This window comes from Sander lucioperca, chromosome 11 (assembly GCF_008315115.2).
Source record: "Sander lucioperca isolate FBNREF2018 chromosome 11, SLUC_FBN_1.2, whole genome shotgun sequence".
Lineage (NCBI taxonomy): Eukaryota > Metazoa > Chordata > Actinopteri > Perciformes > Percidae > Sander > Sander lucioperca.
Window position 1 is genome coordinate 34,363,791 of NC_050183.1, and position 72,089 is coordinate 34,435,879.

Below are 72,089 nucleotides of genomic sequence, written 5' to 3' on the forward strand. Positions count from 1 at the left end.
AGTACCCCAAGGTAGGAAATAAATTGCAGACGATAACTAGTGAAGCGAGGCACAAACAGCATAATAAATTGTTTGAGATTTTTGCTCTCATTTTGCAGAGCAAAATCAAACTTTGGAGTGCACAGTTGGCAGGCCATTAAAATAATTACTTCATGCTCTGAAAAGGGCTTATGTCAATCCATATATCTCACACACAAAGACAATGCACTCCTTTGTGTTTTCTGCCATCTAGGTGGGTACGATGATAAGCTCAGATCACAGTGAAGCAAGCACAAATACAGTAAGTGACTTGGAAATAGCTTTAAAAGAAACAGATCTCTGTTGAAAAAGGAACTAAACAGAGATTTAATACACACTGGCATGAAGTAGATAAATATTTATGCCCAATGTTTATGTCTTACAGTTTTTTCAGTATATTAATATTAATGATTAATGATCTGCATTCCACACATTTAATAATTTAGCAAATTTAAATAAGTCATATTTTGCCCACTCTATAAATATTCAACAGATTTGGAGAAATTTTAGTTGTCTCCTGACTATTTTGTGTAATAATAGCAATCACTGGAGCAATGTATACATTCAAAGATGTGTTAGTAAGTTGTTTAATCCAATCAATATTTTATATGTATATGAATATGAGAATTACCACTCCAAACAACCACTGCAGATACCACACACAGACTGTTGTTCTCAATGCACTGAACAAAGACATACTAAAGTTATACACACTACAAGTCGGCCTGGTTTGAGATATCTGCTTTTTGGCAATTGTGTTTTGTGTAAAATAATAATAACATGATATATATATATATAAAATTTAGCTGGACCTAAAGAGTTATGGCAACCTCACAGTTGTAATATACGTCAATGCACAAGGCTTCCACTTTCCAGTCAGTTTATACAGGTATTTCAATATTCTTCTAATTAGATGTAAGGGACAGATAATGAAACATATTAGTTCATGATTGCGACAATCAAAATTGAAGTTAACCATGACTAAAGCTTGTGTTTCTGGATAATTGGATGGAAATCATTTTAAGTTATAGGCAAAGAAAGAAAATACTAACAACTTTAAAGTTGCTATTTTTTATCCCCTGACTGATGAGGCTTGATATGCCTGATGGTTTTCCTGCAGAATCATGGAAATAACACTTGGGCAAGAAAAAACATGTGACAGTGTGAATAATATATTTCCAGCATGCATTATGCATCATAATTCTAAAATTCAAATGAGGGTTAAAGCTCATTGCTTTACTTGTACAAGAGCAGTTGAACATTAAATATACAACAGTAGCATATCTTTTTTCTAGTGAACCTTTCATTACAACCATTTTGTAATTCAGTTCATGATCACATAAGACACATTTAACCCTCTCAGTCCAAGTTACACTGTGGATGATGGCATTGTTAAACCCAGAAGAGAGCAACAGAGCAACTGTACACTGACACTGTCTAAACCCTGTTTACAGTAGGCTAACTTAAATAAATAATAGATAGGCTACATTGCAATTTTGTGGTTGTTGTTTATCCATATTGTAGTGACAGTCCACTTTTTAGACTTAAGTCTGTCAGTATGGATAAGTAGCCTACCTCATACAATCCCACTTCAAAAAATCGGATCTATCCCTTTAAGTAGCATGCAGTTCAAGGTCGTGCACATCATGTCACTTACAAACTTTAAAAAGAAATGTGTTGTCACATTCTGTTATCCTCCAAGTTCAAATTTGGAAACATTTGTCGCTTTAATGTGTTTAAGTTATTAATGTGAGCTGGTCTAAATGTAGGCTATTGAATGGCGAAGAATTAAGTGGACATAAAGGGTCGGTGTGCAGTTTGGGTACGCTCATTCTTCTACCTCTGCCGTGAACATCCCTCTCCTCTGGACCAGAGTGCAACCTGCGTGATTTTAAAGCAAAATGGCGACAGTCTAACAGAGGTAAAGGCGAGTAACCGTGTCAGGTGCTATGGGTGCAATGACAAACTTAAGGACATGAGTCGTCGTCCTGAGGTAGATGTTACTGCAGCCCGATGTACAGTTTGATGTGCGCAGGGATACATTGCAGCCAGGTATGTTCATTAGTCAGCTATGTGTCGCTCTCGTGGGTCTCTGTCAAGGTATTAAAACACTGCAGTGAGTGACCGATTACTGAGAAAGCTGCAGCTAGTCTTACCTCAACTTTAATTGGTTCGCTTTTGCTACATTAAGTGTTTCTCCAAGACATTGCTGATACAGTTTTGCCTTTGTGGCTCAGCCTGTGGGCTGAGCAGCTAGCTGACTGTCGCATAGCCTGTCAAAATAAAGTCACAGCTGGTGTAGCCAGCTTTTTGCTATCTAGCTAAATTGTTTCCCTTTGTACAAAAGCACAAATAGGTGTTTTTGAGTTTAGACGAGATTAAGTTGATTTTTACATTGATATGTATGTAGGATATAGCCCATGCAAACCATTTAAAGTAGAACTAGCCTACATGACTAGTAAAGGAAGTAAGTTTCATATCGCTGATGGCCAATTAGAGTGATTTTGTGTGGTTGTGGGGAAATTATGAGACCCATATTGTAGGGAAGATGTTAATGCCAAAAGTAATGTCAGTGGCTAAAGCAAAGTTGAACTCTAATTAACCTGCAAGACAATATGAGATAGTACTGCAGAATGCCAAGTGCATAGCAAGCACAGCAAACGATTAACAGCATCTAAGCACATTTTATAATATAATCAAAGCATGGATTTAAAAACAAAAGATACATACCTAAATCTATGGAAGTTCTTCAATGACAAAACTACAGAGCCAGCATATAATAAAGACAAGACTATATTTACCATCCCCTTTTTTACTTTCTTAAGTGTCTAAAATGTATCCACTACAAAAGAACGGAAATGGCTGTGGCATACTTTCTTTCTGTCTACTTTGCGCTAACAATCACACAATTTTATAGATGCTCAAATTACATTTGTGCAATAGGCAAGGCAAGGCAGCTTTATTTGTATAGCACATTTCAGCAACAGGGCAATTCAAAGTGCTTTACATGAAAACAGATTAAAACATTTAAAACAGATAAAATACAAGAATAAAAGTTACAGTGCAGTATAAGAAATGAAACATTGAAGAGCAGTTAAAACAGTTAAATATATAAAAGCAGATCAAATAGGAATTTCTCTTTATATGCTTATATAGATTGTCATACAGTGTCAACAATGCAACTTCAGTATAAGAAATGAAGTTATTTAAAGAAAGGCAACATCAAATAGATAGGTCTTCAGCCTTGATTTAAAAGAACTGAGAGTTGCAGCAGACCTGCAGTTTTCTGGGAGTTTGTTCCAGATATGTGGAGCATAAAAACTGAATGCTGCTTCCCCCTGTTTAGTTCTGACTCTGGGTACAACAAGCAGACCTGTCCCAGACGACCTGAGAGGTCTGGGTGGTTCATAGTGTACTAGCAGATCAGAAATGTATTTTGGCCCTAAACCGTTTAGTGATTTATAAACCAGCAAAAGTATTTTGAAATCAATTCTTTGAGGCACTGGAAGCCAGTGTAGAGACTTCAGTACTGGAGTGATGTGATCCACTTTCTTGGTCTTAGTGAGGACTCGAGCAGCAGCGTTCTGAATCAGCTGCAGCTGTCTGATTGATTTTTTAGGGAGACCTGTAAAGACTCCGTTACAGTAGTCTAGTCTACTGAAGATAAAAGCATGGACAAGTTTTTCCAAGTCTTGCTGAGACATAAGTCCTTTAACCCTTGATATATTTTTAAGGTGGTAATAGGCTGACTTTGTAATTGTCTTAATGTGGCTGTTAAAATTCAGGTCTGAGTCCATGACTACACCAAGATTTCTGGCTTTGTCTGTTGTTAACATTATCGTTTGAAGCTGAGTGCTGACTTTTAATCGTTCCTCTTTTGCTCCAAAAACAACCACCTCAGTTTTTTCTTCATTTAATTTAAGAAAGTTCTGGCACATCCAGTCGTTAATTTGTTCAATGCACTTAGTCAGATGTTGTATTGGACTATATTCCCCTGGCGATAAGGTTATATAAATTTGTCTGTCATCCGCATAACTATGGTAACTTATTTTGTTGTTTTCCATAATTTGAGCCAGTGGAAGCATGTAGATGTTAAACAGGAGAGGCCCCAGAACTGAGCCTTGGGGAACTCCGCACGTCATATTTGTATGCTCAGATGTATAATTCCCTACAGACACAAAGTAGTCCCTATTCTTTAAATAAGACTCAAACCACTTTAGTACTGAGCCAGAAATGCCAACCCAGTTTTCCAATCGGTCTAGTAATATGTCATGGTCGACCGTATCAAATGCAGCACTGAGATCAAGTAATACCAAGACTGAAATTTTGCCACTATCTGTGTTTAAGTGGATGTCATTAAAGACTTTAACAAGAGCTGTCTCAGTGCTGTGGTGTGGTCGAAAACCCGACTGGAATGCATCAAAACTGTTGTTTAGTGACAACTATAATACTATAATATTGAGTAATGATGCAAGTGACATTGATTAGCAAGTAGTCTATATCGACGACGTTGCACTTCTGGGATTGTTCAGGTGCTGCCGGAAATTCTGCCGGATGTCCCTCATTTTAGGCCGGATATTCACCACCTTCTGCTTTCTTTGTGTTGGCATTCTAAACCCTGGTCGATTTATGAGGACTATAGTAGGGCTGTAATGATTAGTCGACATATTCGACAACGTCGATTATAAAAATGTTGTTGACGCATAATTTCATTGTCGACGTGTCGTTCCAGATATGTTCTTAAGGGGCAGGGCTCCAGACATTTTGCGACCATTTTTTGAGACGGTGTGAGTAATTTTTTTAAACTACTCGCACTTGTGCAACCTGCAAATTTTATGAATTTTTTTGTTGAAAAGGAGGCGAGAGCGAGTCTGCCAGAGTTGGCCAACAGGCTTGTTGTTCTGTGTTGGTTAGTTCCATAGATTCGTTATCTATGTCTATCTCTTCATCCTCTTCCTCATATTCCTCACTGTCCTGTCTTTCTCCCTGGTGTGCTGGCTCAGATGTGTCGCTAACATTAATGCTAGCAGTATTAGCACTAGTGCTAGCTGAAGCTGCACTTGATTTTAAAAACAAATGAGTCAGTTTGCAGCATTTTTTACTGTCAGCCAACAGTGCTCTCTTATATTTCTCCCTTTTTTTCCGCCCCCCCTTGTGTCGCTTGATGCCTCGATTCTTTTTTTTTTTGTCAACAGTATAGCTTCCAACTTCCAGTCTTCAACTTCCAACAAACACGCTGACGCAGACGCGGTCTACTCGATTCTGTCTTGAAATTCCCAGAAGGCATTGCTTCATTTTAACTTTTGCAAACAAATAATCAAATAAAAAAATGCAGGTAGATTTGTTTTATTTCAAACCATGCACGTTTTTGAACATCTGATCTGAATAAGTAATTTCGCTACAAAACAATGCAGACTGATGTAAAAGGTTGTGACTGTAGAGGGTAACCATGACTGTGATATCGAGAGACTCATATGTGGTATAAATATTGATCAGATTACTATACTGATATGGAGTGAGTGACTTGGAGAAGTTCGGCCATCAGTTGGCAAAATAACATTATTATTGACGCTTGAAAGGGGGCCGAGAGAAATGATATGGGCCGCCTTTTACAATTGACCCTTCGCTAAGCCCCGCCCTCCTTAGTTACTGTTGCTACGCCTGTCAAGCTTTCGTGCCTGGCATGTCCATTACAGTATGTATGCACCGGTGTCAGCCATTCCCAAGGAGATAATTAGTAATTTTTGACGAACAGGTGAAATATCTGAGAGAGCAAGACAAAAGGGACTGCAGTATGCATTCGAGGGATATATCCACGACATAATATGCAACCGATGAGAGAATAATTTCATCAAAATTTAAGCTAAAGCTTATAGGTCATGCAATAATGTGAACCGCCTCATATGCTGACCATTCAAATGGGAAACACACAAATTGAGGAACAGCTAGCTATGTTCATGCACAGCAGGGTAAGTGACATTTGAAAATAATCTAATGATTATAATAATTATAAATCAAACAGCTTATCCATAAATATTGTGGAATAAACACAAGACATTAGCTTGAATGTTAACATTCTCCTGCTTATATTTTTAGTGATTAACAAATGCTGAAATATATTTTCAAGTATGTCAGTGAGCCTCCGTCTTGCCTTTAATCATCTTAAGGATGGGTTAATAACAGATGTGTACCCACTCGATCGCTCTCTGGGACATGTTTTCATGCTAATTAAATGTGTTTGGAGCTTGGAACAAGCTAGCGCGGACCGCTGATTAGCTTACAACGCTAGTATTCGTTGTCTTTATGTTACGTTCAAATATATGCATTATGAACAAAGAACCGTCATTATTTCCAAGCAATGCTGTGCTGAGTTAGCTAGCTAACATTAGCGTGTTCTTGCCTTGGAGCAAACGTATGTGTTTTTGTTAATACTGTCGACATTTAGCTAGTTGTGAATGGGGCCTCCCACACTGCTTGATCCACGCCTGGCCTTTCTCCCCTTGGGTTTTAGGTTTCGGGAAGGGAAAAATTCCACCACCCCGTTCAAACTTTTAGAAACAACGTTTCGGCGTACGGTGTTTCCCTCGCTCGAAAGCTTGACAGACCTCCCGCGCCTAGTTACGGTTGCTAAGCCACGATTGGCCTGTGGCGGTTTTTGGGCGTGGCTTAGCGAAGGGTCAATTAAGGGGCCGCATGTGGCTCTCTGATCGGCCGGCCAGCCCAAACGGCCCACGAGGGCCCGCAGCCCCTCTGGCATTTGCCCAAATTCCAGATTACCAGTCCGTCACTGGTGGGTAGGTAACGTTAACATCATCTACACTCGTGTGTCTCGCTTTCGTAGCGTCACACTCATCATTCGCAGATGCTGTTGCACAGCGCTGTTGTTACCATGTTTCCAAGGAGTTAGCCTTGGCCTAACGTTAGCCCTTCTCTCTTTGTTTACGCTCTTAACCCCGCTTTCCTGCACTTCCGGTCGGCGGAGCTGTGTTGATAGACCTCGGCAGTGCTTTTGTATTTGGTCTCTTCACAAATTGACCGCGACATTTGCCACACGCTGTGGTACAGCTCCCTCACTTGGGTGAGAGAGAGGTTATGTTAGAGACGCGAAGAGAGGAGACTGCTTCTTTGAAAAAAAAACCCATATAGGCTGTTAAATATATAAATCTTACCTCGTAAAAACAAATAGTGCCTCATACCTCATCTGTCTCTGGCTCCCGCATCACTTAATATTTCCCACACTGGCTGTTAGATAGTTAGATATCCCCTTTCCATGGAAGTCTAATTACATGTATATTACTATTTCAGTGTAAACATTTTTTTTTTATAATTGACAATAATAATAATACATTTCTTCAATATTAGCTACATTGTTTTACAAGTTGTCATAGAAATGACCAATGATGTTTTATTCCAACATCTTGTCGCTGGCGCAGGACCAAAGATTCTAGAGCGCTACATTTACATTTGCACTTTAGTGTATTATTTAATTTAATTTTATTTTGATTGTAACCACCAGTATTAATGTCACAAATACATTTGATTAAGCTATCAAGCTTAAGTTTTATATTCATATGTTTCATGGGTCATTATTTAAATTTTCTATGGGACCTGAAGTTACTTAACTTAACTTTACTTAAGTTTTAACTTTTTTTGCAGTCAATAAATAAATAAACAAGCATTTCCTGTAATCCTTTAAACACAAAATCCACCAAAGAGCACTCATTTTGTTTTTTTCCCGATACCGGTGCTAAACCAATAATGCCAGTACCTAAACGGTGCCTGAACCAATACTTAAAAAAAAAAAATGTCGGTGACATTAAACAACAACTTGTTAAGTCAAGTATGGTCAAGTTTAAATTATTTAAAGTGTAATACCAATAAATTATAACAATAATTTATTTCACCAGTCAATTGCTGTTAAACGACAATAGATGACAGTATACGTTACAAAAGAATTGAATGCACCATGAGCTTACGAGTTGCAATTGAACGCACCATTACAGTAAGTCCCGTAGGTGTTTTTTTTCCGACAACTCTGATTCTTGCAGTGGCCATGGTGTCTCAAACCTTTTTCAGCATCTGTATTGAGACATTTAGACAGGGTATCAAAGTCATCATTCTGGTATAGTCACACTGGGTAATTTTGAGACAGATTGGCGGGGATTTGCTAAGGACAAAATATACACAGCAATACACTGGTAAGAGCAAACCATGTATCCAGCTAATTTATATAGGTCACGTTACTGTATTGAGTAAACAGTTAACTTGATTTAATATAGTATGTAGGGCTGCACGATATGAGGAAAATATCTAATTGCGATTTGATTCACGATATTGGAGGTTATTCTCATTTCCATTGAAAAATATGAAAATGATTATAGTGTGATTTTAGCGAGGATCGGTACCAAGGGCTTTTCCCTTTATTCGATAGAGACAGTGGATAGACAGGAAAGGGGGGAGAGAGAGAGGGGATGACATGCAGCAAAGGGCCGCAGGTCAAATTTGAACCCGGGCCGCCGCAAAGAACTCAGCCTGGCGCACGCTCTACTAGGTGAGCTACGAGGTCGCCCCACAAAGATTTTTTTTTTTAGTCTGTAGGATAGGATTTGTAGGTCGGGACGTCTCTGCATATTTTGCCTTTAACAAATATTGCGCGATTTGGATATTGCACTAGTCCATATTGTGATTTCGATAAAATTGCGATTAATTGTGCAGCCCTAATTGTATGTGATGTTGTCTTCTGTGGGGTTTTGTTCCACCAAAACAAGTTCCTTCCCGAGACCATTTTGCAGAGCCACCGTCTCTTCGACCTGAGCTTAGTGCCACCCAAGACGATTGTGATTGTTTTAAAGAAATGCAAACAACCCAGAGCGTTTTTTTTCCCTCCTATACAGGAATGTATGTGTGGAGGGGCCAGACCTTACTTCGCAGTGCTGTGGAGATAGGTCTGGCAATGCGCGACTACCCACATATTAACTCTCTAGTGACTGTCAAAACTCCACCGCTGGACTCCCTGTGAGAAATTGAGAGTCTGACTGTAGCTTCTCATGGCTGTTTAGCTCTTACTACCAGCTCTACGTCGGTGTCCATGATACACTGAGCGAGCGTCAGTCATAGACATCCACGCATTCCTCGACACATTTGGTCAATGGTGTCTGTCAGAATCCTCATATCAATAATATGTGAATCTTTCTTTTGCAATACTAGTACAGTGCCCGTTTGAAAATGTGCCTGTTTGGAATGGGCCGATTGCTTGGCTTGTAGAATTATTCAAAACCAAATTGTACCCCAAAATTAATTACAGAAGGACCCCAAACCACTTAATATGCATATGTAGCTAACATTGGAAGCAGGAAAAGAGTCAAAGGGGTAACCCTTTGACTACCACCCCCCATGCTGTTGTAAAGCGCTCTGCATGTGTCGTCTGTGTGTGACATGCAGGTTACCTTTCCACCAACCATGCCCCCAAACACGGACACACATACATACATACATACAGATACGTCTCGCTTTATTAGATAGATGTCATTTTCATCAATCATCAAACTAAATTTTTGACAGCATAGCTAAGCGTAGTTTAAAATTAGTATTGTTTCTACTTCAGACAGCGAGTGGGTATCTTATTCTCGTATATCAGTTATCAGCTCAGGAATGGAGGTTTTGCAAAATCAAAGTGTAGACCTACATATGTGAGTCCGTCACTCCTTGCAGGTGTCTAAGGATGAGCTTACATATCTATAGGAAGAAGTCAGTGGCAGCTTAACAGCCTAGTGTAGGTTTCACTGCATTAGTATACCACCGAGAGTAAAGGAGTCAACTGCTCGACTAAATAAATCAGATGGTCGAGGCATGTTATCCACAAATTGATTATATGTAACTTTACAAGGTCAAATATTTTAACCAAGATGCCTGAAGTCCCTGAATGCTCAGCATAGCAAACAGTTATGTGTTCTCTGCAGCCTGGCTGGCTGCTTACACAGCTATAAATGAAAACACCTGGGACTACTTAAATGGGAATACACTGGCCTGAATTAGCAACTCAGCTGAGGAACAGCTGCAGAGATGAGATATTTTAGTAATCAGGTGGATGTACCAAGAACATTGAGGTCTGCAAAAAGATGTCAGAGGTGAGGAAATGGGGGCGGCATGTTTTAATATAATCACACCGACGGAATCACTGCTTTGACTTATTAAATCATCTGCATGAAATTAACAACTATCACAGTTATTTCTCTTGGTAATGAACATATATTGAGCTGTTCAGTTTTCTGTTTTCAGTCGTATGACATGAAAATATAAACGCCAGTTCCCATTAGAGCAGCAACCAAAGATTATTTCCATTATTGTGTTATAGTGAAAATTGTCATAATATCTGAGACGTCAAGACTGGGTCAGTAAAAGCTTGTTTTGTCTGAAGAACCAACGTATATCACATTGTATCATCCCATGATCGAATAGAGACTTGACATTGGACAACATCAACATACATATTACTCAGCAATCATCATTGCATATCTGTGTACAGTGTTGGGGGTAACGCATTGCTGTAATCAGATTACATTTGTCTGTAACGCAGTAATGTAACGCATTACAATTACAAGGGGTGTGCATCTATCCCATATAAGACAATCTGATACGTATCTAGATACATGACAACATTACGGTTCAGAGACAATACATACTTTTTTTGAGTAACTACCCCAACACTGTCTGTATATGACAAATTAAATAGTTATTATAGTTTATATACAGTTTTTATTGTTCACGTAGAATGAGCATATCATTTAGCTATAAATTGCTACAGATTATTTTACCCCAAAAAGAAAAGAAAACCATGGCAGGGATGGGTTTACCTTTTCGAGTGTATGTGGCACAGTTTTTGATTCAATGCAAGTTCTTCTTTGAACACAGGCATATTTCCAAGGTGGCAATCTGAATCACTCGCAAGGGCCCTTTCTCTGTCCAACACATTGCTGGAGGGCCCACTCTCTCTATGGCCCCCTCCCACCCCACAGGCCCCAGTACAACTGCACTGCCTGTAGTATCTATATATACTATATTTAGTGAAACATTTGCCCAAGGTGAGTGTCATCAAATTACTTTGACCAACAGTCCAAATTCAAAGTTATTACATAAACAATTAAATATAACAGAGAAAAGTATGGAGCTAGAACAGTGACAGTAACCTGTGGTATTGAAAATAAAAATTGGCATTGAAACAACAAATATTATACTGAAAAATGTTGAATTGAAATATGAAACAGAAACATCAAAAAGTTATAATCTCACAATCATATTATTTCATTTTGACATTTTTTTGCATTATGATGGGTTTTTCAATTTCAATCTACATTTTTTCTTTGTCTGTTTTTTTACAACGTCACTGGTTTTCAGTTTCAACTTTCTGTCACAGTTTTGGCGTAGAGAGGAGGGGCTTGAGGGGAGGGACAAAGAGGGTGCGGTTTACGGAGAATTTGCATATAATTTGCATACTGGCGAGAGACCGCACCTCCACAGGCATCCTTGTACAGGTATCCGCCACTGTCCTGGGAGGGAATCATAGGGTTAATGGCTGCCCTCAGTTCTGCCATAGCCTGTGGCCCCAGAGGGCACTGGATGGGTGGTAAAATGACTCCTCTGGCAGACTCTTCTGTCACTCTGTCATGGTCCCACTCCAAGAAATATCTTGTATATCCTCTAATTGACAAGTAATGTTAAAAGACTCTGCAGTTGCTTTTAGAATACTTCACAAAACAATTAAACTTATTTTTTTGTAAATGAAATGCACACTTTAGGTGTGCATTTAATTTACATAAATATCCAAAGCAAAATTTAAAAAGTTTAAAGGTACAATATGTAACTTTTCTGCATTAAAATGTCTAAAAACGACCATAGCTATATATTTTTTGAGTTGTGTAGTTACACTATCCCAAATGTTTCCATCAAATGGCAAACCCAGAGAAATCTGTTATTTTATTTTCAGACAAATCACGTTTCATTTAGTCGCCCGTCAGTGATAACCTTTCACCATCTAGTTACTCGTAACTTCCGTCAAAACATGGGCACCCAGATGCTATGTTCAAGAGTAATTGTAAATCATACAATGTCACAGAAAAAAATACTGGTAACACTGCTTTTTCTGACAAAATGCATCATTTTGTGATTAATTACATGCCACTTTGCAACACAGTAATACAGCAGAAACCTTATTTATTGATACATATCAGTATTAATCCAGCTTAATGTTACTACAATGTATGTGTTGGTTGACAAGTAGCTAGCTAACATTAATGCTAGCTAATGCTTGGTGGATAACATCATAGGGTTACAACTAGGGGTGCACAATATATCGACTCAATATCGTTATCGCGATATCACGTTGCGCGATATTATACCGAAAGTCTCGCGATAATTACGCAATATTTTGTTTGCGTTGCATCCCGCCTGACATGTACCCAAAGAGTATAGAAGCAACAAGAGGAGAAACTCAATAGAACGTTGTGTTACATTCAGTCCAAGATGGCGGAGCTGCAGTTCCATTGAGTTTCTCCTCTTGTTACGTCTATACTCTTTGATGCACCTCTTGAAAAATACACATCACTTGGTAGCGTTGTATTTCCCCCGACTCATTTCCTGGTTCTCCTTCTCCATAAACAACATGAAATCAAGGAGAGGGTTAACTTTTCCTGCTCCAGATTTTCCACCGTGGTCAGAAAGAACAGAGGAGACACTTAAGTTTCTCTCACTAACACTCTACGGTCACTACTCGCTCCGAAGAAAATCGCCGTCACTCTCTCACCTTTTCTTCGTTCTACCACACACACCCACACACACCCACATGCTCGACGCACACACCGTGGAGCCTCCGCAGAACCATAAAACGAAGCGAAAGAAAAGAAAGGAGCTAAAGAGAGCGAAGAGTGGAGCAAAAAGAACACAAAAGTAAGAAAATGAGTGTTGCTCTGGGAGACGACGAAATAACAGATTGAAAAGAAACTTTAGAGGCCAAAAGTATTAGCTACAAAAGAGAGCGACATGATGCACTCGCTTGTGGGTGCTCCTGGGCGTGCCTAGCCTACCACTGGTTGCTTGGCAACAGTAAACAGAAATTCTCCGGTGCTACCTTAAACCACGTCTTAAAAGTTACTTCAGAGGTATTGTTAAGTCACAAGAACGATGTTTTTGGATTTAAAAGTATTTATTTCTCGATAAAAGTAACACAATATATGAGATTAAATGCCAAACATATCAGATATATACATAAATACGATGTCCTGAAGCGTTGTCCGCCATCTTGAATTATTTTCTTCGACTTGAGCCACTGACATACGTCAACGGCCACTCCCATTGAAAATGAATGGTAGCTGTCTCTTGTAGCTAATGTGACTGTAGGGTAATGCCTCCTCCTCGGTAGCGTGGAAATACTTTGGTTTTAAGCCAACAGATGTGCATTGCATTGTTTGTTATACTGTAGTCGTATACAACCAGTACAACATGTCCTGTTCTATAGACATGCTCTTTATTTATTTATTTTATACTGTCCAAGCAGTAAAACATGTCCTGTTCTGTAGACACATGTTGGACCAGTCCAATATGACTGTCAGTTGAAATAAACCTTGTGTTGTAAGAAAACTTGTTTTATTTGTTATAAAATTTGTTATACCATAACTTTGGTAATTTTACATATGTTTAAAAATATCGAAATTAATATCGCTATCGCAATATTCATTATCGATATCGAAATATCACATTTTTTCAATATCGTGCACCCCTAGTTACAACATCATTAGTAATATGATTGTTTTGACCATGGATAAAAGCAGCACTGCGCTAACCCACGAATAAGTTCACTAGTAACGTTAACGTTAGCTGTATAGATAGACGATTAATCTAATGCTAATTTAGCCAGCTAGCACACTCCGATCTGCCTGCCTCACTCCTCCGGCACAAAGAGCCGACAACACAGCCGGGACATGTAGCAATAGCTAGTTACCGTTAGCCCCAGCCGGTGCTTACGACTCTAACGGCAGTTTAATGACGCGTCGGGAAACAGAGAATATCAGGCCCAGGCATCCTAGTCACAACATCGGCTATCCATAATGTTAGCTAGCTAGCTACGTCTCCATAAATGCTAATGGTGTTTGTACTGAAAATCTCCTCCCTCCCGAATTTCTTCCCCCTACGCGTTTAGCTGTCTTTACAGTTAGCTAGCTACATTAACCTGACAACAGGTGTGTTAAGCACCAAAATGAATAGTTGAGATTACAGAAAAGTGAAGGGGGAGATTGGGCAGCTGGGAGATGTTCTGCTGCTGCATAACAGGCATCGAACATCATCGCCATCGCGGCGATCCCCCAGGCAATCTCCACCCACACCCGTCTCTCAGCCTCGTAGAGTAGCTAGCTAGCATTACAACAAACCCCGTCTGCCCGGTAAAATCCAAAAGGTGACATTGGCTAGTGAAATATACTGTGATAGTGTGGTAAAACCATAGACTGTATATAAGAGTGGACCAACAGATCCCGTTGCTCTGGACGGAGACCAGTGAAGGCCGTTGGAAGCACTTTTCCGGTGAGTGCTGAGCGTTACTGCGCAGCCTCCAACTGAGAGAGACGACGTAAATGTGACGTGAGCAACGTGTCTGAAAGTTGTAAGTCTTCTGGTAGCTGTGCCAAGAGAAATCTCAATCATTCCCAATCTAGCAGAGACGGAGAGCGTAGGTATATGTAAGGAGATAACATAGGCACAGGCTAATTATTGCTAACTAAAATGCTAGTTAACGTTAGTAATTGCACTTAAACAGCTAATGTGAGACGAAACTGCCTGCGCGCTTCTCCTGTACTATACGGTAATTCCTCTACTATGCGACAGTAAGTCGCGTGGTTATGACACAATCGTTAGCTTATTTTTATAAAAACGTCTGCTACGGAGCCATAACGTGAAGTACAAGGTAATGGAGCCTTTTATACATTGTCGTGTTTCTTTAGAAATAAACAATGGACAAATAGTCTTTAAACGCTTCAGATGTAAAGTTATTCGCTGTCAAAGTGGCGCCAAAATGAATGGCAGTCAATGGAATGCTAACGGGAGGTGATCGCTTTGTAGCATTAAAATGGTGCCATAGGAGGTTCGCGGTCCGAGGAGAAGCTTACCCCCTTGGGTAAAACCTGCTAAAGTTAGCCGCTAATGTTAGCTTGTCGGCTCACTAGCTAACTGGTCAGCCAGCTACCAATACAGATTGAATCAAGAAAAACGTAATTATGTTGGGGAAACTGCAGCTATTTCATTAGCATGACATGAATAAGCGTTACTAAACGTAATGTGAATAAACTTGAATGGGTAAACTCGTCCGTGAACAGATGCATTCTAATCATAGACTGTATATAGAAGATTCTAATCAACGATAGCGTTTAGCAATAAAAACTCCCATAATTCCACGCTAACCTCCCTACGTCATCAAATGTCTGTGTTTACAATCCATTGTTTTGGTTGAGAGACCCCTAGCGGCAGAAAGTTATATATTGTACGTTTAATTGAACGTGTTTGAGCTGCACAGGGTCCTGGAGAAGTCTGGGAAAGTGTCAAGGTCCCTCTGGAGGCGTGGTACAAATATATAGTGGGTACAAAATAAATGCAGACTGTTGGAGGGATCTAGCAGGCAATCCTCTTAAAGACTGACTCATCACAGCACAAGCGCTCCACCCTACAAGATAAATACAAAAACTCAATCAGTGCAGTATTAATATCACTTTAAACCCCCAAGTGGGCTAGCTGATGTGGTATTAGCTAGCGTTAGCGCTTGTTTAGCTAACCTCTGCCAAAACAGCCGAGCTTATATTAAAAGTTAAGAGTAAACCAGCCCACTTCTATGTGAAAAAAAATGGCAGAGATAAACAGACTTAATTGAGATTTGAGTTGCATTGCAGATATGTGGTTATACCGCATCTGTGAGGATGCCTGTGAAGGTGCGGTCTCTCGCCAGTATGCAAATTATATGCAAATTCTCCGAAAACCGCGCCCTCTTTGTCCCTCCCCTCAAGCCCCTCCTCTCTACGCCAAAACGGTGACAGAAATCCCTCATGATCATTTCTGTCTGTCTGTCCATCCTTTGAATTTCTCGACAGACGTTTATCCGATCGACTTTACACTTGGTGGGTGTATTGCCGAGAAACCAAGGAAGTGCCGTGTCAAGTGTGAGCTCTTGAGATTTATGGGACATATTTATTAGTTGTGCGTTATGTACACACTGTGTGGTTCACAAACTGGGGGGCACACCCCCTAGGTGGGGCCAAGTGTTAAAACAGCACAGCGAGGCTAAATATAAATTAATGCAGAGGAGGAGAATGAATTTAAGAGTGTCTGTCTCCACAGTAAACCCTATGTCGGGTGTTTGATGATTATTTGTGCTTTAGAACATAACCCCTGTCAAACAATCAGAAAATAATATACATTAATTTTAACGTTATCAAACAAAGACAAATTTTTCCCCCTCGTACTAAAATGTTCATAAATCGATACTAGGGTACTTCCTTATTTTATGAATGAAGAGGTGGGCAGTTGTATGTGTTTGACCAATCAGCGACTGTGTCATCCCTACAAACCCCAACCTGAAAGTCCCTTCCCTCCAATCAGCGACTGGCCCCAGAAAATTGCCACAGAACTTAATTAAGACCCTAGTCCCTGTGGCCGCAAGGTTCCTAGACCTTGGGGAAAGTTCCTATGGCTGGAAAGCGGCTCATTCTCCTGCACTGCAAAGCATGGCGTGGGCTTGAAAATAATTAATCAACAAAAGAGGGGCAGAAGAGGTTTGGAAACCCTGGTGTAGTGTATTGAGAGGGCCCTATTGACTTTTACACTGCCTGGGTACAGCTGGCTCTCCGTTGTGCGCTACAGTACATTTAAGAGTTAAAAAAGAGAGACCAGAGATGTTACATCAAACTCAAACATTTAAAGCACCAGCGATGTAAGTTTTGGAATGAATGCTTTTATTCCTGGAAATAGCCTGGTCCCAAATAGCTAGCTGTTAGCAAATTATGTGTATACTCTTAGCATTTCTAGGGGACGCAACTATGTCATGGCAGATGTATTGCTCACGACCCAAGGAAGCGCAGTGTCAAGTGTAAAGTTGTTTAGATGAGCGGTTCTCGAGAAAGCTGCAAGCAGCAATACTGGAGGCCAAGCAATCGGCCCATTCCGAACAGGCATGTTTTGAACAGGCACTGCACTAGTTTTAATAAAAATCTGAAGAAAATAAAGGTATGGACCACAAACATTTATGAAGTAAAGCCAATGTCGAAAAAACAACACAAAGGGTAATTTCAGTCGAATAATTAACTAATCATTTAAGCACTCATTACCTTACCCTGCTAAACTCACATTTCCTTGTGTCCTTGTGTGGAGGTATCTTACAAGAAGTGATGTCCTCAGCTTTTAGTTTTGAATCCCAAAACAGAGTCTGAATTTGACAGAGGCAGGCTGTGTCAGATGTAATCACAAAATCTTACTTAAACCTGACATGTTTTTTAGTTTTTAAAGGAAGTCACAGTGATCTGTGCAGTGAGCTGCTTTCGGCTTCATTAACAAAGTTAAAGAACATTTTCTCTCTGTTACAGGTGTGTTTTCTAAGAGCCATGTGGTGGAATTAGTGCTTCAACATAGACTGGTAAGTCGGCTTCACATTGACTGTTTTTTTTCCTTCAATTTAAATTAGTCAGCATGATTATTGAGATCCACTTTCTCAAATTTGACAAACACTGGTGGTATTAGTAAAATGTTGTCTCTTGGTAGAAATGCTACTATCAGATTACGGTTTATGATTCAGACTAGAATCACAAGAAGGTTACTTGCCGTGAAGCGACATATGTTTATAACTTGTTTCAAATAGCCACTGAACTGAAATGAAAGAATTTGTAACGTTGAGCTTAAACCGAGTGCGTTTTAATTGAAAAGCAAGAATATGTGTGTTGTGTGGAGTCCGCATGTTCTTGTTAGTATTATCATCATTACAATCACAATGGCGGAGCATAAACCCAAAAATGTGACCGTCTCTGAAGAGGTGTTATCATTTGGGCACAGTTGTATGTCTCCTTACCGGCTTAACACCTGAAACTGTAGCTCAGATGTGTGAAATACTCTGAAACTATAGCTGGGTGTGATTACCAGTCAAATTAAATCTGAGATGTCAGTTACATGTGTCACTGCTTCCACTCCTACACTTGGCAGGTTGTAGGGAGTGACAAGCTGGCTGTTGATTATTCTCCAGTGTGAAACAGAATCACTGATACAGTTACAGTTCTCTAGTCTTTGTTTAATTTTCTTAAAATGTAAGCCACTATTGTGATTTTTGATGTTGAAATTGTCACCACATTGAAATTATACCCTCATGATCTTAATCATTAAATCAGTCATTCATGTATTGCTGTTATGAGGTAATTATTACATTACATTATGATGTTTATTTATTTTTATTATTATGTTTATTTACATATATTATTCTGCAAAATACATCCTATATAGTTATTTGGCCGTATTGTCTCATAGATACTTCAATGCTGGTCATTACTAAACAACTGGGCAACACAGCCTTTTTATAAGAAGCTGTGTATCTGTAGAAGTTAATTTCCAATTCACTATTTATTCATTTATTTATTTATTATTATTTATTTTTGTGGCATTTTTAGGCCTTTTATTTCTGACAGGACAGCTTAGATTTGAAAGGGGAGAGAGAGGGGGAATGACATGCAGCAAAGGGCCGCAGGTCAGAACCGAACCTGCGGCCGCTGCGTCAAGGACTGAGCCTCTGTATATGGCCGCATGGCGCGCTCTACCAGGTGAGCTACCCAGGCACCCTCAATATTTATTTTTAATGATTATTCTATGATGTTGGCCCTTTAAATGAGGATCTTTTAGGACAGGCTCTACACTGCCCTACATACATCACATTATTTAAATGACGTTGATTGATTATTTTCAGACAAAAATTGCAACATTTCCTAGTTCCAGCTTCTCAATTGTGAATATTTGCTGCGTTTCTTTGTCTCAAGTGATAGTCAACGGAGTCTTTTTGGGTTTCTGACTGTGGGTTGGACAAAACAAGCAATTGGATGTCACCTTGGACTGGACAATTATGATGGTCATTGTTTACTAGTTTGTGACACTTACCGGCCCAAATAATAATCAATTAACCAAATAATAATAATAATAATAATAATAATAATAATAATAATAATAATAATAATAATAATAATAATAATAATACAATTGCAGCCCTATTTTTGCTTTTAGCTTGTTACACAGTGCATCATTTTCAGTACAACTCAACTGTCTTTATTCAGTTTTTAGCTGTTTTCATATTTTTATAGCTAATAATACAGTAAAATTCAAAGACATCAAATACATTAAATACCATACATGTAGGATAAAATGTATGGCATGCAGTTTAAGATAGTATAGAATGGCATGGATAATCCTAATGCATTAACAAGGCCATTATAGGACTCCAACTGTTTTTTACATTTGGGCTTTTGGAGCCTTATAGTATGTGCTCCATCTCATAAAGTCATACATTTTGATATCCATATTTTGCTTGAGGAAGGATCAAGTTTCAAGCACCAAATTGTAATACGCTTAATTGTGGCCACTAGTAGGATTTGGAACAAGTTGTTTTACACATGTATATACATTGTGCAACTGCATCTAATTCCAACCCTCATACTGACATTTCAGTTTTTACCTGCTTACATTTTAGTTCATATTAGTGAACATTCACTACTGCTGCAGTAACAAACAGTTTGGCGTTATGAGGAGGGTTTTTTGCTTCCTTGATTTGTCTCGACAGCTCTACTGAGAGGGATTATACAGGAACATATCTTGGATGAATTTCCAGGGTTCAGGGTTCATTCTCTGGTTCTGATTCTCTGCACATGATGCAGCCTGATTACAGCAAGCAGCTTTTGAAGCCATGTCATGAAAACATCCAAACTTGGATTTTCTATTCTTTTTAGTTGCTACTGACTTTTAGTTCAGTTTTTTTATGTTCACAAACCTGAATTTACATTTAAACTGTCACTGCGCTTTTAAAGAGCCATAGGAGTGACTTTGTGGAGAGAAACTTGTTTTAAAGGAAAGACAGATTTCAGCTACTTAAATCTAAGGGGCCGGTGAGATTACTTTGGTCCATCAAAGGCTGAGTGAAGCACTAGGTCATGAGCTGCAGATGTCCACAATCCTGCTGCTCAGCCTCTGCAGATCAAGCCTCCTATTATCCTGCTTCACTCAGGTTATGGAGCATTTCCTCCACTAAGGGGCAGAATACGATCACTGATACGTTCAGCCCTCGCTCAAAGGGATGATACATTGAAAAGCAAAATCAGTTAATGTGTACTGTGTAATTACATTCAATTGAATTCATGCTAATACAATGAATGATGGATGGACACAAAGAATAGCTTAACATTAAAAAACCTTTATACACAGGGTTGTCATGTTATGAAACCTGAAAGTAAATCATGTACAAAGATAAAAGAATCCATGTTACAAAAACAAAATCATAATTACATGCAGTTATGACTAAAGAATATACTGATATATTATAATAATGTTGATAATTATGGTTTTCTTCTTAATGTATCTTAACTCAATTAATTGTTAATAAACTAGTAGTTAAATCTAGATTACCAGGCTAACTAAATATACTTGCCAGTTTTGGTATATTTTAGGTCAGACCCAAGTCTACAAGAATGTCAAATCAGTATTTATCCCTCAGAACATTTCTCCAAAGTCCAAACAACCTCTATCTTGGAGAGTTCGGATTAGCAAGCTTCTATTGTACATGAGCTGCGAGCTGCTCACCCTTTCTGTGATACCTATCTAAGGTTGAGCTCAGCACTTTCCTCATTAATTTCCCACTTATTCTCAGAGTTGGATGTGATATTTTAGAGCTTTGAGCATGCGGGGCACAGGTTAGGCACAGTTATTGCTGACGGAGGGCTTTTACAGCTATGCTCAATGAAATCAGGAGTATAGGATTAGACATGTAGAAAGTTATATAGTGATTAACCTTCATTTGAGTCCCCTCTGTGATTTCTGGAAGGCAAATCCTCCTGGTGTCAGGTATATTTCTCCACCTTGATAAATGACCTTCAAAATGATAGATCGAGGCATTGCTTTTTCCTTCTGCTGCTTTTGATGCATTTGTTTGCCCTTTCAGGTAGTTCAAATGCTTCCTTAAACTGCATACCACTTCGATTTCTTTCAGCTGTACTGCCGTATAGATTAAGAGGTAACCTTGTTTGACCACTGGCGGCGCTATGGAGCACATCACAACTGCACAGGGCACCTTTAAGTCACTTAACATGGCACGGTGACTAAAGTAAAGTTATCATACTAAGTAATAATCAAAAATCATATGTATCGTGATTTTGCAACCATTCTTTTCCCCAGAATCAGTATTTTTTATTTATTTATTTCTACCAATGATTCACCTAAATATTTTCTGTTTATACGGTACTGCTGATTGCGACTACATCATATACGTGTCCAGCAAAACAGTTATGTACTTCTTTACAAATTAAATAAATGTCAGACTGACTGACGTGATGTGCATTCTTCTTAGAAACAATGAGTTATTTTAGGAATGTCTGATGATATATTGTCTCTAAAAGTGTAATTTCCATCTTTTGTTTTTGTTAAAGAAGTAAAAGAAGAAAGTTGCCATACTTCTAGAATCGCAGTAAATTAAAATTGCAATACAAATTGAATCGGCACCCATGTATCGTGAAAGAATCGAATCTGGACAAAAGCATATTGTCCCAGCCCTACTAAGTAATGGGAAACTTGTTTTCCACACTAGTCATGAAGTTTTTCGTATTTTCAGCATGTTTCCATGGCTGCAGGTGCCATCTGTTGGGGATATTTGGTACTATAGAGGGTTTGGTGCACTGTAGTCTTTATCCTCGACGTTCCACTTCCGGGTTTACTCCGTTGCCGAAAGAAATTCCGCCGGAAACTTTGGTCGATTTATGAGGACTATGGTTTACCTTTTCTCAGATCTCTGCAGGCTAAATCCAGACAGCTAGCTAGACTATCTGTCCAATCTGAGTTTTCTGTTGCACGACTAAAACAACTTTTGAACGTACACGTTCCACCAAAACAAGTTCCCCAGAGGCTATTTTGCAGAGGCGCTGTTGCTCCGTGTGGTGCTTAGCACTGCCCAAGACGATTGTAATTGGTTTAAAGAAATACCAATAAACCAGAGCACGTTTTTCTCCCATCCCGAAATGTTGTGACTAGCCAGACCCTCCTACGCAGCGCTGTGGAGGAAGGCGACTAGGTGCACTGTATATATATATCACAGCAATGGTTTAACACATCTAATGAAAGAAATTACTGCAAAAAAGAGAAATAAGAGATATTTGTATATTTATAGATTTTTCTGTTTTTCAGTGCGTAGTTAAAGGGGAAAAATCAAATGTATTATTAGCTTGCATTGCTGTGTAGGTGTGGCTTAATCTAAATAGGGTCAGATGTGTGTTTAGATACAAGAAAGCCAGAAGTGCGTTCAGGCACTTCAAGAAAATCTCCATCTTAAAAAAATCCTGTTTATTTATAACTTCAAACAAATTTAACAAATAAAAATCTGCCAATGGGGTGAGATTATTGTAACTAGTTCCCTGCACAGATTCACTTGTTTCATTAATAATCTAGAAATACATACACACAGTAATTTCAAACAAGACACATCAAAACAGATTTCTGCACCACAATGTATAAAACATCACAAGTTCTTGAAACAGTTTTATATGGATATATTCACTTGTTAGAGGAAAATATAATTTTTGGTACTCAGGATTTTCACAGTGTGTGTTTGAACATGTTGACGTGTGGGTTAGTTATGTTTTCATCAGGTTTTTGGTGTGGTGTCAGCAGCTGCAATGGATTACTGTCTTCATTTTCAATGAGCTAAGTGTTTGTTTCTAACAAGAAACTGAAAAAAATCCTGTTTACTCTGCTAATGATATAGAAAAAAATAACGAAATCTCAAATGTCACATTGTTAAGCTGCATTAAATCAATCCAATGTATTGATGCCATAATTTTCTAGTTATTATTCAAAGATATTTAACACAATCATGGTTCAAAAAAATTATTATTTCATGTCACAACATTCTAATCATCAGTAATCCCTTTTTTCTTAAATGCTGCATGATTGATGAAGCTACTTCTATCTAATGCTATCTTGTGTCTTGTATCTTTGTACTTTGACGCTGCAGAACGCGGCCTTTACAACAATGGTGATTCCCTCCCTCGCCCCTCCGAGAAAGGACATTTTTTTTTAGCCCCTTTGATTTGGCACAATTTGTTTTGATGTGAGGAGTGAGTGGTTTTTAAAATCTCCTTAACTCCCCAGGCCTGGCCCAGCCTCCCACAGGGCTAATGACCGTAGCCTGGCCCGTGTTGAATAATACAGATGCTTGAGAGGTGGAAGTGGGGAGTAGGGCAAGGGGTTAGACATGGGCCCTCCTTCTACAGTACACTCCATTGATAAGATTGTATTAATTGGTATGAATAGAGAGGGTTTTCTCCCTCTCCTTGTATACATTTACCATTATACTCATTAGCTTCCCGTTGCCTCCCAGCAAGTTTCTCCTTCACATCCCCCGGGGTCTCCTGGGAGGCAATTTGCATCTCTCCATGGTGTCCCTCTGGGGTTATTGAGGAAATATTAGCCCCTTTTCTTCTGTGGCCGACCCTTTGATTTATTTGGAGCTGGGGCTGATAGAGTGGCACTCACACGTTAATGACTGGCGCTGATACAGGCCCCTGGTGCAAGGCGACTCATTGATCCGGGTTGAAAAGGTACAATTGACAAGCAGTACTGAATAATCGTCTTACATGCGTCTGTGTGTATATGTGCGAGTGTGTGTGTGGACCTTGGGAAATGACAAGGGAATCCCACTGCTGTCAAGGCTACCGCGCTCAAACTGTCCACTTTTCCTGATAGAGTTAGATAAATAGGCTTTTGTTGGCCTCTGAATTCCCTGTGACTTTTTGACAGCCGCAGTTTTGGCATTTTCTCTTCAGAGGCTGCTTCTTTGTTCACTATAGGCTCTGCTATTCATGTCATCTCTTTGACCCTACGTGATCATAGTGGTGCTTATTTTAACCACTTCTAGCTCTCTAAACCCAATCAGAGGCTGCACATGACACACTTGATCCACTTGCTGTTTAGAGTTGTTTGTCCTGGTCTAATAATAGAATTCAAGGTGACTACTGAGGGCTCACTTTGGTTGCCGTTAGTGACTACAAGGCCCCTACCCTCCCTATCCATGCTGTGGTGCACTCATATTATGTTTTAAAGAAAGATAATGAGAGATTTCATCCTAATACCTGCGATACTTGACATGCCTCCGATTTTAAGCTCACTGATGTCTGCTCAGCAATGTGGAGCCTGTCCTCAATTTGGAGAGCAGTTTGACACCGACTCCCTTTCATCTGAATGGTCACATGTCTACAGCAAAGCGGCAGCAACAAAGTTTGATATATATTTATAAATATATAAATATTTCATTTTTCTTCCCCGTCTCAACTGAAGAGGGGAGCATCTGAGCATGCCTAATCATAGCAACAACTTCTGTCTTGCTTCATATTTGTACACTTTCAGTTATATGGTAATAATAACATTCAATAAAAGTCAACACCCTAACTGCCACTAAACAAAAATACCCACCACTGCAATAGCTGCATCTTCTCTGTATACTTATAACAGATTAGAGGTTATGTATTTCAATTGCGCCGCTCATGCATATTGTTATGAAGGAGAAATGCAAGAAATGGAAATGTGCCATTTCAACGAGCCGGCACAGCTTGCCAAAAGTGGGCAAGTGGGTAGTGCTTGTGGTGATGGTCGGGTTTGTTTTCCTGTCAGTGTTGGGAGATGAGAAGTCATGTATCTAAACAGAGCAGATATGATGTTTATGAGAGCCATCTGCTTGGCAGCCCTCCTGTGCCCACTGCCCTCCTCAACGTGAGAGCAGCCTCATTAAAACGGTCACATGCCTGAGAAATTTCTAGCTGCTGTTTTTTTTCTTCTTCTTCTTCTTCTTCCTCCTTTTAAAAGGAGTAGAGTTTAAAACTAACAAAGCCTTGGGAAATCCCCATCAGACATCCCTCCCTTAATCCATTTAATTTTGAAAGGTATTGTTTAAAGCTTTAAAGTTTATATCGTTTAATCCCCCTCCAACACTACGGGCAGCAAATGAGGCCGTGTCAGCAGCTTGAACAGATATAATCTACTCCACACAACAGAAAATCCTCCATCAAGACAAGGTTGCATGGGTTTCCTGTGAACTCGCTGTTTGATGTTTCTACCTGCTATTGAACATGACTTCTGTCTTAACCCAACTGTCACTCGCTCCCTGTCCCCTTTTATCACTCCGAATGTTCACGCTTCACCTTTTTTCATCAGTAAATCTACCATCGCAGCCATTTCACTCGTTCCCCTTTTTTAGGAGAGGGGGGCAAGAAGAAGTTTGTTGTGGGCAAGATCGGGGGGGATTTTTCAAGATATTCTTTGCTGTTGTTGAACTTCGGACAAAGGATGGGATGTTTTTTTTTGGATTGCGACATTCACTCTCTCCTGTAGTTCAAGGCACTACTCTCACAGTTTAACCCTTTCCCTGTCTCCATATGTCTTTTTTTGGTTTTAGTGTCCACTGCTAGTACAAGTGTTTATTATTATGTGCATATACCTTCCACACATTTTCAATAGTATTATTTTATTAGTTGAAACAGTGTAGTTCAACATTTTGAAAAATACGCTTATTGCCAAACATAGGAAAAGATCAATACCTCTCTCTTACGGTATCTGTCTGCTAAATATGAATATAACAAATATGAAGTTACAGCCAGGATTAGCTTAGCTAAGCACAAAGACTGGAAATGGGGAACCCTGACTGCTGGAGAGCTTTCACAAATGAAAGCTACGGCACGACTATATGTGTGATGTCATTTTGCGGGTTTTTTTTTTACTTCTTAAATTTAACCGGTTAGTTACCGGTTAATGGGTGTCAGGCTTTAAAAAGCAAAATTAACCAAAACTGACAATCCTATAACGTTAGCATAGTTATTAGCATAGTTACAAATGTCAGTGGGGTTTTGAATGAGATTTTCTCTTTCCTGGAACAAAACGTAGAGCTTCCTGTTTAATTTTGGCTCCCAATTATGTACATGTGAATACACTTCACGTTGTTATTATTAAAGCTCTAGTTTTTTGTTTTTTTTTAAATAGTTTCTGGTATTTATGCTAAGCTAGGCTAACTGGCTGCTGGCTGTAGCTTTATACTTAGCAGACAGATATAAGAGTGCAATATTTAAGTCTTGAAGAATCAAGAAAGTGAATAATACTATTTCCCAAAAATGTGGATTTATTCCTTTACTTCTAGGAATACCATTCTTGTGAATATGTGTTTAAATCACGTGAATGGACACCCGATATTCTTGTTGTTAAAGCCTTCATTAGCGTTAAATTTTTTTTTTCTATAAAAAAACGTATATTCTTTGCAACATACAACCTATGGTAGTCATACGTTTTTCTTTAGTGTATAATTTGAGTCATATAACTCGCTATATATTTTCACTCAAGCAGTAAATTACATTGTTTAGTTATCAAAGGCTTTGTGTAATTACATTTGTGCAATTCAGGATGACAGGGCTGATAGTGTCTGCACAAGACGCTGGCATACATAATCACAGCCAAAATCCCATTAGGGAGAATGGAGACCATTATTATGGAAATGACCTTTGGGTGACAAGAATTCAGTGGGATAAAAGAGTGCGTAATGCGGACAAAGACATTGTGTGAAGCCACTCTATTTATTTTCTCCTGTGCAAATTTAGGAAATTTAGGGTGTTTAATGAATCTGCTGTTTTTTAGTTTCACGTTCTTCTGCGAAACAAGCTAGTTGGTCACATTGAGGAAAGTGAGATTTGGCTTGTTGTGTATTGTTAATTTATCTGCTTTTCTGCTATTTGATACTGTGGGAAGAACTGCAGGGCTAAGATGGTAGAAGAAGAACTTAATAATGTGGGGTTTTGTTTTTTTTCACTGTGCCACCTTCTCGGAGAGAACATACTCACCTTGGGATTACTGGAGTGTCAAGCTGAATCTCTGTCTGTTTGTTTTGAGACACACTTTGATACTCTCACACTTAAGAGGCAGCTTCATAAATTCACATTGTGTCAAATAAATCAATAGATCCCATTAGCTGAGGAAGTTGTGTAGTGCAGTACTTGAGGGACTGTGGCTCCCCTTGTTTAGACATTTCTCAAGCAAAGGCGATGGCAGAGGAATATAAGGTTGGCTGTTGATCCATACAGACAGCTCCAGCAGTTGAAATGGTTGGGCTGACTGGTCCCAGTTGGTTTTTAGCACTGTCTCCACTGTGCTGCCAGCCTGGGTCTTCACTTGAACAGGAAGAAGGAATTTGCTTAGACATACACAGCCTTACAAGCCTACAGCGCCAAACTCTCATCCTCAATTTGCGTGTTGTCCTCACAAGCCCTAAAGTTTGGGTATTTCAGTTGTTTGCATTAAATAATTGTCTAAGATGAAAATAACTGTCACAATGAATATATCTTTATTGTTGTAGTTGACAGTAGGATTTTGTCTATTGGTTGCAACCATAGAAATATATATATATATATATATATATATATATATATATATATATATATATATATATATATATATATATATATATATATATATATATACATACACATACACACACACACACACACACACACACACACACACAACCGGTCAAAATTTGGGGTCACTTAGAAATTTCCATTCCACTCCATTATAGACAGAATACCAGCTGAGATCGGGTTCTCCAATGTTTTCTCAGTTAGCCTTTTAATATGATATCAGATTAGTAAACAGAATGTGTCTTTGGATTATTGGATGAATGGTTGCTGATAATGGGCCCTTTTGCAATTATGTAAGCACATAATGTAATCTGAAAACTGCTGCCCTGGTTAAAAAAAACAATGCAACTGATCTCAGCTGGTATTCTGTCTGTAATGGAGTGGAATGGAAATTTATAAGTGACCCCAAACTTAGAGAGAGAGAGAGAGAGAGAGAGAGAGAATTTATTTCTATGGTTGCAAGTAGAAATATTTTAAATTGTCACTATCGATTAATACCATCATTTTGACTAAAATGTCAGAAATGTTTTTAAATGCCCATTACAATTTTCTAGAGCCCAAGGTGGCTTCATCTAATGGCTTGTTTTGTTCAAGCAATAGTCCAAAACCCACCAAAATTTCATTTGCAATCATATAAAACAGAAAGAAGCAACAAATACTCACATGCTGGTACCAGCAAATGTTTGGCATTATTCCCTGATAACTGACTGAAACGATTGCTGATTCATTTTCTGTCACTTGACCAATGAGTTAATAAACTTTGTATTAGCTTTTGTATTACTGTAGCTGTGCTATCTGCTGTTCTGCATCCACAAAGAACACAAGGATATCAAAAATCAACAACATGTATATTTAATCAAGTAAATTGTATATACTTTGAACCTTTTTAAGTATTCAGTCAAATTACAAAAGATAAAAACAACCTTTGGGCCCTAGCACTTGTGTGTAGATTGTGCAGTCAGTGCCCATCATTGCAGCATCAATGAAAGCAATTGGTCGTATATAGTTTTGTAGCCTTTTTTCAGTTTCAGTAAGTTTTGATGTTTAATTAATTTACATTTCTGACACATGCGATCATTGTACGTGTTATTTGTGACCCAAAGTTGACCATAGAAGGTGTCATTTTCCTCCTGCTCATCCTCTACTGATGCTGCGTCTTCCTCTGAAGTCTCCGCCTCTTCCTGGACTGCATCCTGCTTCTTATAGTCCTCGCCTTAAATTATTATTATATAGTAGAAAATAATGACAAAATTACATTGGCATGTCATACAATAAAGCTTGACCTTTGCACTCATTGTCATTGTGATGGAAACAGATTGTTGACTTTGGCTTGTCTCTAGTCATTTGCACCTTCCATTATAGTAATATTGCTTTAAAGAACACGTGAAATAACTACTAACACAGTAAGCGAGTGTTATAAAATGATTAATTCAGGCAATAATTTTTACAGGCAAAGTGTACGCCATTTTCATTTATTTGGTTGTGCACAGTAGAGAACGACTGGTAGATGAAAGAGAATAGGGCTTGACATGCGCTGAGTTTGTGAGCCAGACTCAAAGCCAAACTGATGTGAGTACATGGCACGATTCCCAGCCCACCAACTATCAGAGCATGCTGCACAGGATCCTATTTAACTCCATAACTTGAAGTGATTTAATTTTTGCTGTTGGTACAAATTAAAGCCTTTATTGTTATGAACCTGAACTTTATGTATGTACACCTGTACAATCGAATGCAATCCAATACAACAGCCTAACAATAAATCCTGTCTAAACTAAATATTATAAGCTACGTAAAGGTATAGCTGAGAAGGCAGAGGATGTCAGATCTGTTCTATTGGATTGCATTACATTACATTGTATCGTTGTACCTAATAATGACCACTTAGGGTTGGGCGATATGACGGTGTATACCACGTGATGGTAGAAATGAGACCACCACTAGAGATTTTGCCACACCATTTCAACAAGTCCTCCAAACCATATGACAACTAGGTTGTTTATTCCTACCCTCTAATACAACCCAAAGGAGTGTTTCATAAATCAGCGCCCCCTAGCGGTGACAGGAAATACAACCTACAGGAGCATTTTCTGTCCTCGTATCTAAAAAAAGTCGCGGTTTTAAACACGTCATTTTCTTGCAAAACAATTGCAGTTTAGGAACAGTCAGTTTCCTAGGTGAAAGTCCTGTGTTTGTTTCACCCATTTACCACCCCAACCTGCCTCCTTATGTGTAATTTGTCCCCTTCCTGCTTTGCTCCCGTAGCAATTATGGGAGGCCGCTAAAGACCGCTGCTACTATAAACTTAAAGGATAATTCCGGGGTAAAATGAACCTAGGGGTTAATAACATATGTGTACCTAGTCGAACGTTCTCTGGGATCTGTTTTCATGCTAATCAAATGCGTCTCTAGCTTTTAACAAGCTACTGCAAAACCGGTGATTAGCTTGTAACGCTAGCTTTCGGGGCAGAGGGTAAATCACTATTTTCTACCACTAACAAGGCTTAAAATAGCACCACACTTCAACGGTAGCATAATGAGGGTCCCTACATGCAAACCGAAGCATTGAGAACTTTTTAAGTGTACAGACAGTTTATTAAAAAGATTATTATTATTATTAGAATATAAAGACAATAGTGTTTGTGTTTACATTCGGCCGCCATCTTAGAAAACAGTTGAACCACGAACGCTGTGTTTGAGCTATGTTACTGGTTACTGGTTGCACGGCGTTCGTGTTTCGACTGCTCATGACTGTTTTCCAAGATGGCGGCCAAATGGAAACACGAATGCTACTGTCATTATAATTTATCTTTTTAATTAGGGATTTGTGTCCCATGTGTTACGTTTCCTAAACCCAACTCTCCTGTTCTTGTCCGGCGTGTCACGGAAACATACATTTTAATAGCCCGCCCACGATCTTTTTCTTTATGCGATGGGAGTGAGAATGTGTTGTAAGGTAACATGATTTGGGCAGAGATAGGAGAGTGAAGTTGTAAATACAGAGCAGGAAGATACACCATGTTAACCTTTAAAACCTGTAACACTTAAAATTATGGTTCTCAGAACCTTAAAGCTTCCATTTTAAAATAATTTTAGTTTAACTGTCTAACAGTATACAATGATGATGACGCTCCTACTTAATCTCATTTACCAAACTGAAAAAGAGGCGAGTGTCTTGGGGAAAATAGCAGACAGGGTTAGTAAAAGCTCATAGCAGATTGATCTGGGCATACAGCGTAACTGTATTAAAGCTCATAATCCCTGTAAATATCTCCAGGCAAGGCAAAGTCAGCCTTTTAACATTGACTAAATGAAGTAAATAGAAGCAAATAAATTCATAAAAATTGCATTTCTGTTGAACCCCTGTTTGTTTTCTATATATATATATATATAGACGCAAATTGTGTGAGTTGGCTGGTAATGAGGCTTACACATTTTGAACCAAGATATTTTGATGGCTTTGCCACCCTGCGGTTTGGGGGTAACAGTGAAGTTGGGTTTAAATGGAGAGCGTCTGTTCCTCCTTCGAACCTCTTACACCACAACAGATGGGGAGAATATGGAGCTCGGAAGGTTTTACCTCTGAGGTGGTAACAGTGAAGCCACTCATTAACACTGAATTTACCACTTCGTTAGCAACGCAGCTTCCTGTAGAGAGCAACCAGGCCTGGATGTCAAATCCACTGAGCATACACTTTACTCTAAACCAGCTTTGGACAGCATAGTGTAATCTGTTATAAGATGTAGCATACACATGTTTAATTGTATGCTGATTACAATCATTTTTAATAACTCAAAACCATCAATTTAATAGGTTGAAATAAAATGATTTGTTATGCGCAAAAGCGTATGTTTTCTTTGTGTGGGTCTGTGTTTGTGTTTTAGACAGATTGTGTGCCTGCCAATTTGTCAGGATTCAAGTAACAACAGTCTCATGCTGGGATCTGTGTTGGCACCATCACAGAGTGATAAGACGCAATATGATCTCATCGGAGGTGTACTTTGTTCCCATGGAAATTGGTCAATTTTAGCAGACGACTGAGAACTTTAGGGGGAGAAGCATGAAGGTTGTGTCCCAGAGGTACGCTCACATAATTAAGCATCCTCGCCAGGGTATTCAAGGCTAACAGCAGGGTTTGTTGTGAATAGAGGTGGCAAAAGAGGGTGTTGGAAAATCATAATGCGCCACAGAATAATACCACTCTCATTTTATGGAGAGAAAAAAAAAACTACTTTTTAACAGCACCACATTGTCAGCGTGAACGATAAAAAAAATGAACTAGACTTTACCATACCTGTTGTGCAACAGTGTTGCATTTTGTAATTTTGTTTCATTATTTCTTTCTGCAAATTTTCTTTTGATGGTTGAATACTACACTGGAATGAAGGAAATATTAGGCTTTTAAGACATTGCATTTACTTGGCTTGCTTGAAATGATAAGAAATATAGGCTACTTAATAAATGTGTAATATTCCTTTATATTTCAGAAAGTATTGCTACTATGTCTGATCTGAAGCCAAATGCACAAGAGGACAAAGACGTGGAGCTGGTGTCTGACAGCCCAGGTCGTACTCTGGAGCCATTACAGACTCACACATTCTCCCTGAAGAACAATGCTGCAGGTCTGTCCTCAGATGAACACGAAAACCCTTTAAATGGAACCCAGCCGAATCCATTTGTATACAGCAGTGTCCCTGCTGTTCCCCAAGCAGGCAATTTTTTGCCTTCAGGAGCACTTGTTAATGGACCTGGTTCACACCCCAGCTCAGAGGTACACTGTGTCCTGAACAAAGGCACTGTTTTATCCAACAATGTCCTGGATGCCGCGTGGCAAGCGGAGAAGGACAAGAGCCCCGAGGTGTTACCACCACCTAGTGAGCTTCAATCAGACGCTTGGAAGAACACAGCGGGGTCCATCGTAAAAACACTGGCCACACAGCCAGGTGTCAACACGCCACTGTCTCACTCGGAGGAGAATGAGTCCAAACTGGCCTATTCCACACTGTCAGGTGCAGACAGTGCAGAGCAAATGCACATTAGCCAACTTCTGACAAAACAGACAATGAAAACAAGATCTCGACGGGACGTAGAACGGTCAGAAAGCTCCTCGGATGATTATGATGATGCTGAAGTAATCAGATGGGATTCAGCAAGAGAGTGCTTCTTGCACAATGACAGAAGGCTGGAGACCAAAGTGATGCACCAAAGACACAGGAAGCACAATACACATGTAAAAACCATGTCAGGCTCTCTAGAAAAGGTTAACCACAGTTTAAATCACACATACAGACCTTTCTCTTACTGCAGTGGTAATCATGTTGAAAATGTTGACATTGTCAACAAAGATGATTCTTTGGGTACCCAATCGGATATTAGATATTCTGATGTGCCACTCAAAGATCTTTCTAGGAACACAGCCTCCGACTCTGATGACCGTATTCATAGCACAGCACAGGAAAGCTGTAATGAGGAAAATGACCCTGAAGATGAAGACAATTGTAGTTCAAAAGTGGAACAGTTGAAGACAGAACACATTGAACATGATCCACTCTTCTTTTCATGCACAATATGCAATGTTAATTTCAAGGAAAAAGGACATTTCCATAGACATATGATGTATCATTTAGGCAAGCATAATCAGGTGAACAGTGCGAATGTCTCACAGCCCTTTATATGCAGGGAGTGTGGGCGTCTGTTCTGTGATAGCAACTCCCTCATGAGGCACATCATTATTCACCAAGACGGAATGGAAAAACTTACGGAAGAAATCAAAGGTCTTAAAAACACTGAGTTGGAAGACAGGGGTACTACAGTGCAGTGCCCTCAGTGTGTATTTGGTTGTAATTGTCCTAAAATCTCTGTCCAGCACGCCAAAACACATGATAATCTGAAGCACTACTACTTCTGCGAGGAGTGTAACTACATTACATTGACACAGCAGGCACTTGAAGCACACTTGCATGTTGCACACCTCAACACACACCAGCCTCAATACAGGAAAGTGACTCACACTAACGATGCAGAGGAAGAGGACCATGTTCAGTTTCAGCGTAAAATGGGTTTTTTCACAAGTAGAGACAAAGTAGTATTGGAAAGACATTCTGAGCTGGAGCATCTGCGATCACACTGTGGTGATTATAAAAAGGTTGCTGACCAGCCCAAAATTGTAATGTCTAAACCAAATCTGTTTAAGCCGACTCTTGGAGGAACGGCTCACTTCCTACACTGGTCCTGTAAAAAAGGGGACATTTACATTCAAAAGTCCCAAAACAAAACTGTAAATCCTTCTCAGTTTAGGTGCCGTTTTGGCTACAGCAAAAACGTGCTGTCACCGTCTTTGTGGAGGGTCGACAGGCATGGAAAATTACTCCTCCAACCAGTAGAAAGATTAGACGTGGCAACTGATATCACCTGTGTGGAAAAAGAGGGAAAAAACAATGACTGCAAGGCTTTTGGCAGCTCAAAGCAGGCAAACCGTCCTGCAACTGCTGATTCTTTATCAACCAGAAATCTTAAGTTAGATCAGATGTTCTGCCAGGGTAGCAAGAACGACCCAACGAGAGGGAGTTTACAAGCGCATGCAAACCAAAATTCTCTGTCAATGAGAAAAATGTCAAAGCCCTTGCATAACACTATTGACAATATAAATGGTAATATATCGCCATGGCTTTGCCAGAGGCTCAGGAAACAGTCTGCAGATAAGGAGTTAGAGAAAGGCTTTGAGGGCAGCAATAACTTCAGTGCTGACACCAGTGAAGGCACAGGCAGCTTCTTGGAAAGCAAGAATGTAAGGAACCCGTATGCTCGGAGGTATTTCAGAAAAAGGCAGAGGTTTTCAGCCAAAGACCAAAGCCCTAGTGTACTCAAAGATGAAGATGATGGAGATGAAGACTGCAGTGACATAGAGCAACTCATAATCAAGGAGGAGTATATCGAAACAACAGTGTGTGATGATTCCACAGAGCCGCCTTGTATGTCTACAGGTGACAGCTTTGATGTTTTCCCCACGCCAGGGGTAGAACACAAGCCCTGTCCGTACTGCCCTGCCATGTTTGAGTCTGGAGTGGGTCTGTCCAATCATGTGCGAGGGCACCTTCACCGAGTTGGCTTAAGCTATAATGCTCGGCACATGGTTTCGCCAGAGCAAGTGGCATTGCAAGACCATCAGCCACGAATCCGCAGAAGAATCCCCTGTGGCACAAGGAGAAAAAGTATGTGTATTAATTCAACTAATGTCATAATCAAATAAACACCAACAACATAACACAACACTGGTTTTAAGTGAAATGTCTTGATAACTTATGTTTGGATTGCCATGACATTTGGTACATGACATTAACATTTCATCCAGCACCGTCATCTGGTCAAAATTAGAATTTTTCCATTGATGTGGTTAATGACCAAATACCTGCAAAACTGATGACATTCCCATCAGCCTCAGCTGTACTTTGTGTTTAGTGCTAATTGGCAAATGTTAGCAAATTAACACGTTAAACTAATATGGTGAACATGGCAAACATTATACAGTACCTGCGTATCAATGCGTTAGTATTGTCATTGTGAGCATATTAGCATGCTGATGATGGCATTTAGCTCAAAGCAGCCTCACAGAGCCTCGAACATGGCTGTAGAATATTGGTCTTGTTATTAACTGTAATCACAATCTTCCCTAACCTTAACCATACCGCTGTCATGTACAGATATTATAAAAGGTGGGAATTTCAAAAATGTTGGCATTGGATGTAAAAACAAAACAAAAAAACATTGTCATTGAACGCTATCCTTGGTTTTGCAGAATCCTTCAATACTGACGTTCTTGTCTGGCAATAGGGCTAAATTGTGCAGTAATGTTTTTCTTTTTTTTTTGCATGGCTTCTGTAATTTCTTTACTAGTGCATGCTACTTAAACCTGCAATTCTTTGGCCACTTGTTGTAAACGCAATACTGACATTTACTTTTTAAGTTGATATGGCGAACTTGTTAGCGAAGAGTCGTTTTTTTACACATCCAGCGATTACTCTTGTAGCTCTGTTTTGGTCTCTACCAACTCCTTATGGAAATATCTGGCTCTTAAGCTGATGAATGCTCCACTAAGCTTATCAGCTAGTCTCTTGTGTGTATCTGCTGTTTTGTGCTGAGCAGGTAGTGTACAGTGGGTTCTTAGAGCTTTTTTGCTAAAAACAACAACAAACAGCTGCAACTGAAATCAACGCTATGAAAGCAGTGAAAGTAAGAGTTTGAAAGTTGTGGTCCTGACAGCTAAACAAAGACCTGAAACTCAACTACTAAGCTCTGTGAAGTCGAGGGCAGTTGCAGATTCAGGTGATAATTCTCTGTAGGTTCATCACAACCAGCAACCCCTTTCACATTGTTTTTACAATCCATTTGATTTTGTTATTATATAAACATTGATTATAGCCTCTTTAAATTTACTGCTGCGGTATGTGATACTGTTATATGAAGGCTTGTGCATTATAAAGCAATCTATCATGAATATTAGCTTGTTTTTTTTTGTTTCATTTAAATTTTTGTGACAAACGTTTTCTGATATTACAGCTGTTAATCCAGAAACCCATGGAGAGCACACATGTCCCCTGTGCTGGGGTTGGTTTGATACTAAGACTGGCCTCTCCAACCATGTGAGGGGACACCTGAAACGAATTGGTAAAGGTGTTACCAGCACCAGTAAGTCCCCGCTGTGCATCCTAAATGAACTGTTACAAGACAAAAAGGAACGTCAGAACATCCTTCAGGTCCTTAACAAGAGCCAGTTTCCTTCACCCTCCTTTGTCTCTCAGAAGTTCAGCAGCAATGGCCTGATCCTAATGCACATGGGCATCCCAGTGAAAATCCAGCATGAGATGAGGCGTCCACATCCTTTATTGGACAGCTTTCTACCAAAACAGGAGGCAGAAGCCTTTTCGGAAAGGAAGAAGCTTCAGGAAGAAGCACAAAGAGGCACTAAGGCCTGCTCAAGTACTTTAGTTGAACTGCTCAAGATGAGACAGGAAAGTATGGATCTTACAGCGAGAAACAACCAGGAAGCCTGTGCAGCCAGGAAGAGCTGTGATTTGACCAAAGATTACATGGAGGAGACACAGATGACCAGTGTGGAACCCAACTGGGCTCATGGTATGGAGTCTCATACACTACGCTTGATAAGAATTTCATGTTTGAACAGTTTATTAAATATGGGGGGTTTGAATGTTTTAGCCCAGTAATAGTACTGTACTGTACATATACAGTAACTTACATTACTTCCAAAGAATCTTAGGTAAGTTTCCAGTATTTGCAAGTACGTTTGTAGATTATCACAGGATGAGGTGGGTTAGTTGGAAATAAATCTTAAAAATGTGGGAAATGGTCAGCATTTATGTGAAGTATACCTGATTTGTAGATATTTGGCAAAAGCACTCATAAGATATAAGAAGTATTTCAAAATATGCCCCCTCCCTTTATCTTGGAAGCAAATTACTGCTCAGTTAGATTGTTCATGCGTTATCCCCATACAAATTGAATCATCTTCTTTCAGTCCTCAGATTTTTATCTATATTTTATAAGACATTTTCAGCATCTCTTTACAGAAAGCTGTACACTGCTGGTGGAGGCCCATTTAACAATGTGAGAATAGTTCACAATCATTTTATGTGTGGAAAAACGCATACAGTAGATTGAATGTCGCCAAAGTGCTTTTGAAGTTAATATTAAAAAATCATGAGATCCTCTTGATGTTTAGCTGGAAACCCATCATCCATGGTTCTACAATTTTGTTTAATGTCTGTCCAAATCAAACTTTCAGTCAGATACTGACAAACGTAAGATAAAAGATAAAGATTTAAAGTCAAATTGCTGAGTTCTATTTTAAACTGAATTGTATGGTGATTGCCATTATTATGGTGTTACAGTGACGTCCTACCAAAGATGGCTTTCTTTGTGTGTCCTTTCCTGAAAAGGGATTTAGATGACAATTTGCAGTATACCATAAGGGTAAAAATGTTGATACATTTTTATGATTGAGTTGTACAGTAGTTTACGTTGTATTTTTGTATTGTTGGCAACTTGTTCTCAGCTTTTCTTAAAGCTAAAATTACTTGGAAAAAGCAAAATCAGATTATTTTTAATTGTGAAAGATCTTTTGGGATAACGACTTGACAAATATTCTGGTTAACAGGCAATGGTGCGCACTATCATTGCCAGTTTTCTGTCTAAGACTAACACATTTCTGATTTTTTGCAGTTTATGAATCCTCTGTGACTCTCATGAGGTGGTGTATGTGAAAATAGCCCCCCTAAAACACAAGATTGTGTTAAACTTAACCAGTAACACTCTTCAAACAGGAGAGTGCAAATCAGATGCTTAGAATCAAACCGAGTGGAAGAAGACTTTAATGCACACAGGGAGTAACAGTTTTGCTTGATAATAAAATTACTGCATGAACTCCAACATGATCCTATGTTTTTTTCTTTAAATAATACAGTATCTACAGTATCTTCTGAGGATCTTAAACCATGATTTGAGACAAATATCAGCTAAACTGTATTAAGAACATCATCCAATCTAATTTCCATCAAACCTTAAGATAATAGAAAATAAAGTCATATCATTTCAACCTAAACATTTTGATAATTTTTCCTTATTTGTGGTTCATTTTGTTTTCCAATGTTCTATCTTTCAGGGGAATGTGATTCGAATAAGATTTGTATTCAGTGTAACAGCGCCTTCCCAAGGCTTCCTGGTCATCTTCGAGCCTATGCACACAGGAAGAGGATTGCCATTTTGGAAGGACCAAGTAGGTTTCAGACTATATGCTATAGCAAAATGTCAACACATGTCTTATGCCATGCAAACAAAAAAGTGGTTTAAGCACAGTAATCAAGTGTCTCAATCTGTGGAACTATAGGAGAAAGTGAATTTTTTTTATGAATGTGATTTTTTTTTTTTTTTTTTTTTTATGAATGCTGCATTGTTAGACATAGCTAGAGGCACCTCTCCAGCTATGTCTACCAATGGGCAGCCTCCTCCCTCTGACATCTCTCCATTTAATGCATGTGTATAGGTCCAGTTTGCATGTGCGTGTATTTTTGGCCACGTGTAATGTGTAAACATAACAGAGTGAAAAAACAGAATTTCCTCCCTGGGGATTAATACATGAAGTATGTCTTCTTCTTTATGCCTCTTGTCAGTGATAATTTAATGCATTCCCTCAGATTAAGCAGTGCGGTGTTTTGTCCTTTTAGGCTATGATTATAAGCAGAAGAAGCCAAGACCAAGGCCTGGGCTAAAAAAGAAGATTGTATCCTCCTTGAATGCAGAGATATACACGCTCACATGCAGGTACATAGAACTGCAGGTTACATATGTAACCATGGTTCTCTCAGTTGAGAGTGAGACACTCTCTACCCAGTTAGTTACATATTTCATATGTAGGTTCTACACGAATGAGATATAAACCAACACAACAGTCAGGACTGAGGACGGAGGTGTGTGTGTGTGTGTGTGTGTGTGTGTGTGTGTGTGTGTGTGTGTGTGTGTGTGTGTGTGTGTGTGTGTGTGTGTGTGTGTGTGTGTGTGTGTGTGTGTGTGTGTGTGTGTGTGTGTGTGTGTGTGTGTGTGTAAGAGAGGGCAGAAGGTGGACTATTGCTGCAATGCTGCTTTGTCACTTTTTGACACGCCTGCCCAAACCTGTGATATTTTCTAGTCACCCGAACGTCAGCCTGACTATGGGGTCCACCCCTAGGTTCTGAGCTACTCTGTCAATGAACCCTATCTAAACTGCCGGCTTCCCCTCTCTTGATTTTCCTCCTCTGGTACAGCCTCCTGTTGCCCTAGAGGAACCCTGCCCTCACCTTAGAGAAGCACAACCCTCCCCTATTCTACCCTATCTTGCTCTTCTGAGAGGGACACAGCTAATGTGTCAAAACACACACACACACACACACACACACACACACACACACACACACACTCCCACTGCTTACATTTCACACTGGAAGAAGATGGATGTGCATTAACTCTAGAAACAGTGACTGGCTTCTCCTCCTATTTCTGCAGATTCTGTGACCTCGTCTTTCAGGGTCCCCTTTCCATCCAGGAGGATTGGATCAAGCACTTACAGAGGCACCTTCTGCACACCAGCGTGCCCCACTCAGGGACAGGGATGGTCGAAGTTTTGGGTCTTCATCACAAAATACAAATGAGTATGTCTCCTGAGCACCCAGATCTTGAGTAGAGTTTTACCCATCGAGAACTTCCAATTGCTCGAATTTGCACTTTGTTTATATGTACGTACTGTATAATCAACACATTGTTTTAGATTAGTCCTGCAATTGTTTATTGACATATATAAGAGTTAATCCAGACTACCCAATAATATATATTAACTACTCAATAGTATATATTAATTATACTGTATATATTAGCAAAACTTGATATGATATTTTAATGCTATGCTTTGCCTTATCAATTTAGCTTATAAAAACTTATAGGATTTATCTTTATTGCATCTTCATCTTATACTGCTGTATAAGTTAGCAGTGGCAAAACCACAGCGGCAGTATGAAGCTGGTCTGGCAGTGCAGAACTGCCATTGTTAGAAAAACATTGTTCTGTGTTTGTCATGAAAGTGCCTTGTTATAAAAACATTTTGTTCTAATGAGAAAACAGCATGATATAATGACATATATATATATATATATATATATATATATATATATATATATATATATATATATATATATATATATCTCAATTTCTTAATATACTCTTTTTATGAGAAACTTTTTGTCATAACAAGAAAAGTTAAAAGGAGCATTGCCACTCCTATATTAGCAAAATTCACAAGCTTGAGCATTTTAATTAAGTTCATATCTTACTTTTTTTAGAGATGAAATAAGAAACTTGTTAAGCAGTGTACAGAGGGCTGTCATTAGATTGTGGATGCTTTGTAGGATTTCACCTCTCTGTGCCTGCATCCGTGAGATCATCTCTCTTAATCAAAGTGACATTCAAGATGTTGCATTATGTAGGGACAGCTTGTTCTGTCACTGTTCTTCTGCCTAACCTTCAACCACCCGTGTAAGTTCTGAAATCTGGCTCTCATTATAGCTGTGATAACAACATCTTTTATAATGAGAAAACTCTCTAGTTATAACAAGAAACCTTTCCAGTTATAACAACATATTGTTAGAATAATTTTTCTCATTGTGGCAGCTCTGTATCTCCGACGGGTTGGACCCAAAATGGGTTTTTCAGGTTCTCATGTGAGAAAGAATGTGTTGTAATTAGTGACATCATGCTGACATTTCATATTGAACAGTCTAAAGGCTACTGACACTGTTCATAACCTGTTCTCCAAAACTTATCTCAGTTTGTAAACGTGATGCTTGTTTTGCAGGTAGCAGAGACAGCTCTATACTTTCAGACAGAAAAAAACGGGCTATGCAAGGCATTTGTACACAGATGACATATCATTTAAAAAAAGCAAACCCTCATAGCATATGTACTGAATGAACATGAATGTATATGTTTATTAAAGCTAGTGTGTAACTTTTTGATATTAATGAACATCCGTTACATTCAAGCCATTGCCAAATGAGTTGCTACAAAGGAAATTAAGACTATCAGCTCAACACAACTCTGTCTGTATTTCTCAGTATGGCTATGTTCAGAAGATTGTGTCGGCCGGCGACTTTGGCGCGCAGAAACTATAGTTATAGAAAATTATTGTATCATGTGGACGCGCCGACAGTGTTGTTGTCATTACTTAGAATTCCTCATGGGGGAGACAGAAACTACGCACTATAGCTTTAACAACTATAATGTAAAAAAACAAAGTTTTATCTAAATCCAAGAAATATTTAGCTCTAATGACCAAATGTAATTGTATGTATTTATCTGTTTTTTTCTTGAAAGATTCAACTTTTTAAAATTGTAGACATGCGCTCCGTAACATACAAGTTGTTACATTATTCAACATTTCTATAAACAAAACTTTACTTCCCTACTCGGGCTTGATAGTTTTAAGACTTGGTATTGGTCCGATTCCAATACAGCTTTTTTTTTGTAGATGTCTGTATGGAAATCAGTGACATTAATAGTACTTGCATGATGAAACTGCCACTGTATGATATAAATAAGTGAATTATTCTTAATCAGCCAGAAAAACTGAAATGTTTATTAGTGATGCTGTGTTAAGTTGTATTAACAATGGGATGTAGATATGGTAAAATAGACCATGGCATCTTGACACAAATGTTTTACCACATAAAGACGATATTGTTGCTGTCAGGCGAAAACCTTGTATTTCCAAATTCAATGCTTTTCAGGAAATGAAAAAAAGATTTTATTGAGCTATTTTTCTCCGACAAAGTCAGACAAAATACAGATACAAGGTTTCTGTCCGACAGCGACGATATAAACTATAATGTCGAGGGTAGCATCTGACTAGTTGGTAATTTTGCGGAGATTATTTTCAGCAGTTTTGGTGGAGTGGACAAAAGGTTTGACTGAGTTAACTCTGGTTGAATGAGCAATGTGTCAGATTTAGAGCACAAAATACTTCATTTCTAAGAGAATGGTGAGCCAAATGTCTTTGGATGTTTAAGGTCAGGTGTAAAATATTAGTGTATTAATAATTAAAGGATCTGATTTGTATTCATTAGTCTTATTTTTGGAATGTGAAAATGGAGAGCCAACCAGAAATATAGGAAAGACAAAACACGGATTCCATGATAGGTCGGCCCACCGCTCTTCATAGAAAAATCTACAATTATCCAATTTATGACCCCAGTGTTATGTTTAGGTCTGCTTTATCTGTATTAAAATAATGATTCATGTTTTCATGTCAATAAATGATTGTTGTGCTACCTTCAGTCACTCATGGAGGTAACAATACAGACTCAACTGTTCAGACACGGCAATGACTTCAGCTTTGCTGCTCCAAACTTCCAGTGACTGTCTTAAAGGGGAATAACATCTGCTGAACAGGAAGTGATACAGTATATTTTATGATTTAGGCAGCAGAAATTGCTGTGTTTTTGTTTTCCTTAAAGTGCTCATATTATGCTCATTTTCAGTTTCATAATTGTATTTAGAGGTTATATCAGAATATGTTTACATGGTTTAATTTTCAAAAATCACCATATTTTTGTTGTACTGCACATTGCTGCAGCTCCTCTTTTCACTCTGTGTGTTGAGCTCTCTGTTTTAGCTACTGAGTGAGGCATCACACTTCTATTCCATCTTTGTTGGGAGTCGCACATGCGCAGTAGCTAGGTAAGGACTACTAGCCAGTCAGAAGCAGAGTATGAGGGCGTGCCATGCTAGCAGCTAGGTGAGCATTATAACGTGTTACAAAGTGACTCACGTTCATCATGGAAGTAAAGGCTGGACTACAATAGAGCTGTTTGGAGCAGTTTGTGAACAGTGTTTTCTATTGGAGATGGTAAGTGCCTTCGGGGTGGACTTTGGGCATTTTCACTTTGTAAACCTACAGTATAACGTGCACAAAAAAGATATATAACACAATAAAGGAAAGGGGAAAAGCCAAAAAGCATAATATGAGCACTTTAATTAACCTTTCCTTTAACTTCATCATCAGCATGACAAAAAGAGAAAATGTGAATACCGGTGGCACTATTTGAATAAGATGATGTGTGGGAGGTAAATGATATCTACAAAGATCTCTGCAAACTTAAAAAAAACCATACATTTCTGTTGAACTTTATGGAGGATAATTGAAGTTTGTCAAGTGTTTATTATGTAATCTGACACTTCCTGTGCTTACTCTACTTCCATGCCAACGACTTTGGGTGAAAACTGGGTTTAAACTGCAGTGCATTATTTCAAGAGAGAGTTTGTAAAAAAGAAATACAGTGTTCCAACTTTCATTACAGAGCTCAAATACAACTTTTGACTGCAGCCGGACTTGACCCTTTCATGATGGACCATTCCCTGTCCACAACACACAGGCCTGTTTTATTTGTTGCAGTTCTTTTGGGTGAAATGTTCAGATTTCCATGTGATGTTGCACCATTATTCCCAACAGGAAGTCATTTATAGGCTATGTGCTATTTTAAACTCCAGTTTGTAGTGTTACAGGCTGAGTATTTGATGTATCCAGTGCTTGATAGCCACTCCTGGGTTTTCTACTTACCAGTGGCAAAGGGGGCTAACCCTGCAGTTTATCTTGGGCAGTATTTAAAGCAGCGATCAAAGCTGTACAAACCAATTGTCATCATGCTTCTCCGGAGGGAATTTTGAAGTACATTAATGCTCCTTCTTTGGGAAATAATTGTGCCACTCTGTGACTTCATTAGGTCTCCTGGCTGTTTCAAAAGATGTTCTCTCTGGAGGTTGAAAGCCACATCGCTGGCAGACAGCATCCCAAGGGGCCGAATGAATAAAAAAGGAGAGATTATAATGAGATTGAGTTAGCCATGACCAGAATTGGGCTTTTCATTATTCCACTGGCGGAAGAGTGAGAAAGAGAGAGAGAGAGAGAGAGCGACAAAGCTGACATAAAGAAATGTGTTGTTGCAGGACCCACACTCGCCATCTGCCATGGGGGTCCAATGGTAGGCAGCCAATGCATGCTTATCATTGCCATGGGTATCAAAGGGGCCTCCTCTCTGGAGATTGCTCCATTAAAACTGCAAATGCCAAACCCCTGTATGCACAACACAGAAAACCTGCATTTATTCAGAACTGTAACACTTCCTATTGATTTAACAAATTAAAATGGGAGGAAACAGTAGACAACATTGGAACTACTTTGTGTTTTTGGTATGATTGCTTATTAGCTAATGAAGTATGATTTAGATTCTAAGTTATTTCATTTGAATAGTTAACAGTTTGTCTGGTTTAATGATGCTGCATTTATGATGCTGCATCCCGAGAAAGTGTGCATTAACTAATAGGACTTTTTTTGTCAGCTAGTCTTGTGTTGTTTTTTTTTCCCCCATTCAGTGTCTGTAGCAGCAGTTATCCAGAGCTCAGGACCATTGATTATGACCTGTCCTTCTGCCTTCTGTTATTCAGAAGTGCCACAGACTGCATGTGCGAAAAAGAAAAAAAAGAAAAATCAATAGGTTTCCATTATCTGGTTGGGCAGTGTCACTGGCCTGTCAATGATACTGTTACAGCAGTGGTACAAGGGTGACACAAGCCCATACTCAATCGCTGCTGACAAGAGGAAAACATGCTGACAGGCACCGGGAACAAGTTGGAACACAGATTTGCACTTCAAGCAGCTGTCCGAGGAGGTATCAGTGCAAGGCCACCACGCGGCAAGGGGCGAGCTCGGTTGGGGCGGGGTGGAAGGGTTGAGATTGGGGGGGGGGGGGGGGGTTTCCCAGCCAGCCTCCTTCTACTGTCTGACTGTCTACCACAAACGCTTTTATCCTCCTATAAATTATTCACCTCTGGATACACCAAAGGAAACTCGGCTGCACTGATTGTGGCTGAGGGGAAATTCATAAAAACCTAAGGCCCAGTCTGCACTGCTCGGCCACTCCTGCAAACTTATGCAAACCCTACCTACAGTATGTTATATACTATATGGGAAGCATTGCATTATATGTAACACACTGACATCACTGATCATCTTTTGCAAATGATCATTCTGGGCAAGTTTGTGTTGTGTCTCAGTTTAATGGGAAATGATGATTTTTTTATAGTTATTAATTGGCGTATTATGTCCCTGACATAGAAGCTCTTCAAACTACAAAGAACACATGAGTCTCCCCTCATCAGTCAGTCCAGATGGCTAGTCAGAAATTAAGGAAGACATCAACTGTCTCTAGAAAGAACATGAATCAATATATTTTGACAAGGATCAAATGTGCTTCAGATGAACCTTTTGGCCCTCCCAAAACACTATTTTTCCTCTTGTCAAACCTGTTTATTTGTGTTTGTCTACATGTAATGATGAGATATGCCATGACTCGTATAGCAACCCTCTTTGACAGTGTTAACTCCTATAATAAGTAGGCTATGTAAGTATTAAACAGATGTGTTTCAACATGGATGTGTGCAGCTTTCACATAATGGTTTTCATTCAAGCCATTGTCTGAACTAGGCCTTGGGACATTATGTGACGTCACGCTCCCTGTTAATATTGAGAACATACATATAGCCTACTTATTTTCAATTACACATACATATGTGTACATTTTTCTTCTTATGTAGGCAATTTAGTCTCTAATGACTGGGGAATTCAGGTTAATATGTTGACAAGGTTTAACAACAGCGGGTCATGTTGCGCTACACGCACGGCTGCCTCTGTTCACTCCAGCAGCTGACAGGTCCTAATCATGCGCTGCCCTAAAGGCACTGGGGCAGAGAGGGTTTTAATCACTGAATTATAGACCAGCGCGAGCCTGCAAATTGAGACGTAATTTAAGTCAAAGTTATAATAATTGTTTCAGCTAATTGGGCAGACAAGTGCGTTATGGTGCGATTATTATTATATTATCTGCTATAATGACCTAAGTCAGAGGATTTGTTTTCTGGAAGAAGAAGGAATATTGTGTGTTTCTAAAAAAAAAAAAAAAAGAAAATGACAGTGGTGTTGATGGTGCATGGAAATGTTTTTAATAAAATAATAAAAAAAAAAAAAAAATCAGTCTAGCTCATATACAGTTCAGTAGCTTGATTGTAGAGCCGATAGTTAGGGTGAATTAAGGGTGATTGGGACAGATTTTGAATTTCCGCATTGTGTAGGGTTTTTTTTGCCATACATTTAAATAATTTGCCCAACACATGGTACATTTCTGTAATACTGAAGGTGTTACCTATACATTTGGGGAGGAAAGAATGTTCTATCATATTCCAAGAAGGAGACGTGGCATACCCAATTTTGTGTAAACTGATCAAAAACCTTTTTTTTTGTGTGTGAATAACATTCTGGTGATTGGGACAACACATCTTTGATTTAGGCTGTGTAAGCATTTTTAATGCACAATTTCATTCACACTTTGATATCCCACATTTTGATTGTTGCGTTGCTTTGGATGTCAAAATGGTGCCAAAACACTATTTTCACGTTTATATTCATTTAAGTTATAGCTATAGTCGACCTTTGCCTATAAATTCAGCTGGGGAACGTCCATCACATAGCCTATGCTTTACAATATATAAATAGGCTGAGCAGCATCCACGTGCCATTTACAGTAGGGAGATTAATAATGCAGCCAACGATATGCCCAGTCTTGACGTGCTCGCTAGCGATGCCGCACCTTCGGCAGCATCATTATTTCCTATTAATTACTCGCAAAGTGAATGCCTTTAGAAACGGAGCTGCAGTAGGTGTGACGGGGGAACCGGTCAGGGAGCAGCTGCCCTGCATCCCGCCGGGCTCAGGCTGACCTCCTTTTTTTTTTTTTTTTTTTTTTTTTACATCACTAAACTGGAGGCTTGACGAGCCGCATACGAGCACAGAGGCTTTTGATTTGGATGAGGGGAGAAATGTAGAATATGAGCCAGAAAGAACGAGTCAGGCAGGATTTCTAACATCGAGCCAAATAATAAATTGACGAGAAAAGAAATCCAGATCTTAACGTGTCTGTTTTTGGGCCTGTAAGTGTCTTTAGTGATCCATCAAATTAAACCCGGACTGTTGAGATCGCTTTCCCCCTTATTATAGACTTCCATCCACACTGATTCAGTGATAGGCTACTTTTGTCCATCTTTGTAGCCTAACACATCCCCCGTTACAAAGACAAATGAACATGTGCTTTAAATCCCGCAAACATTCGCATAAAAGGTGAATATTTACGGTTGTGATTGTATCCGGTTATCACTTAGAGGGGTGTGAAACGGCTCTATGGGATTAAAAAGGGTTTCCTAACCACTGGGCCCATGAGCTTTATGTTCCGATGCCACGGTGCAGTTCCGCCTTCAGACGGTAGGGGGCGCTGCTCATTTCGTTCTGGGAGCCAGAAGGAGAAGCACATCAACAAAGTGGTTACACTGAAATTGATAACAAACAATAATAATTAAATAAATGGAACAAAAAAAAAAATAATAATAATAATAATAATAGCAGGAAATTAAGGTGGTAATTTGACAATAATAAAAGTCATGGAATCCGCATAATCAAAACAGAATGTTGCATTTAATTTTTTTGGTCTTTTGCACCTTTTCTGTCTGAGCTTGTTCAGTGATGCTTTTACTGATACAATATGCATGGAATGATCTCTAACACACTGCAGCCCGGGTGGATTTCCCTTTTTTTTTTATTTTTATTATTATAAATATATAAATTATATATATTTTTTTACATTAATGCAACAATCAAGCTGACTTCCAGACCCCCTTTAGGGCCATTTTTGCAAGCGATTCCTCTCCATGTTTATCAGTATACTGTGGCTACTGTAAGCTCCAATCGCCGCCTTGCTCTCAGGACGCGCCAGTCAGCAGGAGCTGCACAGATTGTCTCAACATCACATCAGTAATCAAACAGATCCTAGAACCAAAAAAAAAAAAAATATCTTCTTTGCCTTTGTCGCATTTGAGGAAGAAATTTAATTACAACCGCGGGTGTACGCAGGCATAGGAAAAAAAATAGCAGGCGACAAATGAATATACAGAGCAAATGACAAAACATGAGGGGGAATAACTGACAGATGAAAAGACAAGAGGATGTGCAGCTAACAGGCAAAACGCGCCGGTACAAAGCCGCGCACACCTTTGAGAGCAAGAGTTTGTTTTATTGCACTTCTCCCGGGTTGCATCTCCTGTCGATTTGCAGAAAAAGAAGGGGGGATAAGTGAACATGCCCTGTTTAAGAAACAAACATGCAGATTAGATGGGATTCTGACAACACACAGCTCAGACTTCATGTCCCACAGCTCGTATCTCAACAATGAAAAACAGAGGGTTGGAAAAATCCACTCAGCGCGGTTGACAACACTTTGGCTACCGTCATTCTGCAAAAAAAAGTAGCCTGAATGCAAATAATGAGGTGGCATCTGGAAATAAATAGTGGAAGTTAAGGCGAACTGATATCAACTCTGGACCGCTTAAGACCCAATGGGTGGCACTAAGAATCTTTATTTATTTAGCCTAGACGTTTCAAGGGCATAGACACAAATATAAAATAATAATGCAATAGGTAGTGTGATAAACATTGAAGGATTTGGTACACGTAGCCTATTATTATTTTTTATTTCTAAAATAGAAATTAAACCCCCCAAAAGTCTGTCTTCATATACAGTGATGCACAGTGGATTTGGGCGTAGCCAGCAGGAAGCCTTTCTAAAGAAGAAAGACCTTACAAGGTATGTCTAGCTTACATTTACTTCAAGTGCAGGGAGTTGTCACCTGTTATGTGCTACCAGGCTACATGTCAGCAGCAGCACTCACAGCCTCCACTCACTCAGTCACTCAGTCACCTTCCCCGATGCTGCTCCTCTGTGGACTGCCACAGCAGGCCTACAGCAACACGCCCAGACTCACCTTACAGCCTACACACACCTCCATGCGGCTGTAGCCCCTGCTCACAAGCTGTGATGTATTTTAAAGAGGGGGGCATTATGATTCACTGTAGTTCTAAAAACATAACCGGACATCATTTGTATTGTGGATTATGTGTGTATAGCCTAATCATCTACTGGTGGTTATTTACATTTAGGCTACATTTTCTATGGCATCATATGCTCAAATAACAAAACAAAATAAAGATGTATACACAATTTCATATTTAATATCTGTTATGATATGGTCATAGATTCAAAAGACAAATGCAAAAAAAATAAACTTCCAGGTGTTACATGCACCATGTTAACAACTCCTTACACAAGGCATCACATGCAAAAACGAATAAATTAATAACTAAATAAATATAGCCTACATCTATTTTTAAGGCTTATTTTAGAATAGTTGTCATTTTTAGGCTCCGGAGTTTAAAAATGCACGTGGCGCTTAATTTGCTCATGACGTGTAAATCCAGGACATGCAGGTAGCATAACAGGATTTGGCCATGGCCACACAAAAAGGCGTATATCTTAAAATACACGTTTAAACCGGTCTCAGACCCTTTATTGCGGCTGTGCTAATTGATTCTATCTAATGCGAGAACACCGCGACCGTTTGCAAAGTTAGTGGCAGGAAGTTAGAAAAGCTGCTTGTAAATAATTGAGAACCGATGCGCCGATGTTCTGATGGATTTATTCATTGTATTGAAGTTCCAGACTGAATGAAGGTATCTGATCAGCAGAAGGTAAATATTACAGCCTTCCCACGCATAAACACTGTGGTAGGCTAGCTTCACTCTGAATTATCAAGGGCCAGATTCTAAATAGCCCACTGTTAGGGTGTAGTGGTTACCAACCTGGGAGTCGAGACCCACAACAGGTCTCAAGATAAATGTTAAGGGTCAAAAGCTGAATATGGATGGGAAAGAGAAAATAACATATTTCTACTAAACAACATTATTTTCTTGTGTATTTTATGTAAAAATAATATATAGTCGTACCTCTGCACCCCAGTAAAACACTGATGAAGCTCCCCGAACATTCAGAATAATTTCCTCATAACCTGTGGACCAGTGTGAAGTTAACTTTATACTAAATGCTCTTCATTTCTTGCCCAATTTCCCACTCTGTGAACTGTAACAGTACGTAGTGGCAGCGTCCCTGCAGGCCTGAACATTACGTGCTGCTGTGCATCAAATCTCCCTGGCAGCCTCATTATTCCATTCTCCTCCACTATCCAAGGTTGATCTAATCACCAGATCAACAAGCGGGATGTGTGAGAGAACAAATAATGGAGACAAAATGAACAAATGATTAGTATGCTGTGAAAAGTACAATACGTTTCTTATTTAGCATTTAGATAACTATCTTTCCTGAGGAGCAAGCTTCAAAGTTGAACTCAGTTTAGGCGAGGGGGATTAATTCTCTCTACTGCATGCTTCATTGAATCTCTCATTACCAAACTTTGTCTGTATTGATGTTAGATTTGATTGAAGATTAGAGCATTTAGCAAATCTTGCTTTTCCGCGTGTATCAGGCTTTTTCAAGCGCTGCACACTGCTCGCTGGTCAATACCCTCACTTTTATCCAGTGTCTGCTTCATTTAAACTTAATCAACTCCATCAATGAACTGGAACAGCGAAACGTCCCCTGGAACAATAGCTTTTGTTGGATAATGCTTTGGTCTTATTCCCAACCGGGTGGCGATAAACCTAAAATTACACTATGATGAACTATTTCAATCAATATGATAATGGAAATTGGCTTTGGTGACTCTTTGCAGGGCTTAAGGAGGCAGGCTAAAGCCTATGTGACATTAATACATCTCCATGCTCTCTCCCTGCTGTTGCAACCCCCTACCTTACTTTATTGTCCCATCTTTTCAGTGACATTGACTACACCATATTGCAAAGCGCCTGGTAGTTTAATGATCTATCTGCACCAGGGAATGCTTGTACTGAAATGGATGCACAAGCTGATGGTCTCATGCATTGTTTTTCCACTAAATTATAGGCTCTATGCTTTGTTTCCTGTAGTGGCTCAGCGGGGTGTAGATCAATCATTGATGGCACTGCTGTAAAGCAGCTACAACATGACTTTTGCTGCTCATTTGGACATTTTGTCCTTGTGTGGGATCCAGTGCCTGTTATAGGCTACAGTTCATCATATTTATACTGCTACCAAAAGACCAATTTCACAAGCCATAGCAAAGGAAAACGCATGCTCCCCATCTGTTGCATACTAATAAATATGCCACCTTCTGGGACAATCCAGGCGTGATCATGATGATCAACTGCCAAGTGATATGACTTACCATAAACCTGGTTATTTGAAAAGTTTCCCCTCAGCCAATAATTGTCAAATTTATTTCAGCATCTATTATCATTTTCTGAAGTGATTTATAAAACCGGCCGAGTTGTTTTCCTCCACACCTTTCAGAGACATTTCATTATCATTTCTGAAGCCAGTGTTGGCACACGGTGCGAGATGGATGCCTTTGTGTTGTTTTACACAGAACTGAGCAGTTATCACTGGAGCTGAAAGTCACAGCTGTTCTTTAGCAGGCAGTCACAGCTCAATTTCATATGAATGACAAGCACGGATGGAGTCACTGTTGTGTCTGTGTTTATGTTTACAATCACAGGCATCTATTTGTAATTTTATTTAAACCAAAAGCATTTGAAGAGTAGGAATATCCATGCATGCAGGTTAGTTAGGGCTTCACATATTCAATACATTTCCATTTCTCAAATACTGGGCCCTTTATCTACCTGAACTGAGAACTTGGACATGTCAGTCCCATTTTTCCTCAATACAATTAACAAGTCCTTTAAACCATACAATATGGGTAGTTGGTTCCTACCCTCTAATACGGCCCTCACAAGCATTTTCCATCCTCGTATCTAAACCAGAGAACGTTGTGTTTCTTAACGTAAAGGTCGCCGTTTTAAACACGTTAACGTTGTGAGACGGTCACAGTTTGGTTATGTTTAGGCACAAAAACTACTTGGTTATGTTTAGAAAAAGATCATGGTTTGGGTTAAACGCTGAACTTGACGATCGTAAAGTAAAAAAAACCCTCGCTGTTTACTTTTATTTTCAAATGGGATTCGAACACCGGTATGCTGGGTGAATTCAGGTGTTTGTTTGACCCATGCACCACCCCAACCTGCCTCCTTATGAGGAACTTGGGGCTCCAATAGTTTGTCACAATTTTTTCTGCTTTGTCATAATTACTATGGCTACTAGACGGCGCCGTCACTAGAAAAGTAAAGATGAGTCGTAATTGCTGCTTGCAAACGACCAATGTGAGCATTTTCCTGTTTTCTCCCCCACCAGCTGGAGAGCTGCTGAGCCACAGTAAGCTCAGTGCTGCATCTGGTAATGTTAACATAACATTAAAGTGGACATATGATGAAAAAACTCACCTTTTCAGTGCTTTGCACATACATATGGGGATCTGGAGTCCGACCCACAAATTGTGAAATAAGACAACCCAGTCAGTTTTTTGTGGGCTGCCTAGACCTTGTTTTTTTTTTTACCATTTTGGAAGCCATTGTTCCATTTATTTCTGTAAAGCATGAAAGAGAGACATGAAACCTGCTTGAAATGACACAGTCCATCATATATCGAGATCTGATGCCAGTACAAAATATCTTCTCTTAATGACAAAATATGCTGAAAATATCAATGTATCATATCAACCTTATAATGGGATATTTTCAATGTTGTTAGTGTTTACAGCTTATTCCACTGAGTTCAAGTGGCCAAAAATCACTTAATGCAGGTTTAATAATATTTTAAATTAGTCTGTAATCTTGATGTTCAAAAGAGTAGCATACTGAATGTCTAGTGTAAATTGAAATTTGTGCTGTAGTTCTGATCGGTGACATAAGATACCGTGGAGTTTGGTTAAAATGAAAATGGGGCTACAACTTATGATTATTTTTACATTAATTAATCAATCTATCAATTACTCTTTTGATTCATTAAGCCTAGTCTACGAAATGTCAAAAAATAGTAAGAAATGGCCATACCAAGCTGCGAAAGCTCAGTTATTTGATTCACGACTAAAGGTATTCCATTTACAATGATAGAAAACAGCCAGAAGCTGCAAGTTCCCACATTTGAGAAGCTGCAGAGGTTGTTGATGAATGACTTGAATGATTAATCAGAATTGTTGTTGATTCATTTTCTGTGGACGCCACTGCTCTGTGCGTTAGGTTAGAATCTCTATCCTTCTTTATAATAGTAAATTTGAAGCCTTTAACTATTTATCCACAGTCTAATTAGAGTTAGCTTTGCTGGAGGACAGTTCATGACAGAGATGGATACTCCCTGCCTCTCTAACCTCTCGCCTCCTGCAGCAGCCAGTGTCAATTAGCCCGTCCTGCATCTTCACTGACTGAAACTGCTTCCATGTCACCATAATCCAGCTAACATGAAACACCAGATGTGTCGTTTGACACTTTTGGATATGTTGTTTGCCTTTGTTTCCATGTTTTACTCCCAGAGCTGGGAATGATTTGAGAGGACAGACATGCACAACAGATACAGATACAGCACCTTGAACATCAAAGGCCCGTGCTGCAGCATTAGTAACAGTGTGTGTGTCTATGTTTCTGCTATAACTCTGCACGTATACACACACACACACACACACACACACACACACACACACACACACACACGCACGCAGTAGCTGCTGTGAGTTTGCGTGCACAGTCGGTGTGTCTGCCGTAGGAAAGCATCCGAGACAGCAGAGAATATAAAAATGTACAGGCCTTTTTCCTGCTTTGTCTGTCTTCTTTCTTATTCTCTTAGGTGAACGGGGCCTGAGTGATGGAGCCAGAACCTTTCATCTCACCCAGTGAGTGTAAATAGCTGTCATGTTTGATTGACGGTCTGACGTGCACATGTGATGCTCTGGAAGAGGGGAAGAGATTCAATGAGAACACAGTACATGATGGCTCTCCGGTCTTCAAACCAAAGATGTAATGAATGAGTCATTACACAAAAGCCAACAGTGTTCTACATTTCCTCAGATGAGATTTCTCAGAGCCATTTGCATAAATTCCATAACAGCTGATACTGTACAAGATTGGATCCACATTACTGGCTTTACATCTTATCATAGTGATACAAATCATAGCAATCTTTTTAAAAACTTGCTTTATGGCCAACTCATAAGTGCTTAAAACTGAAAATTGTAACTTTCTCTCTGAAATACCATCACCCAATCACTTTTCACTTTGGCTCAGCTTGTACAGTAATAGCCTGAGAGCGCATGGAGCACTTAGGCTTAAAGTTTCATATCATATTTGCTAACTATGATATGAAATTGGTTATACCAAGCATGTTTGCATTGTACAATCATGTTTTATTACATTTAAACTGAGAATTGTGATGATTCTACAGTATAAAAGACCCTATCTGTTGATTCTGTCAATACACAGGCACACCCAAATAGCATGCTGCATGGGTAGAACTGTAAATGTGTGCTGAATCAGTGGCATTATTGGCAGGCAAGGGACTAGAGTTGTTATGAGGTACAAATACACTAGAAATAGATACTGGCCAGTCTGTCAGTATTTAGAGTGACACTTTTTCTGTTAATTTGTCTGAACCACTTTAGTTGAAAATATCTCGTCATCTTCTGGCTGGATTGGTATTAGGACTGGGTGATCTGATTACTTTACTGTAATGTAGCTTTTAAATATATAAATATATAATATATATATATATTTTTTTTTTTTTACATTTCTTAATTGTTTTCTCATTAGACTTTCTCTGCTCCTGTAATTGAGGTGATGCCCTTAACCTTTCTCTGAATTATAGAGGAACGATAATGAACAACTTCCACTGCACAAGTGGATGTGTCATAGCACAGTGTTTCAGTCCAAAACAGAAGCTTTTGATATTAAGATATCCAAAATCTAAGACGATATCTAGTCTCATACCGATCATGATATCGGTATAATATCGATATATTGCCCAGCCATAATTGCTATGCAAGTTTATACAGACATTCTTAACCCCCAGAGGATGAATCCGAAAGACTTTGGGGATCCCCAGCCTTTTTTTCCGAGCATCAAGTCCAAATTTGAATTAGTCTAAAACTTTGGTTTATGAATAAATACCTGCCTCAGCTATGTTTTGTGTGAAGTGCTCATTACCAAATGTTAGCATGCTAACATGCTAAACTAAGATGATGAACATTACCATCAGCATGTTAACATTGTCACTGTAAGAATGTTAGCATGCTGGCATTAGCATTCAGCTCAGTACAGTACCATACACAAGTAAATAATAATAATAATAATAATAATACATTTTATTTGTAACACACTTTATATTTAAGCAAATCTCAAAGTGCAGCATAGAAAGGAGAAAAAAGTATTAAAACTAAAAGAACCAACAAAAGGACAAGGAACGGGGTAAGAAATCAGCCAAAAGCTCTGCTGAAAAGGTGGGTCTTAAGGCCCTGGAGGTTTGTGGGGCGAGGAGTTCCTTGAGGTAGAAGGGAGCATCACCATGGATGCACTGGTGGGTAAGAAGGGAAACATTGTACTCAATCCTGAGTGAGACCGGAAGCCAGTGGAGGGATTTGAGGATGGGGGTAATATGGTCATGTTTGCGCACCCTCATTAAGATCCTGGCAGCGCTGTTCTGGATGTACAGCAGCCACCTGGTGTGGCTTCAGTCTTAACAACAAGGCGAGGTGTGCAAGCCATGAAATCACGGATCACGGCTGTCGTTACCAGCGTGAAGGCTCCGCAAGTAGTCGCGGCGTGTGGTCTTGCCCCTCTAAATTTGAATTTTTTTAACTTGCCGAGCGCTGCACATTTCATTTAAGCATGGTTGGCTGGGAAGACTGGCCTAGCAGGTTCGCCTGTACAAACATCTGCATTATTCTCCATGTACAGACCACAGGGAGTCAAATGGCCTTAAATATGTATTTAGAGAGAGACACCACACTAGGAAAAAAAGAAGCATTTTGCTGCAGAGCGTGGAAAAACATGCTTTGTAAAAGCTAAACAACGGCCCTTATAGAAGGAGTGTTCGTAACATCAAGAGGCAGACAGTAATTTTCACTTGGAGATAAGCTATAGTAACGTTAATAATTAGGCAGCTGGCTTTCCTTTACTTCCGCTCTCTTCTTCTCTACTACTACTTGCTATATCACGGATTATATTGTTTGTACGCCCCCGGAGAATACTGCAACGTACAATGCGTTGAGCATAAACGTCTCTGTGCATGCTCGTAGTGCGCGCCATCTACGGAGGTCCGCGTGAGTATAACCAAAGCTTGAGGCCTCACAGAGCTGCTAGCATGGCTGTAAACCAAGCCTTGTTTATACATAGTCTCCCATTTTACAATAAAAAGCACACAGACACCAGCCAAGCATCTTCCCTGGTGATGCTCTGCCAAACCTGAACTATAGTCACTTCAACACTAAAACACATGGCCAGCCAAAAATATTGCCACTCTTTGGTCCTAAAAACTCTTTTGTTGTCTGTATAATGAACATCGATGTCCTACTGCATTGTTCTAAAGTCAGAAGCCCTACTTAACCAATATGGACGTGAACACCTTCCAACACACTCTATAGTCATTTTTTCCCATTTCCAATCCAGTTTGCTGGAGTGCGACACCAACATATACAAGTAAATGTGCTACTGTCCACATACCCACTGTTTAGAGACAGTGTTCTGTGTCTTAGACTTAATGTATTGTTTTAGTACACATTATGCAGTGAGCTTTTTGACGGCTGCGTGGCTTGACACATATTTCTTTGTTTGGCCTCAAAATGGTAATGCTAATGCATTTTACAATGGGCTTTTTCTTTAATTTAATACACAAAAAGCACACCACTTTCATCTTCACTCCAATGGGCTGGAACTGATAAGAAGGAAACAGTTTAACTAAAGAGAATTTATGCATCAAATGAAAAGCAGATGAAATGAAAAAATATGCAATTATGTTCCTGATTATTTAAGTATATAAGTATTTCTCTTCCAGCACATGCCAGCTACCACTAGAATCTGTCCCAAATGGGTAGCTTCCAGGTCTGGGCGAGGCCCCAGAAAATGTCACATCAGAACTGTGCCATCTCCCGCTAACATCTCCGTTTCCTCAGATCCAGGGCCAGTCCGTCCCCCTCTTTCCCCTCTCCTCTTTGCTACGTTCAGCTCCTCTTTGCGTCCCATATAATGGAGCTCAGCTTCTGTCTGCCAAAGGTCTGTGGCTGCCCGGGAGTAATGACCTGAGGGGGTACTTTGTGACAACCAGGGTATAATAATGCCTCCAGCCACGGACAAAGCAGACCCTTGGGGTCAATTTTTAAATACTTTTATGTTTTTTCACCAAGGGTAAGAGTCATTTGTTTTTATTGCAGGCCATATACTCCATGTACACTGCAGAAACATCACATTTATTCCAAACAAGGGGTATAAAGTGTGGTTAATTTTGTTTATTTCAACAAAATGTGGTTAAGTTTTGATAGAACCACGCTAGTACTGACCTATCGCTTTTGATGAAACATCTTCCACTTTTCAACAGAATTTATCTGGCAAATGTCTGTAGGCCATAGTCCCTCAGATCAAAATAGTGTTATTGAGGCACGCAAGGGAGTGTGGAATCACCTGTGAATAAAAGGCTTCTCCTAATAGGTTAATTGTAAGAAAAGCACAAGGTCTTGCCCCATTGAACAGAAGAGGATTGTGGAACACAGGCCTGTGGAAATGGTGTCAAGCAATGTGCTGCCTGCTCTCCCCTGCAGGGCCAGAGTTTGTCTGTCAGCAGTTAAATGCTTACCTCCTACCCCTCCCCTAACATTCAACAATCAATTTACCTCCTCGGGGTCTATGAACCCAAAGATTTGACCTTACAGACTCAAGCTTTGCTTCCCCCCTCATTTCTCACACCTCAAAGAGTACTTATTAGAACCCAGACAAAAAAGGTATTTTAAAGTCGCTTTTTATACACATAGAGCAGATGTAGTCAAATGTTTCTTTAGCCAAAACCACAGGAATTAATTTGGTGAATGAAATTAACAATACTGCTTGTATTGTTTAGTCAAGAAACAGTACAGTGACACAGTTATTTTAATTCCATTTTCTGATGGAATGGGCCGTTTTGCTTTAATGAATATGACCAGTTTGACATATTGGGAAATGTGTTTATTTGTCTTTTTGCAAAGAGTTAGACGAGAAGATTGATACCACCCTTAGTATGGGGAGAGATTTCAATATTCCCAGGTCTTAATTTTGCTATGTCAATGTAATGCTACCTCTAATGCTCATTGAAATGCTCCTGCAGCGCCTAATTTCATTCATAACGGTCTTTAAAAGGTCTAAAAAAGTCTTTAATTTGACATGGTGAAACGTGCAGAAACCCAGTGGAATGCAAAAGTAATAAATCGCCAAATACATGCTTTTGTTTTGGCAGGTTGTGCTTCACAGTGGATACCATTCATGAAAAATGTCACTACTGAGTCCTACTCCATAGCCTGCTAACCTGGTATGTCGACAATAATTATACAGTAATAGAAAAAAAAAGCCAGCTCCTGAATGACTACTATGTTAAAGGTATGCTCATAACTCAGAACTGCTGTACTGTATATTTTACTGTTGATATACTTTAATGTTGATGGGTACACAGCCCGGGGATGTCTCTGTGTCAATCAAAGACTTCAAATCCCAAGATTTATTCAGTCCCCCTCCTATTTGTACAGTAACCAATGGTGAGAGTGCTCACCCAGCGAGGTGCTAGCTAATTGGGCATACTGGGAATAAAAAAAGAGGGAAAGCAGCACCTTTTTCTCTTTTGTGATATTTATTGAAACTGTTGATGGTTCAGCACAAAGCTTTGTACAGGGTGTGTGAGGAGAGCTTTGTAGTGAAGCAGCATCTCTTTGACAACGTTACGATTGTGCCTTTCACTTGATGGTGTTTTAGTTTATAGCAGAGAGAGGAGGACAGGAAATGGTGTGAGAGTGGGGAAAAGATGCAATACAAATCAACAGGACAAGTGAATTCTAACAACTTTGGTGATTCTCTGACTTTTCATCTCAAGCCACCATCGGGTCAGAATGCTGACCCAAATGGTTCGAAGCTTCCACCGTTGCCATGGTAATCGATGCCCATCGGTATTTGACTGCTTAGTTGTTAGGTTTGTTTTGTGTGTTTTAAAATTTGTATTGCGATTAATGCGATTAACAAAAATTAACGTGTTATGCTCGGCCCTTAATCGCATCGCCCTAATTTTAATTGTTATTAGTTAATATTCTTGGATGGATAGTGCTGTTTGTTGTGTGTGTGCCAGGGGGTGCATGTGTACTGTAGGTGTGGCGCTGTTGGTGTGTGCGGTACCAAAACAAAATGGCGGAGATCGATAGACAGACAAACAGAACATGTCACTCAGTTTGGTTTCTCTCCTGCTTGCTTTTCGTGGTTGATAGTTTTTTTTTAAAATAAATCAAAAATATCTAGGCTCCGCTACGTACTTACGTGAGTGCTCCGATTAAAGGGAAACTTTTCAACCACCGGTTCTTTTTGACTGCAGCGCGGGCATTACATGCTGACGCCCGGCGCCCCTCCATGCCGCCTGCGCTTGTAGCTCCTCGCTCACCTGCCAGCACAATTTCACCAGATGCCCTAGTTATGGCCCAAATACCTGCAAAACTACAGATTTTTCCATAGGCCTCAGCTGCACTTTGTGTGTAGTGCTAATTAGCAAATTAACCTGGTAAACATCAAACCTGCTAAACATCAGCACGTTAGCATTGTGATAATGTTAGCATGCTGGCTTTGGCATTTATATCAAAGCAGCCTCACAGAGCTGCCAGCACGACTGTAGACTCTTAGTATTGTCTTCACATTCGATTTAATCATGATTTTTAAAAAAGAGGAATTCAAAATGCCAAACAGGGAAAATATGCAAATAGCTATTTGCTATTATATAGCATTGTGTGGAAACAATGTACAAAAATGTCATTGCCACTGCCAATCAATATTAAATAATATATATATATATATATATATATATATATATATATATATATATTTTTTTTTTTTTTTACATTTCTTAATTGTTTTCTCATTAGACTTTCTCTGCTCCTGTAATTGAGGTGATGCCCTTAACTTTTCTCTGACTTATAGAGGAACGATAATCAACAACTTCCACTGCACAAGTGGATGTGTCATAGCACAGTGTTTCAGTCCAAAACAGAAGCTTTTGACATCGTTATGTGGCATTTGTGTCGAGGCTCGGCTTGTTTTACACCATATAGTTTCTGTTGGTTTAGTTTTTATTTGCTGAGGGGAAAGACAGAATGGTTGAGGATGTATACACGTGGGGGAAGAACTGCAGTAACAGAACTCAGCTGGAGTAGGTTACTTGAGGGAATGCTTCAGGACAGGGAACAGAGCCAAAAGAGCGAGGAAGCATACTTCACTTTATTGATTTTGTCGATCGTCTTAAATGAGGGGCACTCCAGGCCAAAGGCTCACTTCTGCATTTTCTCTCTATGTGCCGGTGCTGCTCAGTGGACAACAAGCAGTAGTTATAGGTAGGGATGCACCGATCCGACTTTTTCAGTCTCGATAACGATACCGATGCCTGGGCTTTGTGTATCTGTCGATACCCGATACCGATCTGATACCGTTGTTGAATTAATAATACACTGTATACCTTCCACCTTATACCTTCCTTCCACCATGTGGAGGAGACTAAAGGCACCAGACTTTCCTAACTAAACAGTACTTTCCTATAAGACAAAATAACATAGATGTAATGTATTGAATTCTTCCAGCATGCGACACATGTGCGACAGAGGGAAAAAAACAAAACTGGATCGGCGGTTGGTTCTGTTAATTTTTCCGATCCCCGATCCAGCTATTTTGTCAATGTCGGGACCGATATCCGATCTTAATATCCGATCGGTGCACCCCTAGTTACAGGAACTGGGAAAGAGGAATTATGTATAGTATAATGTGTGGGCAAAGGTGTGTGTGTGTGTGTGTGTGTGTGTGTGTGTGTGTGTGTGAGAGCCCATTTAAGTTCTAAGTCAAGTTTATGATTTCAGAAAGTGTTGTGTATCAACCTTTTGTCGATTGTCTGTGAGGTGCGCAGCCTCTAGTGCAGTGGTGGAAAAAGTATTCAGATTACTTAAGTAAAAGTACTAATACCACAGTTTAAAAAATACTCTGTTACAAGTAAAAGTCCTGCATTGGAAATGTTACTTAAGTAAAAGTATGTAAGTATCATCAGGAAAATGTACTTAAAGTATGAAAAGTAAAAGTACTCAAAACAGTTCTGTCAATCAAGTGTTTAATGGTCTAATCAATTCAGCTGGACTTGTAGGCCTGTATATTGTTGGGCAGTTTTTTATAAACTACATGTTTTTTGTGTGCAAACATCTTAATTTGTAAAGTAACTAGTAACGAAAGCTGTCAGATGAATGTAGTGGCGCAGAAAGTACAATATTTATCTCTGAAATGTAGCGGAGTAGAAGTAGAAAATTGCATGAAAAGAAAAGACTCACGTTAAGTACAAGTACCTTAACATTTGGACTTAAGTACAGGACTTGTGTAAATGTACTTAGTTACACGCCACTGGTGTTAAGTTTGTAAAGTACAACTACCTCAACATTTGTATTATAGTGCAGTACTTAAGTAAATCTACTTAGTTACATTCCACCACTGCTCTAGTGTCTGTGGCATAAATAAGCCTATTGTTTGGATCACATGCATCATCTTGAAGTCCAGAAATGAGCTAGTGTGTCCATGAAACACACCTACACTGTTCCCAACGTGGATCATGACCTTTTACTTTACACCAGAGATACACTCAAGTATTGTGACTTAATCATCAACTGTGACTTGGTTATGAATGGCTTCTGAAGGCAAATATTGATTAAGTCAAGTGTAACATCACTTGGCTTAAAGCAAATGTCCATAAGCAATTACGGCGTGTAGTCTCATAGTATTTTCCATTTTTGCTTTGGCTGACATACTCATTTGTTTTATATTCCCTTATGTCCTGTCAGGTGGCACAGGATTTCTTTTTTGTACAGTCAATGTTAATAGTTATTCAATAACCAGTAACCCTAACTTTTTACCTCTGACCCTAACGACATGTACATAACATTTCAGTCATTGAGCCATTTTAGAGTTTTTTGGCTAAACTCCAGACCATACTTTTGTTGAGTGACAAGAATATTGTCAAGAATTATGTGAACACATTGCATGTCGACGCTGTCAGGTGAAAACACTGGTTGTTTTTCAGGAAATCAAATAAGGCTAATTTGAAAACATTTTATTGAGCTATTTACCTCAGATGAAGTCAGACGAAATTACTTCGCCACCATTTAAATATTTGTAAAACCCACAGATAGATGTAAAGGGTGTCCAATTGCATTGATTTATGAAAAAAAAAAAAAAAATATATATATATCTATATATATATATCTATATATATATATATATATCTATATATATATATGGAGATACAAGGTTTCTGCCCGGCAGCAACAACATATGTTATACGCATTGTACACATGACTTTATATGTAATTTTAATTTCGATATCTATTCATCATATACTGTACATTGTGAGACAGTAATCTTTCTTGAAATTCACATGGGGATGCTGGCTTTTGACCCCCCATTTATGAGCAGGAGTTTGTGACATCACCATTCATGGTCCATTATGCAAATTACACGTGTGATGTGAAAACTTGAAACCGCCATTGCACATGCATATACTGAGACTGACGATTTTAGTAGTGAAGTAGGACACACCATGGACCAGACTTTTCAAATGAACAATATTTGCATTTTCTTTCTAGATAATTCAATGAAGAAGAAGGAATGGATGTAAATTATATTTTTTTAACAAGATGCTTGTTTAAAAAAAAAAGAAAAAAAACTTTTGAAAAATGTTATTCAAAGCAGGGTATTTCTAGAAGCCGTATACTATGTCTGGAGGGGATCTTTAAATACAGGGCATCTCAATATACATTTTGTAAATCCAAAAAAGTCATAAAATAGAACAGCTGAGACATTTCTATTATCTCGCAATATATATATATATTGTCACATCAGCAACCCTGAAACAAACAACTGATCATCAAATCATAAGTTATTTTGATAATTGATACATTTGTTTAGGTCATTTTAAGCATCTATTTTCTGGCTCCAGCTTCTGAATTGTGAGGACACAACAAGCAATTTGATGACATCTCCTGGCTTTATGATATTGTGACAGGCATTTTTTATGGGACACTTTTTCAAACCAACAATTCCAACCAACATCTTTTTTGTTCTTTAGTTAATGTCTTTATGCTCTTTTTATATAACTTGATGCAATTAGTTGTATTTTATTGTAATGCATTATTGAGCACTCACAGTTTCTCAACAGTATTAAACTATTTGGGTGGAATCCATTCACGTCTTCACTTGGTCCTCATGTAGACTTGTGCCTTCTGTTGAATATTACACTTTGGTACTGCACAGAGACACCGCTGCAGTGTTTGTTGCCATTGCTGTGGATCATAACATATTTTATAGGGTGGATGTTTGGTATTTTCTTCCTAACAGCAGGTTGAACCTGTCAGAAGTGTATCTTTGTCTGATCTGAATGTTGGTTTTTGAATCTCCTTGTTATCCTTTATGATTGCCTTTTCTCAGACAATACCTGTTTAGCCGTGTTGAGGGAATGGATATGATTTTTTGCCGGGTCTTCCCCTTGCATCCCCTTGTTGTTTTCGTCTTACTTATCATCTTGATCTGCGTCTCTGTTATAAACTACCTAAGCTTCCTTATCTTTTGTCCCTCTCATTTCATTACACACAATCCCTAAGAAACCACTGGGCAGGATCAGTTAGTCCCAGCCAGCTCAGTGGTTTTCCTGTTCTTTATTAAAGTGTAATCAAACATCGGTTTAAGTGGAAAATAAATATCCAGATCTAATAAGCTGCTCAGCCGGATCATGTAAATGCAAATTTTCAAGCTGGTTCCAATCCGTCCCACCGAGGGGAGAACAAGCCCCAGTGATCGCCTCCTCCACCCGCGATTGTAAATCAAGGGAAATAATGGCTGGATAATGACCAGTTTGCGGTCTCAAGCAGATTGAATGATAACAAACCGTGCATGTTGCACACAGCTTTTCATTTAACATCCTATCATGGGGAAAGCTGGCAAACAGCTTGGTGTGCCTCATTAAAGGGGTTGTCGATGCCTTGTAAATTTTGTGGAGCAAGGGGTAGAAAATTCACAAGACAAACTTCCTGATAGGGGAAGACAGGGTTTATTTCCCCGCCCATAGGGGCCTCCTGCGCCGACGCGGGGAGCCCAAAGATCTGACAGGACCAGTGAGCCGCCAACTGCAATGCAGTCGTCTGTTTTCTAATGTGAAGGAATAAGAGTGTGAATGAAAAGAGAAGAAAACCCACTTAGACAAGCGCTAAATAATAATTTATAAGACATATAAATTGCCTCGTTTTCTTGTTTGGAGAGATGCTGATTTAGCTGCTAATTGGTGACAGAAACTGTCAAATGGGTGGCAGATAGTGATAGTGGTGGCTTCTGTCAGGATTAGGTGAGAAGGAAGGGGAAAAAAAGGAGCTTTCTTCTGGTGAAGGCAAAGACAGTATGACGGCAGTCCCCTCCCTTCCCTTGTCTGATATTTACCCAAAACACATTAAACAGATAAAAAAGAGAAAAGAAACAATAAGCTCTGGATTATGGACCCTGTCTCTTGCCTTCGTCTCGTGCTCTCATGTCTTCTTTTTTCCCTCTCCTCTAAGCTGTCTCTGTGATTGATTAACGTGTTTGTTTGAAGAAATTCTGAATGTTTGCCCGCACAATAAGACACACAGGCGTAGGAATACATGCAGGATGTACACAGACACGAGCGCTGGCACGCACAAAGACAATAAACTGGCTGTAAGCAGAGAGACAGCCAAAGAGATGGATAAAGACTGACTGGCTGATCTCTGGAGGGCATCTTTCTCTAACCCTGCCTTGACTCTCCTCCCTTTTCTCTCGAGCATTAAAATGAACAGTAATTAGGCTTTGATACTCTGGCAAATGAACAGTAATTAGAGTGTGCTACTGTGGATCCTCTGCCTGGGCTGCTCATTGAATATTCACACCATTATTGAATGTTAAGATTAGCTCGCCGCTGTTGTGCACAAACAGTGTGGCATGGCAACGGCCCTTTGCAGATGGTGTTAGGGGGATGGTGAAGGCAATGTGTGTGTGTGTGTGTATGTGTGTGTGTGTGTGTAGACAGGTCGCCCAAGCCCAGCAGACCCTCAGAGGGGATTTTCTGGTTATTAGATCCTTGCCAGATCATGGGCCAATTATAAAGAAAACTGTCAGTCAAGGCAAAGTGGCTATGTGATTAGCGGAAAAGGACAAAATCAGGTGAGGAGTGTGAATCTTTCTGGAGGCAGCTTTGATTTGCTAATAAGAGGGAGAAGGAAAGGACCGGGGTAGGGTCCCCAGCTGTAGTCCTGCTTTGCTCTCTTCATTTTCACTGTGACCTTCTTAGCACTGCTGGTCTAATCTGCGCTGCAGAGGAGACATAAAGAATGGCTCTCGAGGGGGTTTTCTGGGTCCAGGCTCTGAATGAGGCACAAGGGGGTTAGCCACCAAAAAATGAGAGCAGTACCCTCTACTCCCAACCAGAGGGACATGAGTAATCAAATAGTTCCTTCAGCGCAACTGGGGCCAAATGCTGCTTAATTACCCTAATAGTTTTTAAAGACTTTTTCCTCCTAAAAAAAAGAAGGAAAAAAACACTTAAAGCTATGTCAAAGAGAGAAGGAGGAGTGAAAGGATAAGAGGAGGGAGGGTGAATCGCTTGTCTCTGTGAGCGTCCTCGGCCGACCGAAGCTCTGTCCGCTCCTCTCCCTAATTTCTAAAAGCACAACAGTGTATCCTAATTTAGTGGCTGGTGACCAGGGCTGACATTGAGGGGCGTGGTAGTGCCTTTTATTTTTTTTTCCCGGGCCGTGGCTCCTGGCTGGGGAGAAGCAAGCGCCGAGGGGAGACAGGCAGCACAGTGCCAACGCTATAATGAAGCGCGGTAGACAGCAGGCTTGACAGCTCTGGCAGGTGATGCATGGGGCCCATGCTAATTCTTCAGCAAGCCAGTGATGGATCCTGAAATCTTGACCACACATCCCATTAGCCCCTGTCTGTGACAGGAGAATAAAGATATTAAAAAATCCGGGAGAAGTAGGGAGAAGGGGGTGCAGGGAGACACGGAGCGGGAAGTGGACAGCCAGTCAAAGGACCTTACGCAAACCTCCAAGTCCTCTGCAATATTTTCAGCAGCAAAGTTATTGATGACTTAACCTCTGGGGTGCAGGTTATGGGTGATGGATACTGTGCATCCCCAGCATGGAACGGCAGAGGATAACAAGGTAGACAGTGAATCACCTGCCCGCAGCTGATAAAAATAGAATATGACATGTTCTCCAGCATATACACTGCATTATTCCGCTGTAAATTCTAAGGAGACGAGTGAACTGGGCTTTCCTGTAAATAGATTAGTTCATTGAATGGGTTTGCTATGGTCTCAGCTGTTCTGCCCATCCCCACTGCCCTGGCTTTTGCATCTCAGCACTATGAATGGAAGGACTGTTTATTAGGCTGTCCCTGCCAACTCCTCTGCGACCTCCCCTCCTTTCAGGAATAAAAAAGACTAAGGACATAAAAAGCAGAGGAGGGTGTGAAACTTCTCAGCTATCAAGCACTCAGGTGTGTTTACCATATATCTTTTATCTTCCTGTGCAGGATGAGGCTAATATTTTTGACAAGTTTTGTGTGAAATATAAATGACCCAGTCTTGATACAAATAAGAAAACAGGTAGCGAGGCGAGCTGAATCGCAGCCAGGCTCCCAGAATCCTCCCTATTTCTCAGGGTTGACAAATAGCAACGAGGAAGTTCCAGGGGAAACTGAGAGGTTACCGTGACAGACAAGGAGCACAATTATCACACTATGATGAAAGAGCCATGGCGAGCGCGCGTCGCACCGTTAATTACCGTCCTTTTTCCACCAGCCTCTAATGTGAGGAAAAACACGCGATGACAAGTGTGTAAAAGAGCAAGCACTAAATTACTGTCAAGAAAAATAAACGGAGGATCGCACGGCCCGCACAGTGATTTACGGGGGCAATTAGTCACCGCCCCACGGAGATGCTGAGGACAGCAGTGCGGCGGGAGTGTGTCAGGGAGAGAGAGTGTGAGAGACACCCCTATGCTCCACCCACACTTCTAAAGAAATAGGATGGGAAATGGGAGAATGTTCTCTGTGCTCTTGGCTGAGTGACCTTTGTCTGGCAGAGGGCCTTTCCTACTTCAAATCAGTGCCATGTTGTCATATGTATATGTATCATAATAGAATGAAAGAAGTAACATCAATGGACGATATGGAGCATTGGAGAATTTAGGTCACCATTACTTGTTTTATGCTGAAGTAGGTTGATTATGACGCAGGTGTAAGACAAGCTGAAGCAATGTCTGTCATTACACTATCAGTAGAATACAGACTTTTTGTCTTAAGTTGAATATGTCAGCGTACTTGCAATGCTAAACGTCTAAAATGAGCAGTCCCCCACTCCACCATCAAACATCAATGGGCTCTAATTGTTTCTAAACGTGACACAAGCTAAGATACTTCAGTTTAAAGCCCGTCGTCACATCTCAAAAGTGACGCTTGATTCCTCATCTCGTCTCCGCGAGCAGCTTCTGAGACAGGAGGTCGCATCGCAGTCGTCACATGTCCCTCATATTTCATGCTCGCTGAAACGAGCCTTTCATCACGCATTAAAATACCTGCTGTACTTTTAAGGAAGTAAAACCACTGGGAATATGCCCGAGCAGGTGGAGAGCCCATTGATTTGTAATGGCTGTTGACAGATTGTGTCACATCATCTTTGTTAATTTTACTCATTCCAAGCCATTGAACAAACATGGCATGTTCGTTTTCTCTTCTCTGAGAGAAATTTCTGAAGTGATAGGCTATTGTTGAATAAATCTGAAGTGTGCCTTGTAAAGAAATTGTCACTGCGTGATATCTTACAGACGTGATGAAATAAAGTAAATATGGGGTGCAGTCGTAAATTTATCTTAATATATCCATCACAGCCAACTAAAGAAAATTATAGTCAAGCACCTTAAAGAAAACCCTTGAACATAGACTCTTGACTTGCGAAGCTTTTGAAGCTTTCACTTCACTTAACGCTGATACTTGATGCTAATGTGACAAAATGTGTTGGAGGATATTGACATTTAATTCTGCCTTGTCATGCTTGTATACATATTTAGACTGAGTCTTTGCACATGCAATTTAGGACAATAATAACACTGCCAGTAAGCTGAGTTAGGGGCAGTGTGATATGAAGTATTGTGGGGAGGGGTGGGGGGGCGGGGGGGTTCACATTCTCCCGGCCATTCAAATCCAGGAGGGGCTAGTGAGTGGGCTTGCTAGGTTGAGCCACGTTTCCAGGTCAGTGGCCTTAAGCATGCTTGGTTACAGCTGCCTTGCCCATTCTTATTGGCAAAGGTGCCATAAGACGGGGTTGCGGGGGGCCATAAGTGGTGAGGAGGAAGCAGTGAAGAAGCTAACCAGGAGAGGACCATATGCATGTACAGTAGTCTGCTTCCCTCAGGCTCTCTCTCTCTCTCTCTCTCTCTCTCTCTCTCTCCACGTCCCTCACTTCACTGCATTATCCACTCCTTCGCCAGGGCTATAAGTGCCAGGACATCAGACTTCCTCAAGCTGTCAGCTTCGCTTTTTCCCCGGAACAACACGATGTGAGATTGGAGGAGAAAACGAAAAAAAAAACAGCTGGTGGAGCTGAAGAGCGATGAGTAGAGAAACCTATCACAATCGGATTGAAAAAAGGTTTAGCTTCAGCTGCTGCCACTGCCAATTAAAGGCATTTTTCTTTGTTTCATGTATCTTATTTTACATCTACTGTTCACCACACAATGTTAATAGTCCGAGCCATTTCACTTTGATGTCTCTCAAAAATATTGTCTTGTATTTTAAAAAAAAATGTTTAAACTAACTAACTAACTGCACTGCTACATGTATTCTATACATGGATACAGTATTGGATCATTCTCTATTTTCTTTTAGTTTCATGATGCATCCTTGGCTTTTACATATACTGGCTAGGACCCACTGTTACCCAAAACATTCGAGATGGAGATTTTTTAAATTATGTGGATGTGGCAGCTTTGGAAAAGCTTTGTTCTGGGGATTCAATGCCAGGCCATTGTTAGGCATGCTACATTACTATGAATAACCTTAATTCCACTAAACTGTGGTGCAGATCAGCTTAAAGCAATTATTCGACATTTTGAGAAAAATATGCTTATTCGGCTTCTTGCTGAGTGTTAGATGAGAAGATTGATACCACTCATGTCTGTACGGTAAATATGTACTTGGAGCCAGCAGCCGGTTAGCTTAGCTTAGCACACAGACTGGAAACAGCTAGCCTGGCTCAAGTGAGCTTTGAACAGAGCCTAGTGGCTAGTTTTTAGTCTTTGTGCTAAGCTAAGCTAACCGGCTGCTGGCTGAAGTCTTATCGGTCTGATGTGCTATTGATCCTCTCATCTAACTCAAAGCAAAGCACAAAACTACTCCTTTAAGTTTAACAATTCTTTTCAACATAACTTTATTTTCTGGTATTTATACACACTTTTATGCTAGCTCGGTGTAGCCCATAAAGGTTAGCATGACACTGTCTCAAATTCCCTGGATTGACAGGGTTTTTAGTTGCAGAATGTGACCTTCAAAATAATATTGACAAGCATTTGGTAGCAGTAAATGGGAAGTTTATTTTTTAAATATATTGTGTGTATAACAGATTGATATTTGGGGTCACAATGAAGAAAATACAAAGAGCTTATTTTCTATCTGTTAGCCTAACTCTTCACAAATATGTGTGTATTCTCAAAATATTGTCCACAAAACCCACATTGGGGGATTCAAATGTGTAATTTTATCAATGTTAAGTTAGTCATCAAATTAATTTTGCCAGCCCATCTACCGTCTTTGTGTTGTGTTTTTCTTGTTTATCAAGGGAAGCTATTTGAAAATATGTTGGGGCTTTTATTCATAAAAGAGATGCAAGTGTGAAAACAAACTCTTCCACTTTTCCCGTCTTTATGGCTTCTGGTGTTCTGCGAAAACAGGCTTTGAAATTAGACTCACTAACTGGCTATGAAATAACAGACAGCCAAGGAGAAGAAGAGGTAAAAAATAGGGCCTATGAATCAATATGGGCAATGGGGGAAGGCCAAATGTAATAAATAATACAATAACAAGCCTAACTAATGAGCTGTTCGATGGTGCAGTTCACAGAATAGTCCCTTTGAATGAATCCCTGCTAAAAATCTTGGGGAGCTGGTGGATGATGAAGTGTTGCCATAAGGCAACACCTGTGCAATTAAAGCAGCGGATTCTTTTGCACGTAACATTAATTTCAGCCCTTTATAAAGGCCCGATGAGCACACTAATAATCTAGTCTACTTGACTCCATGTCTAGCTGAAACAGAGCATCTAATTAGGTAAAGGTAATTAATTAGAGATAAACGGAGCTAATCAGGACCCGTTAGCACTCCCACTTTCTTGGCATTAAGACAAGGAGCCTCCTGCTCTCTCATTGGCCGCCCTGTCATCTGTTCAGTGAACATGAAAAAGATATGTTTTTAATAGAAGCTCTGTGATCTGACAATGAACTAGCTTGCTCCCTCAAGATCAAGATACTGTTCTATTGCTTCTCTAATGATCTTATTAACCACTGAATTTCTTGGCAAATTACTGTTTTATAACCTTTTTAGACTGTTAACCATGATAGTTACACATGGTCTAATTGTGGTTAGTTTAGGTGAATAGTGAATGTAGATATAGCAGCAGTTACATCTCATAGAAATTTGACTAAAATAGAGCTGAAACAATTAGTCAATCAATAGAAAATTAATCAGCAAATATTTTGATAATTGTTTAGTTATGTAAGCCATTTTTCAAGCAATAATGCCAAACATTCTCTAGATCCAGACATGACGATTTGCTGCTTTTTTTATTTTATGTGAAAGTAACTAGGATATGATGGATTTTGGACTGTTATTAGGACAAAACGACCAATGTCAACTTTTTTTAAAACTAATTTCTGAGATTTATTAATCGACCAAATTATGAATTAATTCATAATACATACTCAATTAATACACAATCCTTAGTTGCAGCCATATACTGTAAACCAATATTCCTTTAATATATACAGTAAATAGAAATACCAATCAATTACCCTTTAAAAATACCAATAGCCAAGATTAGTTGGTGGCATTTCAAACCTAACATTTTTAGTCTGGTGGCCGACACTACAATATTTAACAAGAAATAGTATTAGAAATACATGAATGTAATTTTGTCTCCTCCCCACAATATTTCATGAGGGAACATTAAGTCCCAGACAGCAAACATCCAACTTCCTATCATTTTTGTTCTAATTATAATATGAAAGGCGAAGGGGGAACCTGGAATGTATGCACAGGGATGGAACAGTTGCTTCCATGTTCCATTGATGCAATAGCAGCACGAAGACCCCTGTGCTTTTACTCATGTACCTATCATGTCCAATTTTTTTTCCAATAGATATTCCAGTCTGCGCATATGTGCAAATACTGTTTGAAAATGGAAATTTAATGGTTATTGTAATGAATGTTGACTTGGCAGATCAGAAAAGCAGAAGGAAGGAAATGCGAGAGATCCTGAGAGAAGGAGAGGTTTGTTTAGATGCTCGGGTGTCGTTGGGTTTCATGAGGAGGAATGATTTGGGGGAAACATGATTATTTTTTCC

The 72,089-nt window shown here is 39.5% G+C and overlaps 1 protein-coding gene across 2 annotated transcripts; it reads left to right on the top strand.

Moving 5' to 3' along the window:
* The first annotated feature begins 1,693 nt into the window (after nucleotides 1–1,693).
* znf644b (zinc finger protein 644b) lies at nucleotides 1,694–40,413 on the top strand. Of its 2 annotated transcripts, none has more exons than XM_031318485.2 (7): nucleotides 1,694–2,011; nucleotides 17,631–17,680; nucleotides 32,214–34,937; nucleotides 36,283–36,858; nucleotides 38,402–38,515; nucleotides 38,964–39,060; nucleotides 39,778–40,413. In XM_031318485.2, the coding sequence occupies exons 3-7, from the start codon at nucleotides 32,228–32,230 to the stop codon at nucleotides 39,953–39,955; spliced, it is 3,675 nt and encodes a 1,224-aa protein (XP_031174345.1). In that variant the 5' UTR covers nucleotides 1,694–2,011; nucleotides 17,631–17,680; nucleotides 32,214–32,227; the 3' UTR covers nucleotides 39,956–40,413. The 2 variants fall into 2 exon arrangements, with proteins under 2 accessions (XP_031174345.1, XP_035863473.1); XM_036007580.1 differs by having other exon boundaries at nucleotides 1,701–1,939.
* Nucleotides 40,414–72,089: the final 31,676 nt, after the last annotated feature.

Excerpts from the sequence above, each read along its gene's own strand:
- znf644b (XM_031318485.2), top strand. The coding sequence starts at position 32,228 with ATGTCTGATCTGAAGCCAAATGCACAAGAGGACAAAGACGTGGAGCTG. Across the intron at positions 36,859-38,401 it reads GGAACCCAACTGGGCTCATG|GGGAATGTGATTCGAATAAG; the intron begins GTATGGAGTCTC and ends TCTATCTTTCAG. Across the intron at positions 38,516-38,963 it reads TGCCATTTTGGAAGGACCAA|GCTATGATTATAAGCAGAAG; the intron begins GTAGGTTTCAGA and ends TTGTCCTTTTAG.